The 60,948-nt window shown below is 48.1% G+C and overlaps 1 protein-coding gene and 1 pseudogene across 5 annotated transcripts; both read left to right on the top strand.

The window, feature by feature from the left end:
• The first annotated feature begins 10,896 nt into the window (after nucleotides 1-10,896).
• On the top strand, nucleotides 10,897-33,613 carry LOC149871362 (ribonuclease inhibitor-like). Of its 5 annotated transcripts, none has more exons than XM_090032374.1 (10): nucleotides 10,897-10,981; nucleotides 20,802-20,907; nucleotides 22,205-22,375; nucleotides 23,471-23,641; nucleotides 24,789-24,959; nucleotides 27,480-27,650; nucleotides 28,139-28,309; nucleotides 29,566-29,736; nucleotides 31,734-31,904; nucleotides 32,775-33,613. In XM_090032374.1, exons 2-10 carry the CDS (start codon nucleotides 20,822-20,824, stop codon nucleotides 32,860-32,862), a joined length of 1,371 nt encoding a protein of 456 aa, XP_089888500.1. In that variant the 5' UTR covers nucleotides 10,897-10,981; nucleotides 20,802-20,821; the 3' UTR covers nucleotides 32,863-33,613. The 5 variants fall into 5 exon arrangements, with proteins under 5 accessions (XP_089888500.1, XP_089888497.1, XP_089888499.1 ...); XM_090032371.1 differs by lacking the exon at nucleotides 10,897-10,981 and adding an exon at nucleotides 13,987-14,131; XM_090032373.1 differs by lacking the exon at nucleotides 10,897-10,981 and adding an exon at nucleotides 14,972-15,046.
• A 6,272-nt stretch (nucleotides 33,614-39,885) lies between these two features.
• On the top strand, nucleotides 39,886-55,933 carry LOC149871361 (ribonuclease inhibitor-like; annotated as a pseudogene).
• Nucleotides 55,934-60,948: the final 5,015 nt, after the last annotated feature.

The raw sequence follows: 60,948 nt of genomic DNA, 5'->3' as shown, positions 1-60,948 counted from the left end.
CAAGAGCTTCCAAGGGACGCTGCAGGGCCCCCGGTGGCTCCAGCTGCTGTGAAAGTGGAGCCACCCCATATAAATCTATGTCTAATCTATAATTTAAATGCTTTGTCAAACTGTCAGCCCTGACACAATACCAGACATCACACCTGATTAATTGAATTGAGCACAAGTAAAGCGGGGAAACCACGGCAGCCAATGTTCTGCTACTGCAAAAGCTGTTAATATATGTTCCAGAGATCCCAGATAGAGGCTCTGCCCCCACTACAAAGGAAGGCAGTCTGACCAGAGGGGAAAATTCCTTCCTGACCCCAGTGCAGTGTCAGTCTGGTCCTGGGCAGAGGGGAAAGACCATCTAGCCAGGACCCTCCAGGGTTGAGTCCCAATAGGAGCACTGACACAGCTCAGTCACCATCCCCAGCCTGAGCTGCAGTCAACAACACCCAGTGCCTCTGAGAGACACTTTAAAACACCCTGACGCGTGTAGCAGAAATGGAGGTGGAGAGGGGACAACTAACAAAGCCCAAAAGCTGCGGAAATCCCTACAGGGCCCAGATCATCTCCCACCAGTGACTGTCCAACTCCTCCTTGAACACCTCCGTTGATGACTTTCCTGGCATCTGTCCCACAGTCTCCCTGCTCTAACAGTGAAGAAATGTTTCCTTAGATCCAATCTAAACCTACCTGGCTGCAACTTCAAGCCATGGGTCTGTGTCCTGCTCTCTGCAGTGAGATAAAAGGCGTCCCTTTTTTCTTTCTGGCAGCCCTTCAGGTATTTAAGAAGGACTTTCTCATTCAAGGGGGCTCAGCATGGGAGTGGCTGCACAGAGAGTCTCCATCTCCATCTAAGTGCACTGGGCTGGGCTGGTGCTGCTATGGGTGGGAAGCTGGGCTAGCTTACCTCCAGAGGAGCACTAGCAGCCTGGCTGTTTTGCTCTGACCTGGTGCAACACAGGCTGTCAGGGAAGCTGATCTATGGGGCCCAGCCCTTCCTGCCTCCTCTCCCCAGTGCTCCCTTCTGGGCAGCTCTTCCAGCCCAAGGCCATAGCCCGTGAGTGTGGGGTAGGATGCTGCTGCTCCACCTCACAGAGGAGGCTGCCTCATGTCTTCAGGTAACGTGTTGTCTGATGCAGCTGAGCAGAGCCTCAGCCTTTCTCATGGGACCCAGCCACTGTGTGTGTGTGCACAGAGACAATGCCCAGCCCTGGCCTCTTGCATATGGGTTTAATAGGCACCTCACACTGCAACTCCTCTGCCATCTCTGGGAGCCACCGTGGTGAGGCGCCTCCTGTCTACCCAGCGGCAGCAGGGGGGCACAACTCCATGCTGCCACCCCTGCTGCTGAGGGGGTACCTCAGCATGACGGCTCAGGGCTCATAGCATCGGCACCAAGCCTCCCCCTTTCCACTTTGCCCAGCCATACCAGGTCCGACCTGCTGGGCTGCAGAGGCCCTGGGGGGAGGGCAACAGGGCTGGGGCCCAAGCCTGCAGCGGGCAGGCTGAATCCCACCCCCCACACACAGGTTCCACTCTGGCCGTGCTACCCGGTAGGGTTGGGGAGTCAGGCTCTGCCCTCAGCTCAGCCATAGCAGCAGCCACCCCCCATGGGTGGCAGCTGGGGTTCAGGCATTGCTGTGAGGGTCAAGGGGCTGCAGACCTGGATCCCTGGCTCCATAGCTCTGGCAGCTGAGGACCCCCTCCAGCAGAACCAGGAGGGTGGGGGGCTGTAGGTGGGGTTTGAGCCTGCAGCAGGCAGCCTGCATCTGCCCCAAGCACAAATCTGGAGGGTACATGCTCCCCATTCCTCCCCCAGGAGTGCATGCAGTGGTGGGAAGCCAGCTTCCCTGCCACCACCTGAACAAGCCACCCACAGCTCTATCCCACTCCCCACCCGAGCCCTGCGGCTGTGCTTTCTAGCCTTGTTCCCCAAGCCCCAAACACTGCCTTGGCTGGGCAGCAGTCCCAACCCTGCCCCAATTCCTTCTTCCCTCACTATGGGGGCTGTGAGTGGGGAGTGAGGGGCAATAGCATAGGCACAGCACCAGCATATAAGGGCTGCTCAGTGCCACAAAGCAGCAGTGGGGGGACAGCCACAGCTAGACCCGTATCCTATTGAGCAAAGGGGGCAGGGGGAACTTTAATTTTCCATGATAAAAAACCCCAAATCAAACACCAAAATTTATAGGTATTTAGAATTTATTTTATTATAATGATCAGCGTACTGGTAGACTTCCAAATTGCTTTAAAATTGTAAATATATCAATAAAACATTTGTGTTCAACCAATACTTATTAGTGGTATTTCATTTTAATCGGAGAAAAATGTGGATTTGGGATTTTTAATCAGAGAATTTGTGGAGGGGGGAGGGAGTTAAATCAGAGAATTTGCAATTTTTAAACAGAGAAAATGACCAGCCCTGCTCTTTAGAGACCTGCCACCTTTATCATTGCCATATCAAAAAACTTACCTGCCTGCAACAATGCCACCTATGCAGCATAATGGGAATTAAATGGTCTAACAAAATCATCAGCAAGGAAGTACTATGACTGGCAACCACAGAGGCAAATGACTTGGGTCAGCCATGTCATATGTATGGACAACAATTGACTGCCTAAGGGAGTTCTATACATTGAATTTGAAAAAGGCAGTAGGAAGATTGGCAACCCCAAACTCTGCCACAAGGACTGCATTAAGTGGCACATACACTTTGCCAGGCTGGACTTAATGTCATGGGAGGATATGGCCCATGATAGGCAAGCTTGGCTCCTCTATGAAGGAAGCAGAACAAGCAGCAGAACATCATCACACCACCTTGGCTGACATGAGAAAGGACCGTAGACACCAACTTGCCCTGGCACATTTCCTGAGCCCTAAATATGAAAACTAATTTCCAGTATCAGTAGTAGTCATGCTTGAATTGACAAGTGACAGTCGTTATTTGTAACTTGGGGTTAACAAGTTTTCTGACTGGGGGTGGTAGAGGATCTAGTTTGTGGTATCAATCATACCACTATGAGAGGCAGAAGTGGGAAATGCTGCGTGGGTGGATGTACTGGTAGGGTGCAGTTTAGTGCCTTTTTATTTATTCTGAGACGTTCTAGCAAGGCATGTTTGCTGCCTTCCTTCTTGCTACTTCAATGCCTTCCTCCTTTACCGTGCAATCCTTCTTGAATCCTTCAAAGCTAGGACTGGCAAAAATGCCCTTTGCCCGGGCACTTTTCCCCCCATCTGTTAGCTAGAGAGAGATACAGAAGCACTGGGTTTTCCCCACCTAGGAGCTCCATTCTGAGAGTCACATGTCTCCGGCAGCAAATAGGTTCAGAGAGCAGGCGCAGGCTAATGCAAATACATGAGGAAGTGATTAGTTTTTGACTGTTAACATTACTCAGACAGCCAGCTGTCAGCACTGTATGGGAGCCAGGCTTATACCTGCCTTCAGCCTGAGGAGTTCACTGTGTTTCTGGATCAGAAAAAGAGGTAAAACAGGACCTTAACTGCACAAAAATTGAGCAGAACACAAAGCTTCTGGTGGTGTTAAATTTGCTTATTTCTTGAGCACCTAGAAGTGTGCCAGGCACCCCCATGGCAAATAAAGAAAAGGTATGGCCCTTGCCTTGGAGAGTTTACAGTTTTATTGCAGAGAACTAGCAAGCACAATGAAGAGGAGAGAGGCAGAGATGGGCAAGAAGAAGAGTTTTAAAAAATTAGGAGCTGGCTTGGTGGAAATGCTAGTTTCCTGTTGCGGTCTCTGCTTTGAATTTGTGTGTGTTGCTAAGGCAGCTGTGTGGTCCAGATCACACCCTACAGGCATTGTAGCTAGGTTGGTAAAACCCTTGGAGTGGCTACAGCTGTTACAGACAGGAAAGTACATTTTTCTGCCTAGCTCAATGATTCTCAGCCAGGGTTTTTGCAGGATCATTTTAAGGGTGTTGTGGGGTGCCACACAATATTAGCACTGCTGGTGTACAAACAGCTACACATGGTTCACCAGATAGACCCACCTATTTCAAACAGGAAGCCATAATGTCAAACACATTTCTGACCTCTTGTGGTCTTCCTAAGATCTTTGCAACAGAAGCATTGCCATTATTTTTCCATAGTCAAGAAACAGTGAAAGCCAAGAGCTGGCATTTTCTGAGGGGTGCCTTGAGTCTAGCAAGGTTGAGAACCACTGGTCCAGCTTGTTGGTGGAGGTGGTCTTGCTATGCTGGCAGAAAGAAGCCTGAGGTGGGGACACTATAACTTGGGGGTGGGGGAGCAGATTTGGGTGACTGGAAGGTACTGGAAATGATATGGCTGTGTGGGTGGTGAGGCAGAAGGGGCAAGGGACCGACTGGAACAACGGAGGGAAGGGAAGTTTGAGGGATCTGAAGGCAGAGGTTGGTGGGGGGGAAGTGGCCAGATGGGCAGGAGGAGGAGGGTGTTTTAGGCCATGGAATTCTTTCATAACATTAAGCTGGATTTGCCATTTGATTAATTCCCATTTACCATTTGATTCATCACACTATGTCCAGCAGAGTCTGTGTGATAACCATTCCAGTTTGTTCTATAGTTGTCATTTGTCATCAGCCCTAACCATGCTGTGTATGAGGGTCAATAACAGGGTTTCAACTTGCAATTTCCTGAAGGCAATTTATTTTTATAGTGCACTGCCAGAGGACAGCAATTTCTCTTCAGAAGACCTTGTACTCAGTCGCTGCCAGAGCACCCTATCTGATTGTGCCCCCTACATTAATAAATGTTTTTAATATGAAATAGCAATGAGTGCCTTAGGAGATCATGGATTTAGGGTTGCAGAGGAGAGGGCATCAAGGGATCCTTTGATGCTGTGCTATTTGCCTGTGCTATTAACCTATATTGGTTAATTAGTTGTATTTTAAGTATGAGCACTGAGACATTACTCACACTTTGATTGTGACCTTGTAATTAAGCATAGTTTAAAGCAGCACGGCGGCCTGTACTTAAGGATGCCCAACATTTTCCATTATGAAACTGCCTTTGATCGCTTATTACTCAACCAAATGCTTTTGACCTGAAATCTTCTTTGCCAGGTTTCTGATTAGTTTTTCTTTAAAGGTTCAGCTATTCCTAGAAGAAAAATAAGTTGCTTTTCCAATAGTAAAACAATTCTTATACCATTTTTCTGTGAGAAACTCTTGCATTTCCATTCTTTGGAAAAGAGACATGAATTCCTACTACACTGTAAAGTTAGGAAATGTCAGAATTCAGGTTGCCTTTGCATCCTTCCTTCAGCCCTACGGAGGAGCATGCATTATGATGGAGCCTTCAAGTCCGTTGATCATGGGATTTTTTTTTTTAATTCCTCAGGGCCTCTCTCATTCAGTGCATAGGCTAGACAGTAATCTGGAAATGAGTCAGTGAATGATACGGTTTGCAGGGGCCCCTGCCTCATTTGGAAAATGCGTTGTGAGTGAGGAAAGGGATTTCAGGAAGTAAAATGAACTCCTGATTAAGGAAGTTAATTCTATCCCTCCACCTGCCACAATAGAGCATGGTGGGCAAGTCACTAAACATTTTCCCATTTGATCACTGATTTTTGTATATTTCATCTTCCAGAGGCCCAGTTTGAGAGACATGGGGCTGGATTTCCAGGATTGAATCCTCCCAACTGCTCAGTTGGATAATTGCAGCAGTGCTTTGAAAATGATGCAAAATATTGCATACTCTTCAAAATCAGGCCCTTGTAGTTTCAAACCGGACACCCAAAATGAGTGGATGCACTGACAGTTCTGACTTTTCTCCTCCTGTATCAAAGATTTCCATTTTATAGATGGGAAAAATGATACTATATAATGGCACAGGAGCCCTGTTCACATCAATCCAATAGTGAATGTGAGTGCCTTTGATACTCTGGTAAGAGAACTACAATAATGTCCCTGAGGAAATTAATTGTTCTGCATTCAGTGCATGGTTTGAATCTATGGTAAGTTAGGCCTTGGGTAGTGCATGGAATAACAAAATATATTGTACTGAATGAGGTAGTTGATCTGTGTAAAATACAGCAGGCATATACTTACAGATGATATCAAAATGCAAACACACGGTGAGAGGGGGGCTTAAGAATACACAGGCAACCTCAATTTAGGAAAAACCTAGCTATTGAGTGTTTTTGACTTTGCAAACCTAACATGAATATGTGTTTTGATGCAGTTTATTATAGTAACACAGCACGGCTGTCTTCCTGTTGTTTGATATGGTAGTCTGGCATGGCTTTCTTATCCAAATAACAGGTAAAAAAGTTTGAACATAGCTTGACGTGGTAGGTTTACTGCCTTTTCTCTAATCCAGAAATCCCAAGTTTCTAAGCAACTGGGGGCCAAATGTCCAGCAGGCTACTCCAGGGTGAGCCACAGACTCCCAGGCTGGATTGGTTTTGTTTGTTTGTTTGCTTTTTAAAGGAAAATTGTTCATGTCCCAGGTCAAATTAGTCAGATCACATCCAAATCTATTTGAATCATTCAAAAACTGTATGTGGCTTGGCTACCAGCAAGTATCCTCTACCCCAACCTGGGGCTTCAGATACTTCCAAATCTTTTGGCAGGCATCCTACATTCACATGGGGGTTCAGATGCCCCCAGGTTTTACTTGCCCTCAGCTGTATGGCTGCAGGAGCAAGCTAGAGAGGAGGCTGGCTGTGTATCTCCTCCCCACCTCTCCATCCACTGCATCACATGCCTGCCTAGTCCCAGGCCCGCCCTCAGCTCTCCTGGTCACTCTGGGCTGCACTGTCTTGCCCCTTGGCATGGGGGTAGGTAGCAAATCTGGAGGAGGGGGAGCCCAGGGAACACAACTTAACCTGTTGTGGACCACATGCAGGCCACCATTTGGATACTCTGCTTTAATCTATCACCATGCCTTACTTTTGGTACAGAAATTCAATTACAGGGTTCAGTGTTCACATGAGAGAGCGAAGATAAGTAACTGCTCATTCTCTCTCCTCTCTCTCACTTACATGTAAGCAGTCCTGCAGTTTGGATATGTATAACTTGCAGTAGTTGTCAGAGACAAGCCTACCAGTCAAAATAGCTGTTAGTGCAAATTATGAACGGATGTTACTGTTTAATAAGACACATCTAATTGAAAAACTGCCTTCAAATGACATGGGTAAACAGGATAAGGTCCATCATTCCTTTAAGCCAGCTGTCAAGGGATACATTTTCAATTTGGCATCCATGTCTTGTATGGTGATCTATAGAGTCTGTCATATTGCATCCAAACATTGCATGGGAAGTTGGCAGCCCAGCAGTCTAAGGGACAGATGCTCTGTGCACCAGAGCTGTATTCAGCCTACTGTGCATGGTCTGGGGGAAGAGTTAGGAAGCTTTCTGTAGCCTTTATGCAGTCTCCCCGCTGGGCGCTTGTAGTGACTACAACTCTCCCCCACAGGGCATTAGGTTAGCCAGGAATTGACACAACAGCAGCATATTTTAGCCATGCTGCTCCCTTCCACACCAGGGAACACTTACTACAGTAGATGGAGCAGAAGTAAGTCGTATGAAGCTAGCAATGGCATCTTTAAACGATTGTGAGCTCCCCAGCGAAGGGAAATGCTCAGCTGGATGTTGAAGGCTTCAAGGATGTTTTCTATCGTGGTTGCACCATCTGAAAATTAAATTAAGGTGAGAGTTCAGGCACAAGAGCATCCTCTCTCCTGAACATGACTTGTTCTGCTTGGGTAACATGGCATAGTAAGTGATGCTCCCTGCTGAGGCTTCAGCTTCTCTTCAATCTGTAGAGACCTAAAAGTAACATTCACACACCCCTTGAATGAAGGCAGCATCTGGTGCTCAGCTGCATTCTGGTGACTGACTAAAGGTTTGATATCTGAACTGCTCACAGGGCCTATATTTATCAGACAGTTGTGATGCAGGGCTTTCTGTAAGCTATCTTCTGGTGACTTTCACCCTCTTAGGAGGGAGGTAGAGTAGACGAGATGGCATTCGTTACTGTGGAAGAGATGGCAATCATCAGTGTGTGCACACAGTGTATAGCATGAATTCGCCTTGGTGGCAGGGCTCCCAGGCAGAGAGCAGGCAGCTGTAAGCAGCTTTTCAAAGGCAGGCAGGCAACATGTCCATGTTTCCAGATGATAATCTGCTGTTGGGGGAAATTACCTTTAGGGTGGGCAGCAGAGGACTTTTAACAGGATGTAGATACAATACGGTTTATTTAACAGAGAACAGCCAGTAGCTTGTTACACTAAAAAGTGGCTGGATCCTACCCCAGAGGGGCAAACAGATGGGAAGCAAGGCTTTGAGGTGCAGATGGTAAACAAACCAGCTGTGATATGTCTTCCCAGCACTGCCAAGCACTCAGTTCCCAGCTTGCCTCCCCTCCCCTAAGTTAATAAAGAGCAGCATAGAAGGGTGGGGCTTTGCATACACCTTCACTTCATCTCACAAACAGCTTCAGGAGTGATTGAGTTGCCTTCTGTACAGCGCTACCACCAGCAAGGATCCTGTCTCCCAGACTCATCAGTCTGGGGCTTTCAATACTCCCAAATCCATGGCAGGCATCCTATGTGCAAGCCCCAAGCCTGGAGATCTTGGAGATGCCCCCTAGTCTTGCTTGCTCCTAGCCAAAAGGCCAAACGAGTAGGTAGGGGAAAGCCCCAAAGGAATCCCTCATTGCCATAAATTGTGTAGTCAAAATCCTCACATTTGGAGGTATTTTTCTGACACTCACAGCAGGGGGCAGGCTGCCCACAGTGCAAAGGACAGGCCTTCACCCTCTAACTACATTGTCCATTCAAGGCCAAGAAGATAATATCTCGCTGCTCTGCTCAGCTGAAATTTGGAATTTAATTTGGAACTAATTTGGCCATGGAAACAAAATTTTATTAAAAAAACAAAGAGGGATTGAGTTGCCTTTTTGCAGCTGCACTGAAAGGAGGAAGAAAAAGACTTGAAAGCAGAGACTGGGTAAAAGACAATTCCATCTTGGTAGATGTGAGCTGCTAAAACTTCAGAGTCAAGGAGGACCAGCCGGGGTGGGAGGAGCTAGGGAACATTTAGGGTTCTGGGATAGGAGGGGATGAAACAGGAACAGAGGTGGCCATGTCTGATGTGGGCCTATGCATAAGGAAGTCCAGGGGCATCCGAACGGAGGATTTCACAGTAGACAGATGGTTGTAAACATAGCTGTAAACTTTAAAAAAGGAAGTTAAATGATTATACAAATTCCCATACAGTGAAATCTGGTTAGTTAATCACTGGGACAACTCATTAGGATCCCTGTAAGAGTCCTACTGATTTGTACTCATAACATTCTGGCTAATTTGTCACCTCCCAAAACATCCTTAGACACTTCCAAATATGCATGTGTACTAAGTCACAACAGAATTTGCTCTTAATAATTAGTCAGCTTAAAAAAAGGCTCTCCACGGTGCTTCTAAATCCAGGTGAATATAGTTCAGCAAAACATAGAAGATCAACCATTCCATTCTGTCAAAATCATCTTCTGTTTTGACAATGACTGCAGGTAGGAGTAAGATGAAAAGCCTTTGATTATTTTACCCTACCATAATTCATATAATTCTTATAGCAAATGAGATCATCCAGCAAGCATTCTGAAATGTTGTAGTAACAAGAGGCCTTCATCTGTAGAAGCCTACCAGTCTCATATAGTGAGCCAGCATATATACAGTTTGCTCTCAGAATACTTGTAATATATAGGAATGTTTACACATTCTCCGGGAAGCATGGGGGGGGAAGGGGAGAGGGGAGAAGGGGAGGGGGAGGCCAGGGGCACTTTAATTAGCGAGCTACGCTAATTAAAAGCACCCAAGTGTCACAAGTATCAGCATCCCCTGCACTGAAAAATGGCAGTGGGGTGCTTTGAACTAAAACTCATTGAACAAGCTTTAGTTCAATGTGCCCTGCCATAATTTTTCGGCATGGGAACACGGATATACATGATGCCAGAGTCTGCTGGAGCGCATTTATTTCTGTGCTCCAGCAGACTTGATTAATCAATTCTGCTCCGACACACTGGATTTCCAGTGCATCAGAGCTCCCTGCATGTCTGCATGTCTATAGGAGCCCTTTTATGATAAACATCACAAGCTTACTGTATCTTGCTATGGCTGGCAAAATACATCACAGGGGAAAGTTAAAAATGGCTAACTGCTGATGGTTAGTCACTCCTGGATAATTAGCCATTTTGCAAGGATTAGTAATGAAGATGAATTAATCAGATTTTACTGTAATCTGATCATCTGGTAAACCTCAACCAGTCAGTACATGGATTGCCTGAGAAACAACACTAATATTTATAAATAGACACTTAAGCCTTTTACCTTTACCTGTCTAAGTAGCACTTGAATAGCTGCATTAAGGCATTTTTGGCCATTTATTTGGCTTTCAGATTGTATTTCCACCCACATGTACACATGCCTGCTGCAAATAAAGTGGAGGAAATGTGGTCCCTCCTCCCTTTCAGCTAAATTGCTACATCTTGTAGCTCCAAACAAAGTGCCCTAACCACCACAATAGAGGCTTGGCACTGCACAGAGCATACTCCAGCCGTTCTCTTGAAGCTGACCTACTGAGCAGTCAGGAGGGGAAAGAGAATGGAATCGGGAGGAGAACAAGACAAATGGGGTGTTAGATGGTGGGGGTCCAGATTATGTGCCCGGGCCCCTGCTCCGAATGGGACAGGAACACTCTCACTGCTGTTTATACATTGAAAATTAAATACAAGATGCAGGAAAGCCACTGAAAAGCACTGGGCCGCTATACAAATCACAACACATTACAGCTGTATAGAGGGGAGTCACCAATGAAATATGAAAGGGAGAAAAAGCATAATTAAAAAAAGTGCTTCTCCCTCTAGCTGAGAAGCTGTGTATAACAGCAGGGCACCATATAATTTGCCCGAAGAGCAGAGGCTGCGTGGAAACCCGAGCAGGAAAGAACAGGCTGCTGTCTCCCAGCCACTCCCTTTTCAGAGACTGGTGAACAGCAAGGCAAGTATCGCAGAGCTGGCAAAACTGGACTGCTAAACTCTTTCCACTTTTCCTTTCTTGGCAGGGGAAGGGGCAGGGTATGGGAGTACTTTTAAAATGGGGGTTGCAGAGGCTGTTTTTTGGAGGGAGGGAGATGGGGGGATGGGACTGGATGGTTGTGATTAATCAGAGAATTGTCATTTTAACCAGGAAGAGGGAATTGCATGTTTTAAAACCAGGAATGAGAGAAGGGATTAACTTCCTTTTTGTTAGGACCCTGCATCCAGCCTGATGCACTCCTGAAATCTGCACTTTTCTTTGCTTGGACCCCCCTAACCCAAGTTCTAGGAAATTGTTTGAATAGAAAAGTAGATTTCATGGGAAAGGGAGTGGCCAGCCAGCGAGAAGGATGACACATCCTTTCCAGTGAAGAATCCTCTGGCATACAACTCCGGCAGTAAGATGGATGCATCACAGAAGCCACCTCCAACCATTTCAGGCAGTGCGTCACCAGGGAAGTCCAACCATATCAGCATTTTCTTCCAAAAAAGTCACCATAGTAGCTATTGGGGCAAATTGCAACCCAGCTCTCCCCAGCTCCTCTAATTTAATGTGTAAAAGGCATAATACACCTGAAAAAAGCCTGACACTGCGCAGCTTTACCTGGTGCGGTATTGCTGCATCAAAGCATTTCACTAACATGGAGAAAGATCCTGAGGGGAAGGGCCATGGAGAAACCCTGTTGCTTGAGGAAGTGCTGGAAAGACATAGACCAGGGCCCTTAATTAATTTCCCTGAGAGCTGGACCTCCATGTGCCCGCTAGTGTAACAATGGGTGGGTGAGTGGGGCTCAAGACCTGGCTGCTGTCTTTATATAGTGCTTGGGGGTGGGGGGCTGGAATATATGCCATCCCTTCTCCCCCCTCAACTCCCCATCCTTCCTGCTCTTACCTGCAGCAGCACCTTCCCTGCAGCAGCTCTGGCTCCATCAGTGAGGAGGGCAGAGGAGCAGTGGTGGTTTTCAGTGCCCTGGGCAGTAGCAGCACACAATGTAGGAGCAGTTACCAGAGGCTTGCCATTGCGCTGGCAGATGTCACTTCTTGTTCCTGCCACCAAAAATCAGTGTTTAAATGCTGCTGACATGTGTCAAGCGGATTATGATGCAGTGACATCTGCCCCCTCAGTAGTGAAACTGTCCATTGCTCCTGCACTTTGTGCCACCATTGCCTCAGGCACAGAATTGACTAGTTATGCCTCTGCCTATCATGAGCTACTGGTCTGGGGAAGCATCAGTGGCTGATTGCAGACTGGGGTGGGTGGGCCAGAAGTGCCGGTGGCAAAACTGGAAATGCTGCCGGTGCTTATCTCAGCGCCATCACTCCCTGGCCAGTGAGGGGAAATCTCGGGGGGGGGCACGTGCCCCCTCCCATTTCCCCCTCCCATACATCGCCTATGCTGCTGATACCTCTTAAAACCAGTTGTTTTTAGATTCTGAATTCCTAGAGCTAGGTTTGAGGTGGGTCCTATTTGCATGCACAAATCATTGCAGACCCTTTTTGTCCCTGAGAAACCTACTTTCCCCCCTCACTGGAAGGATGCTCTCTTGGTCCTCATTGACTCTGTATTTCCCCTAGTAGGTTCTATACCAATGTTTTCTGTGCAGCTTCACTGCTTTACATACTATTCCCTGCCCCCTCCATCTTTATAGTACCTGAGCACTTGGATATTGGAGGTGGAGGGGTAGGAAAGAGATTTTTCTTTTCAAGGTGGAAAAATTATATGGTGCCTTAACCAGAGTTCTGGCTGCCACTGTGAAGACAGTCCTCCATGCCACAAGCTCAGTGCGGTGTCTTTTTTTGGCCCCTTAAAAAGCAGCTCAAAAGTGAGGTGTTTCATAAGGGTATAGCAGAGCAAGGGCTTTTTCCTTCTAAACTGGCCATTTATGTTGAGTTGCGGGGGGGGGGGGGGAGGCAGGATTGTGTGGTGCCTCAGTGGAACTTCCTGGGATGCTTCCTTTAGCTCTTCTCTCTTTAATCTCCCCCAGCTCAGTTCCCATCACTATCCAATTGCTCCTGCTTTGTTCACTTGCTTTGTAGAGGATGAACAGTCCCCCCCCTCTCCCCTCCCCACCACCCCGCCCCTGGGGTCTGAAGTGCTTCTGTGATAATTTAGGGAAGATGAGAGATGGATTTATATTGTGGTTAGTCAAGTTTTAGCCCCTTAATGTAAAGCAGAGCAGCACTTTCTAGCCATCGCTGGCCCAAGCACAACAATCCAGAGCCAGCAGTGCTCTATGGGCAGCATCACTCTATCCTCTCTATGCCTACTAAACCCATTTCCTATGGCCACAAAGAATAGTCTTCCAGGCAACACAGCATCTGTGAGCCCTGGGGTGGGGAACCTGGATTTGGCTGAAAGTGTTTCGACACATAATGTTTTTATGATGATAATGGGACATGGCTCTTTAGCTATTCCATCCTATTCTGTACTGGTGAGGCTACATCTGGAGTACTGTGTCCAGTTTTGAGCCCCCCACTATAGAAAAGATGTGGGCAAATTGGAAAGAGTGCAGTGGAGGACAACAAAATGGCTCGGGGGCTGAGGCACAACTTATAAGGAGAGGATGAGGGAACTGGGCTTATTTGGTTTGAAGAAGAGAAGACTGAGAGGGGATTTGATAGCAGCCTTCACCTACCTGAAGTAGGGAGGAAAGAGGATGGAGTTACACTGTTCTCAGTGGTAGCAAATGACAGAACAAGGAGCAATGGTCTCAAGTTGCTGCAAGTGTGGTTTAAGTTGGATATTAGGGAAAACTTTCTCACTAGGGGGGTTGGGAAGCACTGGAACAGGTTACCTAGACAGATGATGGAATCTCCATCCTTGGAGGTTTTTAAGGTCTGGCTTGACAAAGCCTTGGCTGGGATGATCTAGTCGGGGCTGGTCTTGCTTTGAGCAGGGGGTTGGACTAGATGACCTCCTGAGGTCCCTTCCAACCCTCACTTTCTATGATTCTATGAACTCTGCAGGAGATGCAGTCCCTGCCCCAAAGAGACTCATGGGCCAGGCCTGGCAGGAGCACTCCCTGGACGATGGACTAGACTGCTCTGTGTTCTCAGTGGCAGATGGCAGAACAAGGAGCAATGGTCTCCAGTTGCAGCAAGAAAAGTTCAGGTTAGCTATTAGGGGAAACTTTTTCACCAGGAGGGTGGTGAAGCACTGGAACAGGTCACCCAGAGAGGTGGGGGAAGCTCCACCCTTGGAGGTTTTTAAGACCCTCCTTGACAAAGCCCTGGCTGGGATGACCTAGATGGGAATGGATCTGCTGTGAGCAGGGGCTGGGCTAAACCACTGTTTCCCAACCAGTGTGCTGCTGCACAAAAGTGTGTCATCAGAAATGAACAGGGGTGCTGCAGGATTTAGCCATGGCAATGAGCTGCAATAGGTATGAGGATGGAGAACGCCTTAACAGGTGTGCCACGGAAAATGTTTATTAACACAAATGTGCCTTGGTCTGGAAAAGGTTGGGAAACACTGGATTAGATGATCTCCCTTCCCACTCTCATTTTCCACGCTCCTACGTGGGGGTGCAGAAGGGGATGTGCTGGTCTGCACCTCACTGGCAGCGCAGGGTCCAGGGGAGGCAGAAGCCCGCTGGCGGAAGAGGGCAGCGGAAACAAGGGCGACGGCGCAGGCCGGCAGGGGCTTAGCCACGGCTCGGGGCATAGACAGCCCTGCGCCTTTAAGATCCTCCGCCCCCGCCCCAAGCGTGAGTCACCGGGTTCCACTGGCGACACGGGGCGGTGTCCGGGAATGCCCTTTCCCTCCCAGCGGCTGCCGGGCCCCGCCTAGACAGCGCAGCTGGTCGCGTTATAGCGCCCCCCGCCAACAGCCCGAGGCGTGGCTATGCAAATTACAGACGCGCTTTCCACCTCTTAGGCGGTGCCATTGCAGAGCAGGGCGGGGCTATGCAAATCAAGGGGGTGAGTTGCCTGGCTAAGGCGCCGTCGCCGCAGCTCGGGGGCGGGTTCGGAAGGTGGCGGCGGAGGTGGCGGAGTGTGGCTGGGTAGGCCTCTGTGAGCTATCCCGGTGCGTGGGGTTGGTGTTGCTTGCCGGGTTGCCTGTCGCTCGGGCACCTGCACCCTCCTGGAGCCTGGTACGCTGGGGGGGAGCGGGGAGGGTGTGGTTCAGGTTGCGTCTAGTTCCTGTGGTCAGCAGATTTTCGCAGGGTGAGGCCTACGCATTGCCCTCCAGGCAGGCTGACCCTGCGAATTTCCCAGACTTCCTCCCAAAATGTGGGAGCGGGGTCTGCGCCTGCACGCCTCTCCAGCTTGCTGCTGCTGCTCCCGCCTTTTGGCTAGGAGCAAGCATGACTAGGGGCATCCGGGCTCCAGTGCCTTGCCTGCTATAAAACTGGGGAGTATCTAAAGTCCCAGGTGGATGGGTCTGGGCATGTCGTGAAACTGAGCTGACTTGAACGATTAAGCTTGGTGGAGTCAATTTGGAGTTTGGAGCTAATGCAGCCTTAAGCCCCGACCCAGAAAAGTTGGGTTCAGGCTGGCTCGGACCACTGGGCCTGGGAGGGAGGAGGGTGTTTGAGGTAGAGCCACACAGACTTGAGGATTGAGTTGTGCTTAGTCGCGTTTTGGACCTTGATTATTGGCTTGTGCACCGTTGAATTTGGAACTGATTTGGCTTTGGAAAAGATTTTAAAAAATCAGTCTGGTTGTTGCTGAGCTGCTCCTTGGCTTCTCGCTGTCCTGCTCTCCCTGCCCAGGAGCCTCTTGCTCCAGCTCCCTGTGGGCGGTGACTGGGACACTTGCCCAGTGCCTTTGGGTCCTGAGAGCTGCAGCAAGGCTGGGACTAGAGATCTGCAGAAATAACCCACCACCTGCTCCAGGCCTGAGAGAGGATGGCTGATTTGGTGGGGTGCACGGTGCACACGGTGAGGTGCATCTTCACATAGAACACCATGCCGATCATTCAGAAGAAACTAAGAAGCTTTACTCGGAGGCCAAGGGCCTAGCACTTTATTATTCACTTTAAGATGGAAGTGAAAACAAAGATAACATCGCTGGGATGAGTTACAAACCCTCAGCAGGGCTGTGCAATAGGAACTTTCTGGCCAGGAGCAGCCCACAGATGGCAGTGTGACTGAACAAAGGCTGGCTTGCTTGGTGGAACATTAAGGTCATTAAAAAAGAAGAGGGGGTTGTTCACACTGATGGAATGAAGCATTGAGAAAGGATCAGGTAGATGCTAATGAGCCATGAAATTAATTGACCGCCTCAGCACTGCCTGGTTTGAAATGCTGCTGCCACTGCCAAGCAGTTGGCTTTAAAATTTGGGTGGAGCAGGAATCAAAAGCGGGTGCAAGTGCACCAGTGCAGCCCCTGCCCCACTGGATCCACTCCTGATCTCAGCCATCCCAAAGGACTTGACAGACAACAACTTGTGTGTGTCTTCATGTTTATTCTAGGGCTTGCTGGAGTGCAGGCCTGTGGTTTGGCTTTCTGTAAGTGTTCGCATGTCTGAAGCCAAAGCTACATTTTCTGGGCAAAACACTGTTGCCACACTTGGAAGCGGCACCTGCTTAGAAGAACCGTGGTCTTGATCCTGCAGCTCTTAACCGGACCCTTTTCTATTGTATGGTTTTTTGCTGCTGAGTATCTGTCTGAGGCAATGTGAGCAGAAGAGGGAGTGGAGAGGAGATGGGTGGTAAAGAGAGCTGAAAGAGTGGAAAGCTGGGGGAAGGAGCCTGCTGGTTCTGGGGCGGCAGGTGGAGCAATCACATCAGCACTAGCTGGGGGCAGAGGCTGCGAGCAGAGAATGGGGCACACTGCTTGTGAATTCTGCAGGCTCAGAAAGTCTTTACCTTGTGAGGAGGACCTGTCTCCAGGTATCAGACAGTGCTCTGTATCTGGCATCCAGGAGTGTTTCAAGAAAAGCAGGAAGTGGTCTGAAACTCCCTGATGGAGCTTTTAAATTGCAGATCCTGGGACCGTATAGGGTGGAAAGTGCAGCCCAAGAGTGACAGAGTCAGAGGCAGGTGAAGAGGGGTGAAATGGGGGAAGGTTATGAAAAGTGGGGAAAACTTGAGTTGATTTCTTGGCGGGACTAATGCATGGGAGTTGCGTACCCAGGAGATTGCCTAAGATGTTCTATCTGGCTCTTCTAAACTTTCAGGAGGGACGGTAGGGCAGTGCCCTTATCTGATGACCAGTAGTAGGAGGAATCTTCTGAGGGAGCAGGCAGAACTTTGCTTGAAGACACAGTTGCTCAATATGCCTGAAATTCAGTTTATCCCCCATGTGGAGATGGCTGCTTAGTCACTGTGGCAGTATGGGGAGTGTTGGATGTTTCAAGCATGAGGCATAGGCCATTAAGTCTTTCCCTCTGGCTAAGTAGAGATAGAGTCAAAAAAGTGGGGGAAGAGAGGAAACCCAGATTATTGTAAGTTGCTGCCAATTAACAGCAAAGAATCATCTTCGTGATTGAACAGTGGTCCACCCCAAGGGGGGAACCAACACCAAGAACTATAATACAGGCACTCCTCGGACTTAGGACACAACTGGTTCCTAAGAACCATTTATTTCTTAAGTCGAAATGTTGTAACTTGGAGCCGATTTTTTTTCTCATAAGAAACAACGTTATAAATGGAATTGGTTCCTGAACAAAGGCCTGATGCCCTATTTTCACCAAAAATACCCCATAAGTTTGTACTTGATCAATTATAGATGAGTAATATAGCTTCATTAGTGGATTTATATTGTAAATAGCAATCATATTGATTTGGAAGGACTTCTTTGAGGTGACTTTGCTGGACTTTTTGAGTCTTCTCAGGAGTCTTGGCTGCAGGTTTTTCTGGAGTCTTGTTACTTTTTTTAAGAAAGTGTCCAAAGAAGTTTGGACAGATATTCTCCAGGGAGATGGGTGACACGGTAAACTTGTTTGCTGACATGGCATGATGTTGGATCAAGCATTGTACAGTCGAAACCTACATCATAAAGTTGAAACAGGGTGTCAGTTTATAGACATTGTAAGTGCAAAACATTGTAACTTGAACTGTTGTAAGTCAAGGACTGCCTGTACATATATGGGTCTAGGTATGGCTTTTAGCTGTACTGAGAGCTTTTTCATAGCCTAGTGGTTCTCAACCTTTTTAGTCTCAAAGCACCACTCAGAAAATGCCAGCACTTACTTTTCTGTAGTCAGAAAAAGAGTGAAAAGTAATAGAGCAGTTCTTCTATTGCGAAGAATCAAAAAGACCACAACGGGACAAAACGGTTTTAATGCTACAGATTCCTATTTGAAATCTTTGGATTCCTCCTGTGAATCATATTTGCACACCTAACAGTGCTAACATTGTATGGTCCCCTTGAAAGGATCTCGGGGCATCCCAGGCACCCTGGTTGAGAATTGCTGACACAAACATAAGTCAGTGGGTGTTGTAGATGTTAATCACCTATGGGAGTCTGGTTCAAAGACTGTTTTACTGTCATCCCACTCCTGACTAGGAGAGGGAGAGACATTTTGTGGCATAATGTTAAACTCTGTCTTACGAGGCAACCACCAGAGGCCTTAGCTTGGTATTTCTTAATTAGCTTCACAACCTGAGCCTACAGAGCCACATCCACCTGTACCAAAGAGCCACTTGTGGCTCTGTGGGCCTTAGTGGGATCCAGTTGTTATTCTTTCTCCCAATGGAGTGAGGGATTAGCTGTGCTTTCTAGTGGGGTGTCTCTGCTGTATGCCTCAGCTGCAGTGCTGGCTACTGGGGTATTGTAGCATTTGCAAAATTGCCTTTGTAAATCACATACTTCTTTCTAGAACCCCTTGGCTTCCTCCAGCCATTCTGTTGCAGTGGAAATGTGGCTTTTGGGAGGAGGAATTTGGAAAAAGTGATGCAGTAGGAAAACAATTAGTGCAGACTGTAAGCTAAGAATGGGATATGTTCTCACCTAGGGATGCAGGAATGGAAGGGGCCTCTGGGCCATTTAGTCCCATTGCCTGCAACCACAGGTGATCACTATCCCAAGGAATCCCCTAAATCTTCATTTCAGACCCTCACACACTGCTGCCATGTATAGTACCTGAAATGCTACCGATACCTTAGCTTGTGCGGTAGGTAAAGACAGGGGAGAGGAGACCTTTTGGGAAAGGGAAAGGGGTGCCATTTTTAAGTCTAGTTGGGCAATAGCATGACGCACAGTAGCACTCAAGAATTCTGTTACCTGGTTGCCTGGAGCCAGAAAGTGTTGTCTTAAGTGCTGGTGTGGAGGTATTTGAAGTCCTGCTTCCTGATCCTGATTGTGCTGGAGGACTCTTTAATAAACAAACAAAAAAGAAGTCTTTGGCAGTCTGCATTGGATTTGCTTCTGCTTCTTGGAATGGCCAATGACAGCAGTCCTCAGTGCAATGCACTGCCAAAAGACAGTGACTACATTTTCACTCGCTCCCTCAGTGTTTGTGCACTCCCTTACACAGGTTACCTGGAACTCTCACAGATGTACTTACTAACGCTATATGGCATTATCTGCTCACTTTCCTGAACTGTCCTGTTGGGATCAATGCAGCTACTCATGCCCTACACCTGATTGCTAGTGTTGGTTGGATTAGGCTAGGGAATTATAAGATTTACAGTCTAGAGTATAACTAGATATCTTGGCATATTTACACGCATTGCTAGGTATTGTGAATACTTGCTATGGGAACACTGTGCCCAGAGTACCTGTGTGCCTGTGCTCTGTCCATGGCGCCGGAAGAAGTGGTCCCAAATTCTGGCTGATACAAACTATTCAGATGGTGGCACATGCAAGCACAAAAAGTTGGCTGCGTTTCGTTAATACAAGGAGGGGTTTTGGAAAGGCCAAGGATGTGAAATGCCTTGTAGAGCCTCCCATCTGCATCATTGTCTTTGGCCAAGCCTGAGAGGCTTTTTGCAGTGCCACAATTGGCACCAGGTTAATTGGTGTGACTCCAGTTTTAGTTGGATGGTTGTAGTTAATGGAACCCCTCCAGGCCTGACCCTTTAGTTCGGGGTGGGCAAAATGCAGCCCGTGGGCCTGATGTGTCCTAGCAGGCCATTCTATCTGGCCCATGAGACCCCTTAAAAAAATTAGAAAATTAATATTTATCTGCCCCCGGCTGCCTGTCATGCGGCCCTTGATGGCTTGCCAAAACTCAGTAGGCGGCCCTCTACCTGAAATAATTGCCTGTCCCTGGTTCCATCTCTTCCAGCGGTCTGACTTTGACTGAGAGGTTCTTGTCAAGATGCCCCCTGCTGTCCTTTTCCTACCCCCATGAGATCACACGGATGGGAGATCATGCAGACACTGAACACTCATGCTCTCTCTAATGCATGCTCATATGCCATGCATCTCAGAAACACCAGTAATATGTAGAAGAATGGGACTTCTTTTCCAGGAGGCCTCTTTTGAGGGAATCTATTTGTTATGCTCTTGCACATAACCGAAGGGAGCTTCCATTTCTCTTTTTCTGGGTAGAATGGCTGCCTCAGGATCACGAGTATCTTTCCTGGCTCTGTTGTAATAACTGTACAGGATGCCTGTTGAACCCACCCGCCAGTGAGGGGCCTTAGCCGGGTTAATCTGACCACTGTCTGATGCAATCCAGCATTGAAATGTGGGATCTGAGGCAGAAACTTTTCAACACGGGTCTTATGTAAAGAGAACAAATTACGCAGTTTTGACTAAGGGGCTTATAAATCTAGCAGTGCAAGCAGGACCGGTCAGTTTTTGGAGAGTATTGGGAATGTGTGTGTGTATGTGTGCACACTTTGCTCAAAGAGATTAACTTATGTGACCCTTTCTTAAATCTTCAGGTCTAACATCAACACTGAAAATGGACCCTGATGTCCAGTGTGAAGAGCTGACTGGGTCCAGATGGACTGAACTTGTTTCTTCCATGAAAAATAGCAAAACCATCAGGTAATGCCTGTTGTTGAACAGTCTCTCCTAGCATAATGAAAGCTGTGTGGACTGGCAGTCTCTAGAGAATCTGAGCCATGTTCCAGAGTACAGTGCCAGCCAGAGACCAGGCTGCTTCAGAGGCAGGAGATGGGAGCAGCTGCAAAAATGGTCGCAGCAGGGAGGGCTGCATTGGGGATTGTGGGTGAAGTGGAAGCTGGCTGTAGCCACCTTTCTCTCTTGCACCAACAATTGTGCCAGGAATGCCCCGACTGGGAGAGCTGTGCTCCGGCTGGTGCCTGCCTCCTCTCGAGTTCTCACCTTTAGGCCACGTTGGGGGTAAGGAGTGGCTAGAGACTCTTCAAAGTTGTGAAAGCAGCCAAAGCAGGGATCATGGGCCAGACAAAGAACTTCCTGCTATGTGCTAACTAGTGGTTTGCTCCCATCCTCTCCCTGACTCAGTTCCTTCCCCTCTTTATCTTTCCTCTACTCCTGCCCTGCTGACTTTCACCAGCCTGTTCTGTCAGCTTCACTCCTGCTTTCCACTTAGCTTATCCTTTCTTACGTAAACCTGTTTCAGCCAAAAAGTGGTGGCACTAATGTGATGACTGCTGCCATAGCACAGTCTGTTATTTCAGGGCTGTACCCCTGCTCTGTGCCACGTCTGCCTGGTCTACTTAGACTCAAAGTCCCTTCAGCTCAGGGACTGTCTGCTTCTTTGTTTCATGCAGTACCCAGCACAGGAGGCATCCTCTTGGGCACCTGAGGATTAGGTGAAGGCAGCTGATAATTGTCAGAGGCCAGTTGAATCTTGCCCAGAACAGATCTCCTCAGAGCTGTTCTAGTACTGGAAAGTCTGGCAAGGGACCACCCTGTTCAGTTCTGATGTATGTCTGTCAGCCTGTATATTGCCCTCTGGGCTCTTAGATGCAGGGCCAGACTCCTGTTGCTTGGGTAATTGGTTGCTGGAGACATGAAAGGGAAATGTAGCCAAAGATTTATCTCCCTGTAGGCTGAGGGGGATGAGCGGCATGGTGGAGTTCTGGCCAATATGTCTCTGAGGGAACTGCCATGCAGATGCAGTCCCAGTTGTGCCAGAGCACACTTAAGGCAGGAGTCCTGCCTTCTATCATGTCTCAGTTGCAGAGTGTGCTGTTGATCTGCATAATATGATGGGTGGATTACATCAGTGAGTCAACCTGAGAACTAAGATGAGTCATAATAAAAACCTATTTCTACCTCCTGCTGGGGAATGTTGGGTTAACAAGACAAGGAAAAAAGACTGCAGGGTTTAATGCTGGGCATCCCTTTCCTGTAGGCTGGATGACTGCAGTCTTTCCAGGAGCCACTGTGAAGATCTTTGCTCTGTGTTCAGTACTAACAAGTCTCTGAAAGAGTTGAAGCTGAATAACAATGAGCTCAAGGATGAGGGTGTGAAAGTACTGTGTAAAGGGCTGCTGACACCAAGCTGTAACTTGGAGTTGCTATGGTAAGGTTCCTCTGCCTGCTCTGCACCAGAGCTCCTGTCTCCATCTTCATCGAGACTTTGTGAGGGTGGGGGTGGAACCTCAGCTCCTCCGCTCAGTGGAGCTGCAATGCTCTACCTGAACTGAGTGGACTCTGCCAGCGTGCCCCAGTGGAGGGTCGCTGTCCTATGTCAGCCTTTTGGGGGAAACCCCAGGAGTTCTGTCACTACATCTGGTGGCATGAAGTTGACTTCAGTCACCATTAACCTCAAATGTCCACCAAGTAATGGTGACAACATCTGGTCCCTGGACTACTGTGATCCTTACAAAGACCCTTGAAGGGTAAGAGTTGACTCCCCCGCTGTGTGTGATTAGACTGTGGCCAGGTCAACTCAAGCAAGACATAGGACAGAGAACAGCCCGACTTAGCTACAGCTGCTTGTAATGTTGCTGCTGCTTTTTTTTTTTTTTATTGGCTCAGGAAAGATATTGCTGTTGTCTCTTCAGTCTGCCATGTCAAAGGAAGTCCTACCAGAAATCCTGTTCCTTGCTTAACACTGTCACCAGCAGTGACAATGCTGTGGGCAGCAACATATATTGCCCTCCCTGTCAGCCTCTTTTTGAACTCTGTGACCTCCTGTAGCCACAAGTACCATGTTGCCCACAAGCAGCATGGTGGGGACTGATGCTTCAGGCCATCAGCAGAATAGAAGACAAAAGAGAGCTCCATTGGGAAAGAGCTCTAGCAAACAGCTATGTTCTGCATTGCTAGATAGGAATCCTGTCACTTTTTTTAATGGCAAACATTGCAAGGGTTCTGCTGTCCACTGTGGGCTCTGTACAAGTAACTGTTGTCAAAGGAGTGTCTTGCAACCATAAAACCAGCAGCTAGAGTATCATAAAAGGCCCAAATTTCTGGAACGTGGCATAGCAGACCAGGCTTAAATGCTGTGGCAGTCATTATGTTGATTTATCCATCTGGGCAATTTGGGACGACTGCCCTGTTGTGGATACTGCACTGTTGTACAGCACCTAGCTACTGCTCCATGCTTGGGGCACAGGGTGAATTATCAGAGTGCTCCTCTTACCCCAGTTTCTTCTTTCTTTCTTGGTCTCAGGCTGCAGAATTGCAGCCTAACAGGTGCCTGCTGTGAGAGTCTCTGCTCTGTTCTCAGCAAGAAACCGTCTCTGACAGAACTGCACTTGGGTGACAACAAGCTAGAAACCTCAGGAGGAAAAGTGCTCTGCCAAGGGTTGCTGGATCCTAACTGTAAGATACGGAGTCTCACGTACGTAACAGACTGCTGATCTGTTCCCATCTCTTCCTGGAGGGTGCATTTTTTTTTTTTTTTTTTTTTTTTTTTGCTCTTTCCCAGTGACATCTGTTGTTTCCAGAATCAGTGTTGAGAACACTGGCAAGTTGTTGAATTTTTGCATCTTTCCTTGGGATGGATTTTCATTATCCAAGGAAAGATTTGCAGGAGGGGAGACTGGATGGTCCAGGGGGCTTGTAACAGTACAGCTGATTCTCTAGCTTGACAGGCTTAATCTAGCCCTAGTGAGCAAAAGCAATTCTTATTGATGGCTGCCTGCAATAGCTCTTCAGATCTTGGACCCCTCCCTGCCTCAAGTCCTGGCTGTGGGGTTCTTGGGTGTTCTGTTCTGCATATCAGCAGGAAAGTTTCTGCAAGGCAGATGGGTGGTCTAAAGGATAGGCATGGCAAAAATGCCTTTAACTGGTATCTTTGTTCAGAAGCAGCTGGGATTTAATTGGTTATAGAGAATTCGTCTCTGCACAGGGTGGAAATTACATTACTTGTCCTGCCCATTAACCCAATTCTTTCTTTTTGCAGAACTATGGATGGTGTGCCTTCAACATATGCTGTAGGGTAGATTAAATGCCCTGAATTTAGTCCCTTCTTAATGGAAGGGTGGAGGCAAACCTGTGACTAATCCATAGTAGGAGATCTCCTCTATATGTGAAATGATCTTGAACTCTGGATTCAACTGTGGTTAAATAGGTGGACCATGACCACAAGTACTGGTCTGTTCATGGGGGAAGCTATGATCTCCTTTTACTAAAAGACTCCAAACGGGAAAAGCAGATCTCTTCACAAGTATTCTATGAGTGCTGGTGAAGGGTTCTTTTGCAATTGCAGAAATATACAGGGATTTGTAAGCAAACCTGTGTGCAATTTCATGAAATCTTGGAGATTTGTGAATTCCTCAAACCAGAAGAGCTCCCTGGAAATAGTCTAGAGTTGCCATACAGAGTCAGTGACTGGGGTGTCAGGGAGTGTTGCTATAGAAATGGCTCAGCGGCATTTTGATATGTACATTAACGGGTTTCAGTACAGCAAAGTGAAGGGCAGAGGTTGCCCCCTTTCTACAGTGCCGGTATCAGCATGAAGAAAAACCAACCTTTTTTCTTTACAGACTGAGCTATTGTGAGCTCACAAAGGACAATGCAGAGCTGCTTACATCTGTTCTGCGCACCAAGCCGACCCTGAAAGAGCTGAACTTAAGTAACAATGAACTGGGAGATGGCGCAATAAAACAGCTGTGCCGGGGACTGATGGATCCAAACTGTAACTTAGAGTTACTACAGTAAGTAACAGTCGATTCCTTTCTCTACTGTAACAGATCTTGCTGCCACTCCTGGCATGCAAACAACACACCCTTAGTCCCACAGATAATGCAGGTTCTCAGGGGACCTTTGCAAGGATGAATCTATGTTGCCATAAAATTGCAACAACCCCCTCTTGGTTCAAAAAAGAATTCTCCTTGGCAGAGGGTTCTCAGCTAGAGCTCACTTGCCACTAATAATGGTGCCAGGGTTGCACTCTAGATATTAAATTTGCGAGGACAACATCCAATCACTGGCGTTTGAGGGTGTGGGGAAGGCCAGTACCTACAGCTTGTATCCTGCAAAGTATATATCCCTAAGTGCATGTGTCTCTTCAGAACAGTGTGGTGGATTGGGCCCCTGGAGGGGGTGAAGCCCTGTATAGATCTGGGGAAGCAATGTGATATTTCCCTCTGTTCACATGTTCTTCTGAGAGCATGGCTGTTCTGCAGAATGATAAGTTGTGGAGTTTGCCCTTGACATAGGGTCTGTCCACGTAGAAGCCCCTTTACCTCAACACCCAGAGGGCCTCTCTGGAATCCCTTGGAGTTTGTTGCAAGGTTCTTTTCTAACAGTATCTGTTTCCCAGAGATCCTGAGAGAAGCCTTAGCATAAAGGGAGGGGAGGAGCAAGAGAAGATGCCTTTTCAGTGGAGAACTGGATGGGAATGGCACGGGGAAGTTAGTTATAGCCGTGTTGATCTAAGGACATAGGCAGACAAGGTTCATTGTGTAAATGTGATATCTTTTATTAGACCAACTAAATACTTGGAAAAATTGTTCTTTGCAATAGAGGTGCACTGATGCATCAATCCGATATTGGATCAGTACCAATATAAAGAAAATTGACTCTAGGCAAAAAAAGCCGATTTCCGATAATGTGGCCGATTTATTTGGCCAATAAATACCCACACATGCATGCAGCCGCAGAGCAGCACATAGGTGGCGAGTAGCACAGCCCGGCAGTGTGAAGAGCTCCATCCAGCTGGTAAGTCTGTTGGGGTGGAAGGGGTGTGGGGGCGCAGATTAGGGCCTCTGCAGTGGGGGAGGGAGTGGGGCTGGGGCAAGCACTGCCCAGCTGGGACGGAGTGCAGGATGGAGCTATGGCTCATCGGGGGGCGTGGGGAGCGAGGGCTGGTTCCTACCACTGCATGCATCCTGGGAGGGCATGGGGGGGGGGCCTGGATTTGCGTGCGGGGTTCAGACAAGCTGGGGCTGGGGCTGGATTGGACTCTTCCCGGTGGGGGCTGGACCAGGCTATGCTCAGGGTGCACAGCAGTGGTACTGAGAAGGGTACTACGGGGGGCTGCAGCCACCCCAAAATTCGCTATAGCCTCCCCCCATAGCCCCCTCTCAGCACTGCTAGTTCCCCACCCTCCACAAGCACAGCTGGCCTAGCCTCCCACCCACCAGGAAGCGCCCAGCACAGTTCTGGCTGCAGCTGCAGCTCACCTGCACCCTGCATGCAGATCTCTGGGCACACCCCTGCCCAAGCCCTCCTAGGGTATACATAGCTGCAGGAGCTGCTCGTGCCTCCCTGCACCCCCCACCCCCCCCCAGATGAGCCACAGCTCTGGGTCATGCCTGCTCCAGCCCCTGCCCCAGCCCCACTCCCTCACTGCAGGGGCCTCAATCTGCAACAGGCCCTCCTCCCCTCCCCCATATGGGTAACTGGTGCTGCCTTAGTCAGGGGAGGCACATGCACCCCTGTGACCAGTCCCACCAATCGGGACTGACCAGTCCTGCCATGCCCAATCTTGTTGCCCGGAGCGGGATGGGGAGACCACCCGTGGCCTATCTTGCTGCCTGGCGAGGGGTCCTTGTGGCCGATCCCATGATGGCCAATCGCTGCAGCCAGTTCTGGGGGTGGCTGTGGAGATCAGCCAGCACTTGCAAAGCAAGGTACTGGTGCTCCTACCTGCCCCCCCCACCCATTGCCTAAGTGGCAAGTGTGGCCGGTCAGGTGGTGCATGTGCACCCCTGCACACCCCCTATGCATCACCACTGACACCCCTGCCCTCCCCCGCCCTGCACTGCCCCACCCCTTCCACCACAACAGACTTGCCAGCCAGACTCTGTTCTTCAAGCTGCCGGGCTGCATGTCAGAAACTGGATCAGTATTAGCCGATATGCCTCCTTAAAAATCAGCTATTGGTATCAACCCCCAAAATCCCTGTTGGTGCACCCCTACTTTGCGAGCTTTCAAAGAACAATTTTTCCAACTGTTTAGTTGTTCTAATAAAGATAATGCATTTACCCAAGGAACCATGTCAGGAATGTCATGGGAATGGTTTGATTGCCCCTAGTGCCCCAAAAGGGGTAGTGCAGGCTGCTTGTTCTATGAGTACCAGGCCAGATCCTTAGGTGGCTGCACTCCCCAATACACTGACTAGGGAGACGGCCCACAGATCTCCCTGGCTGTATCCTGGAGGGCAGATGCTGTTCTCTCCACTGACCTTTAGGGATGCTTCTACTGAACACTTGTCTTTCTCTTCCCTGCAGTCTGGAAAACTGTGGTGTGACAGCTGAGAGCTGTGCAGATCTGGGCAACGTTCTCCATACAAAGCCATCCCTGATAGATCTGGCTGTGGGAGACAACAAGTTTGGAGATGCAGGCCTAGCTCTGCTGTGCCAGGGGCTGCTGCATCCTAACTGCAAAATACAGAAGCTGTGGTAAGTGAAGCCAGAGGTTGTTTAAATTCCTGTTAAAGGGAGTTCAACATAGCTTCTGAGCTATGCGCACCGTCATGCTGGCCTGATCCCACCTGGTCTGTAGAGTCCTCAGCCAGCATATCCCTTATGAAGAAGGGGGCACCTCTAGTGGAATCAACAAATATCCCCCACCTCTGGTTCTATGAAGAACTCTGGACTGAAAAGGAACAGGAAAATAATGACTGAAAATGCATGAGAGCACTGCTCTATGTTCTGTCCAGGTTTATGTACAGAATAATGTAAAGGATGGAGTTCCTAGGGAAGCATCAAAGAGGTGTATGTGGCCTTTTTGTATAGTGTGTGGGGGGTGGGGATGAGCTTCTTGCAGATTTGGAAAAAAATCGAGACCAAGCTCTCTTGTTCTGAGCATCTGTCAACCTGCGTGAAATAGTATTGTCTACCTTGATCTGTGTGAGTCTAGAACAAGCCAATATTTTTGTTCTCTCTAGGTTATGGGAATGTGGTCTCACAGCTGCTAGTTGTCAAGATCTCTCCAATCTCATCAGTACAAAAGAGTCCCTCATAGAGATGAGTCTGATAACAAATAGTTTGGGAGATGCAGGAATGGATCTTCTGTGCCAAGGACTGAAAGACCCAAAATGCAAACTCCAGTCATTATGGTAAGCAGCAGCAGGTTTTCAGCTCGCACAGCAATGTGTTTTGGATAGGTAACTTTTGCTATGGATTGTTTACACAGGAACTTCCTACATCATGGTGAACCTTCAGGGAACTCATGCTGATCTCGCTCTTGTTATGCTCATTTTTTATATTTTTTTTTTTTAAGGATTTAAGTGCAGTGATACCACTGGTTAACAGGACTTGTGCTCCTAAATCCCTCAGACACTCTGAAAAATCTCTTTACCTTTCAGTTGAGAGGTAGGAAATGGCCTTATTCTAAAGAGAGCTCAGCCATTAAATATCATGCAATTTACTTCAAACAGCAACACAGCATCTTAATATAGGGAGGCTCATATGGCTTGATCAAGTGGGAAACTGAATGCTCATGGTTTGATAGTTTGTGTCCTTTATTAGACTCAGTGTTCTCCCATTGCCAGCTCTGAAGTCTGGAGGTTTGAGCCCTAACCCATGTGTTGTGGTGCTTCTTCCTGTTCAAGAGGGAAGAAATAAATTTTGTTTGCCAAGGAAAAGCACTAGCCTCTGGGAATAAAGGCAGTCTCTCTGCTGGCTATAAACACATACATATGTGGCTCTGTTTCTGAAGGATGAGACACAAGTCAACACTTGAGCTAACAGAAACTTCAAGACTTTAGCTATAGAAAGTCCTGCTCGCATATACGTATCCCTGCTGGCTCTGTGCTGGCCTGCTGTAGAAAAGACTAGGATCTTTTGGTGTTTTGTAGCCAAAGGAAGGAAGAGAATTGCTCCCCTTTAGGGAGCCTGTACAAATAAAGTATCTTTCCACCATTTGAAACCAAAAACATCATAGTTTTGCTACTGCCTGTATGAGCAAGTTTATTTAGCTGTTTTGCTGACCAGAAACAGGAGTGATGCCTTGTTAAGGGTAATGGTAAGGAATTAGTGAAGAGACATGCTCACAAAGGTCACTTATCAAGTACCCAGCAATGTACCTATGTTTCAGAGCATGCACAGTTCTAAATATAATGTCACAGTGTAAATGAGCTTTGGATCTGGGGATACTGAAGATGAGGGTGACAGTAGTACAGTAACTCTGTGAGGCATAAACATACTGAGGAGAAAGGATGCAAATCATATGAGGAAGGTAGATGTATCAAGAAGAAATAGTTTGCATCTTCCCCCAGATTTGGGTGACTAAAATTTAGGTAAGCCAGCAGGCATGAAAAATGACTTCTTTCAGTTCCTGAAGTTTTAGGTTGTTTTTTTTTCCCCGTGGCAGGCTAAGGGAGTGTGGCCTCACCAGTGCCTGTTGTGAAAGCGTTAGCTCCGTTCTCAGCACAAACAAGTCCTTGAAAGAGCTGCAGATAGGTTCAAACAAGCTAGAAGATGAAGGAGTGAAAGTGATTTGTGAGGGACTTCGGCAACCCAGCTGTAACATAGAGTCTATATGGTAAGTAGCTCCTAACATACTGGTATCTCTCCACAAACCAAGAATGGGTGGGTGAATACAGGTGTGTGATGACGTTGCCAGATAGCTCCAACATCAAACTGACACTTCATTACAGCAGGCATTGCTGGGGATTGAATGGGATTTGTTACTGCCTGTTGCAGTTATACTTTATTGGGTATTTGCTGTCCCTTACTTGCCCCTGCAAGGCACATATCAATGGGACAGTGTTAAAGTGGCACAATGGGCAGCTGAGTGCTATTACATTAATGGAGATCAGTCCTTCAAAAAAGCCTTCATTTCCCAGAGATTCTTCCCTTCTACTTAAAATAGGCACTGTGTGCTGAGGCTGGGCATGCAGTGGCCCTTGAGGAAATAGAGCAAACCATGGGGAGACTGGAAGAATCTTCTGGGGCAGGGAACTGCTACTGCCAGTGGCAGGGTATCATGCATGTACCTGTGATGCACTGGTGCAGGCCTCTTGTCATGCAGGATCCTGGGCCACGTGGACAGCTTGCTGCCTTGACCCACATGGAAGTTCCTGTGTTCTGCTAGAGTGCAAATCCTGGTTTGGATTGGTAAGGCAATGGGGCTTTCTTTAGCCTCTTGCTATGCATGTGTTGTGGTGTTCCAGCCCTACCAGGATAAGCCCCAGGTCAGTTCCAGGGGAAAAGGCAGAGCTGTGAAAAGGAACTGCGCACATGGTGCTGTCCGCGAGCCAATGACATTGTTGCCTCTCATGAATTAATACTATAAAAGTTTTGGCCTGAATACAGCCTGACCAGTATCAGTGATGTGCAGTTGTCTCTCCCCCATTTCCCAGTGCAGAGAACCAGGGGGCTGTTCTCCATGGCTCCAGGTACACAGACTAAATCTGCAGGGCCTGGGGAATCTTGTGGTGGTCCCATGGGAACTCTAGGGCTGGTTCTAGACACCAGAACTAAGATGAGGAAGCCCCAATCTGGGAGGGACTTTCAGCTGAGGCCAACCGAGGAGGCTTGTGTACATCACTAAGGGTTCAGAGGACTATTGTTGTAAGCAGAGGCGGATCTGATGGTGAGGATGTGTAGTGGTGCAGTTGCACCCTGCCTTGCTTGGTTCCTGCTCTACACAAACTTTAAAACCAACTGCCTGGGATGGGCAGCAGTACTTCTATTCAGGCAGCACTGATTTGAGTTATTTGATTTCACGGCGACTTATAATCTGCCTGATTCCTGCTAATCTTGCTTCACTCAATAGTTGTTAACAACCCTCTCTCCTTTTAAATGGTCTTGATGTTCCACTATTCAGACTATCCTCTCTTGTGCAATTTTGCTGTCTGGTAGCCCTTCCTGGTAATGTCTCTTCTATTTCATAGCCCTACAGACTGTTTTTAGCTCTAGCTAAAAATCCTAACTCAGATGTAGTTATATTTCCTAAGGTGTAAAACAGTGCAGTACTGGAGGCACTGGCAAGACGTGCACAAACACTAGATTTTATTTTACAAATTTGAACAAGGGCTGCACATTTTTCACTATGACTACTGAACTAATGAAACAGTATATTTTGACTATTTTGATCATTTTTGCCTCGTTTCTTGTGTTCTATTTTAAGTTTAAAAGAATCTAGTAAACTGGTGCACACTTCAGTGAAGTGGTTTGTTTTTTGGTTTGATTTTAAGGAGAATAATATAGTGCTAGACCCCTAGCATATTAGTAAAACTTCCAGTTTCTTTAACTAAAAAAAAAGTCACATTATATGGGATGATGTACCACCCCATCTGTACCCTCCCCTCGCCCCATTTCAAAATCCTTGATCCACCCATGGTTGTAAGCATTGCTTCATTGAAAACGCACAAAGCAGCTATAGGGAAACCTCTGAAATGTCAAATGTGTGCAAGTGATCTGATCTGTGTTAGGTAGGGAGTCAAGATGTTGCTCCACCCTCCTTACAATAGCTCCTCTAAATGGAATACAGGTCAGCAAAAGTCCTTAAAAGCCTTTGTTTCTCTTCCCCTGCAGGCTGGGGGACAGTGATGCCACAGCTGGTTGCTGTGACAGTATCGCTGCTGTCATCAGTAGCAAACCGTGCCTAAGAGAGATTGACCTGAGCAACAACATGCTGGAGGATGAGGGTGTGAGAAAGCTATATGAAGCAGTGAAAAGCCCCAACTGCAAACTGAAACATCTAGTGTAAGTAATGCTTCTGGCTTCCATCCTGCTGGACCTGCCTGGCTTCATGAGCCTTGTTAAGCTGGTGGGAGAGTGAAGTCTTGTAAAGGGAGATGGGACAGTGATGAGCAAAGCTGCCTCTGGGGAAGCCATTGACAAAAGAAAACTGCTGACTTCCTGTCAGAGGCTAACTTTTCAGATGTACCATAAGCCATGTTGATTATGTGGCCGTGCTCATGACACAGTGGCTTAAAGGGACCTGACTCTCCAGTGATCTTTCACAAAAGAAAACCTCCAAGTTAAGTGCCTGAAGGCCCTTTCCCTGCCAGAGCTACAAGTAGCTAATGGGACACCTCTTAACAGATAGCTGTGGTCCCCAAACACCCAGCCATTGCTGGAGACCTGTTAGGTCATATGGTCTTCCAGGAAAATGGACTTGCCTTGTTACCTCTTGTTGAGCTCAAAGGCAGTTGTCTGAGTCTGTTGTTGATAGAGGTTGACTTCAGGGGGAATCCTGAGCTTTTACTTCTGTTCCTTGAAAAGCTTTTAATTCATTCTTAATTCATGTATGTGATTGCCTGAGGACCCCACAAAACTGGAACAGCAGGAAAAGGTCTTTAGCCCACTGGCCAATTCCTGTCTCAACAGACAGAAACTAGTCCTGCTGTTGGCTTCTGTTCATTAGCTGGCCCCTTCTATCTGAAGATTAACTTTCCTAACAGCTACTTTCTGAGCAAGGGTCCCAGGCCTAGCAATACAGCCTATATGGTGCCTTCTGGATGAATGGGCTTTTTATCACATAGCATCTCCTTAGGGGTGCCCTCTGCACCATCTCTCCAGCAGTTCTTAAGAGATTTGGAAACGGTGGAGCTTGTTCCCTTGTATTTTCAGGTTGTATGACATCTACTGGAGTTCTGAAGTAGATGATGAACTGCAGGCCCTGGAAGAATCCAAGCCTGGTTTGAAGATAATTTCCTGAGTCCAGATGCAACTATCTTCTGAATGCTGTTCAGGCCCAACTTTTTCCACTTTGTTTATGACGCTAACCAATGAATATCCTGTTGCATATGCTTTCATCAAATTAAAAAAAATGTGTAGTTTCTGCAGAACAAGTTGTCCCTTAAGGGAACTGGGGTACCTTCTTTGTACTTCTGGATGTGTCAGGACTCGGTCGGGCTTGCTGGACCTTCAGAGTTGCATCGGAGCCTTTCCACCTTCCACCCGCCCGACCCCAAAACAAAGAACACTTGGGCATCCGCTGGAAGTTGGCCTTTACCTTTCAGCAGCATTTTAATTATTATCATGATTTCTGATGTGTTAGTCTGACTTCCTAGAAGTTGCTCTTCCATGTTGATCCTGGCAAAAGCAGACCCACGCAGTTTAGTTGAAATAGTTTTTTCCTAGCACCAACTATCAGAGAAACAAAGCAAAAATATTTAAGTTGTAAAATCAAATGTTGCTAGGCATTCTGTGGAACCGACCCATCTTCCCCAAAGAAAGTGGCTATGGTAAGAGTCTATGAGCAACTTGGATTTGAGTTGCAGGTCATGTGATCCACTTTTATTGAAACTTGCTTCCACATGAAAGAAATCTATGTAGATTGCCTTAAAAGGAGACCTGCTGGTGTGCAGTTCTGCTCAAACTGGAAATAAAGTAATTTTATGCATAATTTGGTCTGTTTAGAATAGTTCTATCTACTTTTTTATTCTAATAAAGTTGTTTGCAAAGAATGAGGTTATCTTTTTTTCCCTGAATGTGCAGAGAGTCCCTCTAGATGGAAATGGAAGGACAGAAAAGATAATTTCCTCTCTGCATTGGAGTGCAATTGTTGTTTTCAGAAGCAGTGTGCTACTAACACCTCTTTCCTTTTCTAATAAGGAAACAGAGTGAGAGTGCATGTATGAAACACTCAGCAGCAGGAAATGCCACCTAAGGCTTAAGTGAGAGATCTAGACTTTAAAAGACTAAGTAGGACACACTGGTCTGTTTGAAACCCTTCTGATCTAATTGCCTAAGAGAAGAGCTTGTTTAAACCCCACCCAGATACATTCAATGAATTGAGTGCATTTTGTATCTTGCAGGGGTGAAGTAAGGAAAAGGAACACAGTCTAAATGCATAAGTAACTTGTTTCAGTGTACAGGGTCCTGCTCCAGGGTGGCCTGGCACAAAGATGCATACATAAGCAAATCTGTTCCCTGCTCTGCCATACCAACCACAGTTTCCTCTCCTGCCTGTCCTTCCCTCCTTTACCTGTTTCACTATAGAAGACTAGTAGTTCAATGGTGGCTTCCAGAGCTTGGGCAGACGGTGGCAGTGTTGTGGGCTAAGCCTTGGTGCACAAGGAGAGGCCATATCCAGCCAAAATGGTCATAGCTAAGGTAGCTGTTAGTTAAGCACAGCATTTCATGTGCCTTTTATAGAGCCCTGTTTGAAACCATCAGAAACAGCTATCCATCTTGGCCAGAGGGCAACTGTGCCAGCACCACCTTACTTCCAGAGCATGACATCAGCCTGATGTACACATAATTCCTCCCTATGACTGCCAGGGGTGCTAACTCCCTGCTCTAGATGGCAGACATAATAACTTTGATTTAATGTGGCTAATAGAAACCTGGTGGGACCCTACCCATGACTGGGTGGTACACATTGAGGGCTACAGGTTGTACAGAAGGGACAGAGTAGGGAGGAAAGGAGGCGGGGTTGCTCTCTATGTAAAGAAGCATTATACATCTACCCTAATCAAAACGGGACCTAAGGAGGAGCAAGTTGAGGCACTGTGGGTTAGGATACATGGAGGTTGAGGGGAAAGGGACTTGGTGGGGGGTGTCTGCTACAGACCACCACACCACGAGGAAAAGCTGGACTTGGGATTCTTGTGGCGGCTCTCAGAGGCCATGCAGTCTAGGGACGTGGTTGTCATGGGGGAACTAAACTACCCCGACATCTGCTGGGAGGAGCAGTTAGCCAAATCCAATTGTTCACGTAGGTTCCTAACCAGCGTGCAAGACCTTCACCTAACGCAGGATGTATACAGTCCCACTAGGGAAAATGCCTTACTGGACTTGGTGTTGGCTACCGGAAGGACCTGGTAGGACCTTGTGGACAGTGACCTCCAACCAATCGAATTCACCATCTGGCGTAGGGTGGGTAAGATAACTAGTAGGGTGGAAGTGCTTGACTTTAGGAAGGCTAACTTCAGTGTGCTCAGGAGTGTAGTCAATGATACACTGCAGGATAGAAGTATTGGTGAGATGGGAGTCCAGGAAGGGTGGTCATTCCTACAGGAGGCAATCCTTTAGGCGCAAAGGGAGACAATCCCAGTATGAGGGAAAAGGGGGAAAGGGCCAAAAAACTTCCTTGGCTAAACAGGGAAATCCAGGGGAGCCTAAGGGCAAAAAAGGCATATAGGCAGCGGAAGTAGGGGGAAGCTACCAAGGAGGAGTGTATCTATTTGGCCTGCACTTGCAGGGGGCAGTTAGGCCAAAGCAACTACAGAGCTGAGGCTGGCAACACAAATTAAAGACAACAAAAAGTATATTTTTAGGTATGTAGGGAGTAAAAGGAAGGCACAGGGCACCATAGGACTCCTACTAAACATCTATGAATCTATGAATTCTTTCTTAAGTAACATCATGTTGTTGTACACTGTTAACATCACATCCTGCACCACTCTATTTGACAATGCCCACTATGACATTTTGTTTAATTCTTTCTCTGATGGGTTAAACTAAATTTATTATTATGGTTTTTCTTTTCTCTTTGCTTTACGGTTCAGGTCCATGTATTTTAATCTTTTACACTTTATTTTGCAACTTACTGTATTAGGTACGTGCCTGGAATTTACGAAGGAGGCAAGCACAAAACCCCTTTGACTTTCTACTGATTTAAGACAGCATATAGTATTTAAAACAAAAGCTTTTAGTATTATTACACAATGAGATTTAGTTATGTGATCATTATATGCAGTTACTTTATATTGCTCATTGTAAAGCTCCAATTAAAGATACAGGCAGTCCTCAGATTTACGACACAATTGGTTCCTGAAAACCATGTCTTAAGTCAAAATGTTATAACTTGGAACCAATTTTCCCATAGGAAACAATGTTATAAATGGGAGATCTGTTCCTGAACCAAGGCCCGATACCCTATTTTCACCAAAAATAACCCAGAATTTTGTACTCATTCAATTATAGATCAGTAATGTAGGTACATTAATTTATTTATATTGTAAATAGCAATCATACTGATTTGGAAGGACTTTGAGGTGACTTTGCTGGACTTTTTGAAAGTTCTTGGCTGGAGTCTTCTCAGGAGTCTTGGCTGCAGGTTTTTCTGGAGTCTTGTCTGCTTTCTTAAAGGAAGTGTCCAAGGAAGTCTGGACAGATGTTCTCCAGGGAGATGAGTGATACAGCGAACTTGTTCGCTGGCGTGGCTTGGTGTCAGATCAAGTGTTGTAAAGTCAAAACTGACATCATAAAGTTGAAACGGTGTCAATTTATAAACATTGTAAGTGCAAAACGTTGTAACTCGGAATGTAAGTTGAGGACTGCCTGTAAATGGGAAATATTACTCGGCCCCCCTTTAGTCCCTGTCAAATTCCAGTTCAGACTGAGTGAGAACTGGGTCATCCAGGCTGAAGCCTTTTTGTATTTTGAGGCAAGCCGTCGTAAGACAGCGCTGACAGCCAACCCAAATGTCAGTTAAGACTCCCTGGGAGTGACTTGGGTTTCGTATATGCTTCACCAATGAGCTGCCTCCAGAGTTATAGTACACTTTGAACACCTTTAGTATTATCTGTTATACATCTTACAAGGGTTGAAATTATCGTACAAATATAATTATCGTACGCATGGCAACGCTGCACCATACGGAAGAGAAGGGGCTGGCCTAGACTTTCCAGACGACAGCCCGCTGATGAGAGCAAGGAGGAGGAGGAGGATCCAAGGACAAGCGAAAGGCCTGGGGCACCAGGGGAGGAAAGGGAAGGGACCGAGGTGACTGGGACTGTCCGGGTGCGTGGGGTACAAAGGGTGTAACTGTTGATGTTTTGGACTGTCCAGCGAGCCCAAGGAGAAGCTGTCGCTGTCGGAGGTGCTGTCATACATGGGTATCTATGAATACATTTGCACCGCGCACTGCCTCTGCCCTGCTCCAGCCTGGTCCCCGCCAGCGCCTTGACCTTCGCTGCCTTAGCCGGAGACGCGCTTAAGTCACCGCGCTGCGCCTGCGCCTTTAAGACCGCCCCCACCCCCGGCAGCGCCGCCCGAGCCAAGCGTGTTACATCATGTTCTCTGCCGACGCCCCGCCCACCGGGGTGGAGCCATGCAAATCACTTCCGCTGGCTGCGCCCCGCGGACGGGGAGCGGAAGCGCGTGCGGGTCTCCCCGGCGCGGGGCAGGCGCGGTCCGGCCGCGGCAGGCGGGTGCAGAGCGCTGGGCCGAGCGCGGTGGCTCCTGGGGTGGGGCTGCAGCGGGGCGCTATCCCGGGTTCGCTGTCCTCCAGGCGTTTGGGGGCAGCCCCTGCCCTGGCATCGCCCCGGGGTTTTGCTTGGGGTCGCTGAGGGCCTGGGACTGCATTTTGACTTTGGTTTTCCTCTATTTGAGGTCCAGTGAGGGCCCTACTGGGCCTGAGCACCTGTGAAGTCCTGCTTTTTTTTTTTTTTATTTAAAATAAAAAAAAAATAAAAAAATAAAAAATAAAAAAAAATAAAAAAAACCTGTGAAGTCCTGCAGCTGCGGAGAGCGGAGGCTAACTTCTCCCTTCCTGTACGTGTGGGCTTGAATTCACAGTAGACTATTTGAGTGCCTATTAAAGCCTCACATGAAAACCTGTGATGCACAGTAAAGTAGTCTGCTGTGCATGTGGCATTACAAAAAAAGCATGTGAATGTGCTGTGGGGCATTAGCGCAGCCAGTTTAGTGCCTCACCCCAGACTCTGCAGACAGGCCCTGTGTGTAGCTTTGGGCAGTGTCAGGAACTGGGGCTCCATCTCCCCCCTTGTCACCTTTTCCCTGGCTGCCCTGTCCTGCGTCTGATCTGTCACAGCATTTCTCCTCTGCTCCTCCATCTGTGTTTGCACCAGAGTGAAAGGATACAACTCCCAAATGCCACAGTGGGAAATGGCATGAAGGCAACTGGGTTTGAAACAGGGAGTGTTTTTGTTGTATGCCATGGCTGTAGTTCTGCCCCTTGGACCATTGTATTAACAAAATCTCTTCTATCTGGGACCACTACCTTCTTCAAGCTGTTCTGTTAGAGCAGAAAAATGGCTCTTAGTTGAACTTGCTACTGTCTCATCTGTCCAAATGGCCAATCCTGCACACTGAGAAATGTGAAGGGACTTTGATGTATGGGTACAGGACTGAAGGGAGACTTGGGGCCATTGAGTACAGTCTTCTGCACCTGCAGGCAATTGTTAACCAAGGGATCCTCAAGACTGCTACTTCATACCCTCACGTACAACTACAAGGCACAAGTCCTGAAACACCACCAACAACCTAGAATGTGCCATGGGTAAAAGCAGGGGAGAAGAGAGCACTAAATTACCCTTTGGGAGATGCTCCTTACAAACTCTAGTTGGACTGTGAATAGTTAGCCTGACTTGAAACAGCACTTCAGAATCCTGTTAATTCATTCCTATCTATTTAATGGTCCCTGTAAGGAACTCAAAGCCTGGTAATTCTGTCTGAAAGGTACTGCTTTTGCATATGGAGATACAGCAGAAGTGACTTTTTCAAATCATGCTTTATTACTGTCTTTCTGCCTTTTAACAAAAGGCTTTCCTAGTCTGGACATGGCTTTTGGATGTTTGTACATATGTTCCAGGAGGCGGGGTGGGGGGCACTTTAATTAAAGGCAATTCTGAGAGCTGCTCTAATTAAAGCACCCAGAGCATCTTGTGTATCAGTATTCCCACACTGAAAAATGGCGGTGGGGGTGCTTTAACTAAAGCTTGTCAAATGAACTGTAGTTAAAGTGCCACTGCCACCATTTTTCAACACGGACTTGCTGATACACGTGACACAGGAGTTTGCTGGAGTACTGTAATTAACACGCTCCAGCAGCCTTAGCACACATGTATAGGAGCCCTTTCTGAGTTAGATTCTCTTCTGCTTCCTGTATAGCCAACGGCAACTGTCTTAACTAAGTCTAACATGCTCCCAAATAGCTATGACAGTAGCACTTTCATTCACGTGACATTTCTCTACTCCTCTACACTGGGTACTTGGCACTTGTTGATTGTTATTGGAGTGAGCTGAGGAATGGTAAGATTTATAGCCTAGGGCATAACTAGATGCTTTGGCATATTTACATCTATTTTCGCTCAATGTGTGCACTTGCTATGGTAACACTGTGACTTGTGATACTCCTGTATTAGACTTAAACCCTGACTTGGGATTGTATTTGAACTGTAAAATACAACCTTCTGCTTCTGGTACTTGTAGCTCAAATCAACCATCTGGGCCTGATTTCTCAAAGGCCAAATACAAAAATTGTTGGGAACTTTTCCCAGAGGCATGTAGCATTCATGTGTCTGCTCTGTCCATGTTACCAAATCCTGATTGATACAAACCATTCAAATGCCTCCCCTCTGAAGCAATGTGGCATGGCTGTGTTCCATAAGTACAGGGAGAGATTCTGAGAAGTAGAAGTTGGGGAAAGGCCATATAGTGCCTGAAAAGTACATCATTGCCTTTGACAGGAGCTCAGGACTGGGCCAAGTGGCACAACTGCTGCCAGGTTAATTAGTGGGAGTCTGATTATGGTTCTAGTTAAGGGGACACTTTCAGTCCTGATGGCCCTTCATTGAATGTAACTGTTCAACCAAGGCCTTGTTAAAACAGTGAATTGCACAATCCTGATGCTTAAGGGTTCATACATGCAGCAGAATGAGCAGGACTGGAGGGCTTGGAGAGTAACGGTTTGTTTGTTCTGGTTTTCCACAGAGAGAAATCTGTCTGACCCCTCCTTAAGTCTTCAGGTCCCATATCACCATTTAAAATGGATATCGACATCGAGTGCCAGCAGTTGAGTGGGTCCAGGTGGACCGAGCTTGTTTCTTCCATGAAAGATTGCAAAGCCATCGGGTAGTGCCTGGTATTGTCTAGTCCAGTTTCCCAACCTTCTCCAGCCCAGGGCATGCTTACATTAATAAACATTTTCCATGGCACACCTGTTAAAGCACTCTCCATCCCCATATTTTTGAGCTCATTGTAGCCATTGCTGCAGGAAACTTCCACAGCACAGCTGTTCAGAAGATTGCAAACTGTGCATCTCCCACAACAACACATGTAAAGTAAGTGAATTTCTTTCTGCTCGGCTGGTTCTCTCTTTCCCCCACAGCCAACATGTGTGAGTCTTCTGTGAATATCTCATTGACACGGCTTATTCGTTAGCACTAGGTGGCTGGAGAACTTTTTTCTCATTACTCTTATCCAAAAATTCGTAAAAATTCTTGCAGCACACCAGGGGGCTCTTTGTGGCATACTGGTGTGTCACACCACACCGGGTGAAAAGCACTGGTTTAGTCCCTTCTAGAGAAATGAAGCTGAAGTGTTTTTGAAAGGGAGAAGGAAAAATATTGCTGAAAGACAGCATGTAACAAGACGCAGCTGCAGCCTTCCTGCTGGACAGGCTTTGTGTGCAGGTTTGACTTGGGAACTTCTGGAGGGTTAGAAGGATTTTGTTTATTCTGGCTGGAAATTCAAGAAGAGTATGCTGGGGGCAGTAACCTGCTCCTTTATCCAGAGAAACTCTCCTTTCCTGGTCTCAGTTTGGTATGTGTAGGGTACAGATGTAGTTCCTGGGTTTTGGGGCCACTCTAACAAGCTAGTGATGCCCCAGCTGACAGTGTCTATGCAGAATATTCTAACTGCCACTCTTATTCTTTCTTTCTTCCTGTAAGCTCCTTATGAAGCATAGGGAAGGGGTCTGTTTTGTTTCTGTTCATCACATGGCAACATCTTCAGTCATAGCTGCCACTCTGGGAGTGCAGGACAGAAATTCAGGCCGGGCATGGATGAACCCTGTAATCTGACCAGCACTTGAACATAAGGAAAGTTTGTATGCTATCCATTTTAACCCTTGCTACTCTAGCAGTCTTCTTCTGGATCTGATCTGTGTCTTGAGCAGGTGAACCAGAGTGAGTACTATGGGGCAGGTTGAGGCTGCTGGAAAGAGCTGGTTCCATACTGCTGCTGCTGGTCCTTCTGCTGTGGGCCCATGTGCCTAGCTCAACCATCTCAGGTTGGGCAGAATGAGCAGTAGGCTGCTGTGGAGGGGGTTGATAACCATGAGGAGGGCAAGCAGGCATGTTGCAGCTGACCTTGTTGCAGGTCAGGAGCTGGGTAAGAAGGATTGCATGGGCCATACGTAGCTAAGCTATATGGACTGGTTCAGATTGTCTGCATCCTCCCCTGGGCAGTCTCTAGAGAACTGGGGCCACATGCCAGTGCTCAGAGTTTAATACCAGCAGGAGACTGGTGTCCTGCAGAAGTAGGAGACAGGAGCAGCTGCAGAAGCAGTTTGAGCAGGAAGGGTTTTAGTGGAGGTTAACAACCAAATGGGGCCCAATTTGGGCCCTCCTTCCTGCTGGATCTTTCCTGGACCCACAAGTATGTTGGGGAGCCCTTGAGTCTGGGAAAGTAGGGGTCCAGCTAGTACCTCCTCTCCAGGTCTTCTATGTGACCTTGGAGGGATGAGGCAGGCAGAGACCCCAGCTCATCTCAGAGCTGTGGAAGGAGCCAAAGCAGGGACCTTTGGGCATACAAAGAACTTGTCCCATTCTAACAGGACTTTGCCCTGTGGTGACTGGTTGTTTGCTCCCAGCCCTTGTTATGTCAGAGCAGCTTTCCTCAAAGCCTCTTCAGGCCAAGAAACCCAACAAGGCACAGATCTGGTCAGTTCCTGTAGATGAGTCTAAGAGGCTGTATGTTGTTCTCGGAGCTCTTGGTGGCCAATCCAGAACAGATTCCAGCTACTGAATTTGTCCAGCAACAGGAGACATGAAAGGGAAGTGTAGCCAAATATTACTTGTGTTTCCCTGTCTGGGGTCATGCTCCATCTTCAGAGCAGGACAGTGGAGTCCTAGGCAAACTGCCTGTAGGACAGCTGCAATGCAGGTGGAGTCTTGGTTGTCCTAGAACTGGGGTGGGCAAAAAGGTGGATCCGGCTGGTGGCTGGACTCTGTTTCCCAGACTGCTCAGGGTCCAGGGTTGGGACCTTGCAGTGGTGACAGCGTGGTCCAGAGCCGGGGCAGACCTATGATCTGCTACCTATATGCCCCTGTTCAGGGAATGGACAGTGGAGCGCAGCTCTGCCCTGGCTCTGGATCACACTGTCACTGCTGCAAGGTCCCAGCCCCCAGAGCAGCTCCCTCCCAAGCCACATGCCCTGCCAGTGCTGCTGGGGACAGTCTTCATAGAAACCCTGGCCCCAAGCTGTCACAGCCCATCAGTCCTGGGGTTTCCATAGAAATTGGCCACAGCAAAGTAGATAGGGGCTGCTGGGAAATGGAGTCTGCTGCAGGGCCGATCTTTGCCCACCCGTTCTAGAAGCACCCTTGCCAAGGCAGGTATTCTGGTCTGTGCTCTCAGCTGTAGATATGCATAAGGTGCTGCATGGCTCTTGGTAGCAAGTCCCTCCAGGAACTGGACTAAGGCATAAACTTCCTCCGTAGAGAACAGAAATAGACTGGGGGGGGGCGTTGCATTGGCTGGATAAGAACAGGTGACTGGGTTTAAAGACATCTCTGTCCCACAGGCTGGATTACTGCAAGCTCTCCAGGAGTCATTATGAAGATCTCTGCTCTGTCCTCAGTACAAACCAGTCCCTGAAAGAGCTGAAGTTGGATCATAATGAGCTCAAGGATGAGGTTTGTGGAAGTACTGTGTAAAGGACTGCTGACACCAAGGTGTAACTTGGAGTTGCTATGGTAAGGCTCCTCTGCCTGCTCTGCACCAGAGCTCCTGTCTCCGTCTTCACTGAGACTTTGTGAGGGTAGGGGTGGAACCTCAGCTCCTCTGCTCAGGTAGAGCATTGCAGCTCCACTGAACTGAGTGGACTCTGCCTGTGCGCCCCAGCACACTGCCCTCTGTCAATCTTTTGGGGGAAACCCCAGGAGTCCTTCCCTAGTTGTCACCATGTCCAGTGGCATGAAGTTGATTTCAGTCACCATTAACCTCAAATGTGTACAGTAATGGTGCCAGCATCTGGTCTCTGGACTGCGCCGGTCCTTACAAAGACCCTTTAAGGGTAAGAGCTGACTCCCCTGCTGTGTGTGATTAGACTATGTGGCCAGGTCAGCTCAAGCAAGACGTAGGACAGTGAACAGCACCATTCAGCTACAGCTGCTTGTAATGGCGTTGACACCTTGCAAATCCTGTCTTCTGCACACTTCGGAGAACTGTTTAATAGCTACGCTTAGTTGTGCGTCTGTTCTGTTGTCCTAGACTCCAGCAAGTCCAACCAAGTCTAGTTTTTTTACTGGCTCTGGAAAGCTGCAGCTGCTGTCCCTAGAGTCCGGCATGTAAATGACATTCCTGCCAGAAAACATGGCCACAGCTGGTGGGTGTTAAGCATGGAACATACAGTGGTCAGCAATATGCCATATTTTCTCTCATAAAACATGTCCCAGAATAAGACAGGCATCTTTTCCTACATTCTTCCTTTCAAAAACAAATAAACCAAGATTGTTCCTTGTCATGACCTAGTAGCAATAGGTAGGGAGCTGAGCCCCACTCATTGTTCTGCTCCCTGTGGATCATACGCAGAATTTACTTGGGCTTTTGCCCAGCTGAAGTGACAGAAAAGGCTGTTACCATATTTTCTCAAATCTAATGTGTGCTCCACATGCTTTTTGGAAAAAAGATGTGTTATATGTGAGAAAATACAGTATGTTCCCCTCCCTGTCAGCCTTTGTTTCAACTGTTACTTTCCTGTGGTCGCAGGCACCATGTTGCCCACAAGCCATTCCCTGGACCTTTGTTCCAAGGCATCAAGGGAAGAGAACACAAAGAAGATCTCCATCTGGAATTGGCTTCTTATACTAGCAAGTGCTAGTGAACAAGAACTGTTCTGCATTATTAGATGGCAGCTGTGTCATTCTTAATGCTACTGGTGGAAGAGGTTCTTGGGCATTGCACAAGGAGCTGCTGGTAAAGGAACATGGGGTTTTCATACTGCAGCTATAAAATCAGATGATAAAATATCTTGAACAGGGCCAGATTTACCAGCTATCATCCTGCCATGGCATTTAGCCTGGTACACAGTCCTTGTGTTGATAATACATCTGGCAGCCTGGGCATATTTCCCTGTTGTTGGTACTGCAGTGTTGTACCAAACCTGTGGTGGCTCTGCCCTTGGGAAATGGTATGAATTACTGGCATACCTTCTTACCCTGGTTTCCTCTTTCAGGCTGGACAACTGCAACCTAACAGGTGCCTGCTGTGAGATTCTCCGCTCTGTTCTCAGTGCAAAACCATCTCTGACAGACCTGCACCTAGGCAGGAACAAGCTAGAAACCTCTGGAGGAAAAGTGCTCTGCCAAGGGTTGCTGGATCCCAACTGCAAGGTACAGAGTCTCATGTAAGTAACAAACTACTGCTCTCCTCCCATGCCTTTCTGGCAGGTGCATTTTGTTTGCTGATCCCCAGTGACAGCTGTGGGTCTCTACTGCAGTGCTGGGATTAGCAGCAGGCTGGCCTCCCATGGGCAGGTGCATGGCACTCACAAGGGCAGTGTCATTACTAGTGCTTCTGCTACACTGCACTCATCTTCCCCCTGCTTGAAGCAGATAGCCCATAGAATCCAAAGGGCTGTATTTTCTTCTGGGGCTCCAGATGGGAGAAGGCAGCGAGGAAAACCCTGTACACTGCAGAATAGACTCTGGGCCAAGCAATGCCAGATGTCCTGTTGTTCCTCTAGGCCAAGTGCACAACCTGATATGCAAACTGGCAACTGGACCGGAGTGCAAAACAGCCTGCTTTGTAAGGTACATTGCAGAGCATCTGCTGTAATATTGGTGGGTGTATATGCTGCTCAATGGGAGACCATGGACAGTGGTGCAGCTGTGGTTCTACAAGGTCCTAGGATGTTTCTGGAAAAAACATGGACTGTGCAATGAGGCCCCGGCAATCATGACCAACCACTGGAAATTGCAGGAGGTGGTAAGGGCAAGAAACAGACTGTTAACCTCAGCCTTTTGCTAGGAGCAAGCAAGACTATAGGGGGCATCTGAACTCCAAGGTCCCCCAGCCTGGCCTTGCACATAGGATGCCTGCCATGGATTTGGGGTGTACCCAAAGCCCCAGTCCTATGGGTGTGGGAGAGGGGAGACTTGGCCAGTGGTAGAGCCACACAGAATTGAGTGATGGAGCTCTGCTCAGTTGAACTTGGAGCTTGACTACTGGGCTGTTGTCCAATTGAATCTGGAATTGATTTGGCACTTAGAAGGAAATATATATAAACAAACAAACAAGTGGTGGTCAGTAATGGACAGTAAAGACTATTGCCACAAGGACTGATCTCTTTGTGGGTGTGGCTCTGTTCTGCTTTTAGTCTGAAGATATCAAACAGGAGAAGTACATTCCCTTCAGAAAGGTTTGGTGAGTGGTGGCAGAATGTTTTCTTGCAACTGCAGAAATATACAGAGTGCCTAAGCAAACCAGTATGCAACCTTGTGAATGTTTTCAAATGATGCTGACAGACATGTGGGGAAAACCCCCCAGCACTTTACCAGAAAAGGAATGGTGTCAGTTTGACCCGGTCTGTATAACTTGTGCACTTCAAATGGGCTTTCTGGCACTTTTACCTATTAGCTGATTGAATCAGCTATTAGTTAAAAGTGCCAAAAAGCCCTGCAGGAGCACATGAGCTATATAGGCACCGGGCAAGCCACATCAAACTGATGCCATTCGTCTTCTGGGCATGTTCCCCCATATGTGTAAGCAGCCATATGTACTAGAGAGCAAATAACTACTGTTGTGAATACCTCAAACCAACCTCTGTGGAGACCCCCCCCTGCCTCCCCTCCCGGAAATATGCCAAAGTTACCATATAAAGTCAATGGCTGAGGAGTTGGGGGGTTGTTGCTATGAAAAGTATTCATGAGTATTTTGACCTATATATTAACCAGTTTGCATATCGCGGAGTGAAGGTCAAACAGCGTCCTCTGTTCCTGGCCAGACAAGATTTACACATGCCAAGGCCAGTGTGGAGAAAACCAGCTTTTCTTTTTGCAGGATGAGGTCTTGTGAGCTCAGAGGGGATAATGCTGAGATGCTTACATCCATTCTGAGAGCAAGGCCACCCTGAAGAAACTGGACATAAGTAACAATAAACTGGGAGATGCAGCAATAAAACAGCTGTGCCAGGGATTGATGGATCCAAACTCTAACTTGCAGTTACTACAGTAAGTAACAGCTGGTCTTCTCTACTGTAACAGATCTTGCCCTTCCATGGCGAAAAAACCCCCAAAACTATACACACATCCTTAGTGCCAGAGGTACTGCAGGCACTCAGGGTAGCTTTACAAGCAGAAATTTGTTTCCTCATATATTGTGTTTCCCAGGCCTCTCCAATCTTTTTATTGCTGTGTGCTGGATTCTTCCTTTTTTTTCCCTCCAGTCTGTCCACATCTTTCTTGAAGTGTGGGGCTCAAAACTGGGTGCAATGCTCCAGTTTAGGCCTCATCTATGCCAAAAAGCAGAAGAATATGCTTCCCTTGATTTTTCAAGAGACACTCCTGTTAATACAATCCAAGATACTGTTGGCTCATTCAGCTTATGGTACACTGAAACCCCAAACACTTCGGAGTACGGCACCCTAGCCAATCAGTACTCCATCTGTATTTGCGCATACAGTTATTCCATCCCAAGTGCAGGACTCTGTACGTGTCCTTTTTGAATTTTACTAGGTTGATTTGAGACTTCTTTTCGTGTCTGTCCATGTCATTCTGGATCCTAGTGCTACCCCCTTGAGCAGTGATTCTCAAGCAGGGTGCTAGGGCATGCTAGGGTACTAAAAAATTCTTTGAAAACTGCCACATAATGTGAGGAGATAATCAGATAAGCCAGGCTCAGGTTTGCCCCTGCCTATATGATTTACCCCTACTGTTCAGCCCCCCTGTAAGGAGATAAGCACTGTAATATAGAATTAGTCTTTGAAATTGGGTGCCGCCCAATTCACATGATAGGGAGGGGTGTCCCAACTGCAATGAAGGTGCTTCAGGTACAAAAAGGTTGAGAACCACTCCTCCAGAGTGTTTCCACCCATCTTGGGATCATCCACAAATTGCTAAGCATGCCATCAGTCCCATTGTTCAAATCATTAATGAAGATATTAAACAATATTGGGCCCAGGACAGATTCCTGGGGAACCCCATGCGATACCTCCTCCCAACGAAATATTGAGCCACTGACTCGCTGGTGAGCAATGATCCAACCAGTTATGTTATCCACCTTGGAGTACTTAAGCCTGCATTTCCTTAGCCCTGCATTTCCAAAAGCCTTGTTAAAACTGAGGTATCTCACATCCAGTTCTCTCCACCACCTTCCACAAAGCCTGTCACCACTTCTTGGATAGAAATCAAGTTGGTCAGGCATGACTTTCTCTTGGAGAATCAATGCTGGCTGTTCCTGATTATCTTGTTCTGTTGATGTTGTTCTGTCAACACTGAATTCTGGGGGAACTCCTGCTGAACATTGATTCTTCTGTTCCTTACAGTCTGGAGAACTGTAACATAACAGCTGACAGCTGTGGGGACCTGGCCATGGTTCTCAGTACAAAGCCTCTTTTGTTAGATCTGGCTGTGGGTAAAAACAATATTGGAGATGCAGGCCTCACTCTGCTGTGCAAGGGACTGATGCATCCCAACTGCAATGTACAGAAGTTGTGGTAAGTGGAGCCTGGGATGGCTTAAAATCTTGTTTAAGGTGGTGGCTTCTAAGCCATATCCACCATAAGGCTGATCTGATCCTGGGGTTTGTGTGAGGAGCCCTGCACTGATGGAGAAAGGAAGCACGCTGAGGTCAGTGACCAGATAGAGGGATGATGGCATGCCAGCCCTCATCAGTTTTCAGGTGACTTGCATATGCAGCTTTTTTCTACATTTTAAATAAAATCAGAGCTTCTAAGGGAAGGGGAAGAGGGAAGGAGGGGAAAGCTATGATTTCCTTTGTTTAGAAGCCATATCTGTGCCTTTGTTTGTGCACATGTGCATGTAAGATGGAGAAAGAAATACAAGGAAACCAAGAGTAAAGGCTCTTTCCATAGATCTACCTGTCTGGGTGACATAGGTCTCTCTGGACCCTGGCTAGGAGAATTCTGGCACCAGCTAATCTTCCTATTGTCCTCTCCAGGTTATGGGAATTGCGATCTCACAGCTGCAGGTTGTAAGGATCTTGCCAATATCACTGGCACAAAAAAGTCCTGTATACAGATGAGCCTTATTTTATATGAGCTGGGAGATGGGGGAGTAGAATTGCTGTGTGAAGGACTAAAGGACCCCAAATGCAAACTCCAGTCTGTATTGCAGCAGGCTTTCAGCTCAGTCACTGATATTGTAGGTTTGATACTTAGAATCATAGAAAATTGGGGCCAGAAAGGACCTCAGGAAGTCATCTAGCCCAACCCCCTGCTCACCACTACATGGTACTTGTATAATAAGGCTGTACTTCATGGTGATTCTGCAGGGAACTGATGCTGAGTTTTAGGAGCTATCAACAGATGTTTGCAAATGAAGCAAATCAGCAGTGCTTCAGTGTTGAGATGTCCCAGCAAAGCTGATCCACTTCAGTCGGCAAAATGGACATTGCCTATTGTCCTGCAGTGCTGGGTCCCTGATGCTCCTGTGAGCAGCAGGGGCCCACTTTTGAAGGTCATCACATGGGGCATGTCTCTGCAAACAGGGGAACTAAGCGTTCCCCTGCTTGCAGCAGTGCCCCCAACAATTGCAACTTAGGGTATGCCTCCTACTGAACATTGATTCTTCTCTTCCTTACAGTCTGAAGAACTGTGGCATGATAGCCAATAGCTGTGGGGACCTGGCCACTGTTCTCAGTACAAAGCCTTCTCTGCAAGATTTGGTTTTGGATAACAATAATATCAGAGGTGTAGACCTAGTTCTGTTGTGCAAGGGACTGATACATCTCAACTGCAATATACAGAAGCTGTGATAAGTAAAGCCTGGGGTGGCTTAAAATCTTGGTGAAGATGGTAGCTTCTAAGCCATGTGTCCACCATAATGCTGATCCAATCCTGCTTGGTATGTAGAGTCCTCAGCCAGCATATTTCTTATGGTTATGAAGAGGGAATGCTTCTAATGGGAACAACAAACCTCTCCCATGGGGGTTGGGGGTGGATGTGAAGAACCCTGTTGGCTGCAGCCAAGGCAGGGTATTCTGACTGGTGCATGCTAGTGCTCCTGCTGGGACTTGAACCCAGAAGTTCCTGGCTAAAAGGTCTTGCCCCTCCACTCAGCATCAGACTAATCACCATATTTGTGGTCAGGAAGGAATTTTACCCCATGATCAGACTGGTGTGGACTGTGGCTTCCTCTGCAGTTGGGGCCTGGCCCCCTTCCTAGAATCTCTTGAGCGTATGCTAACAGCCCTAACAAAAGCAAGGCATTGGCTGCTGTGGTCCCCCTGCTTTACCTGTAGCAGGTTAGGTTGTTATGTCTTGTGTTGTATCAGAATTGAGGGTATAGTTTTTGCTAATAGGTTAGACAATGGATTTATATAGGTAGTTTGGGTAAAGATGATCCTGCCTCAGGTAGGGGGTTGGACTAGTTGAACTCTGGAGGTCCCTTTCAGCCCTACTTCTCTATGATGCTATGAAGAGGGGATGCTTCTAATGGAAACAACAAATCTCTCCCTTCTTTCCTGAGGTTCCTTCTGAGGAACCCTGCACTAAAGGGGCATGGAAGGACACTGAAGTCATATCCTGCTGAACAGGGATGATGGCATGCCAGCTCATCAGTTTTCAGATCGGCTGAAGAGCCACCTTCTTTCTGTATTTAAATAAAACCAGAGCTTCTAAGGGAAGGGGCAGAGGAAAGGAAGGGAAAGCTGTGATGTCCTGTGCTTTTGTGTGTATGCACATGCATGTATGACAGACAGTGAAATGCGAGGAAATTGAGAGTAAAAGCTCTTTCTGAAGATACCTGTCTGGGTGATATAGGCCTTTCTGGTCCCTGGCTGGGAAAAGCCTGGCACCAGCAAATATTTCTTTTGTTGTCTCTAGGTTATGGGAATGTCATTTCACAGCTGTAGGTTGTAAGGATCTTGCCAATGTCATTGGTATAAAAGAGTCCCTCAGACGAATGAGCCTGACTTTGAATGAGCTGGGAGATGCAGGAGTGGAAATGCTGTGCCAAGGACTGAAGGACCCAAAATGCAAACTCCAGTTTTTGTCGTAAGTGCAGTAGATTTTCAGCACAGACACTGATGTTGTAGGTTTGATACTTACAGATTTCATAGACATTAGGGCTGGAAGGGACCTCAGAAGATCATCAAGTCCAGTCCCCTGCCCCAGGGGCAGGAAGTCAGCAGGGGTCATAGGATCCCAGCAAGATAAACATCCAAATTGCTCTTGAAGACATTCAAAGTTGGTGCTTGAACCACCTCCAGTGGCAGGCTGTTCCAGACCTTGGGGACTTGGACAGTAAAGAAGTTCTTCCTTATGTCCAGCCTGAAAAAGTCTTGGAGGAGTTTATGACTGTTCAACCTTGGTAAGGCTTCATGGTGATCCTGCAGGGAACCGATGCTGACTTTGAGTGGCTATAAGCCAGGGGTGGGCAAAATATGGCCTGCGAGGCCATTCTATCCAGCCCATGGGGCCCCTAAAAAATTTAGAAAATTAATATTGATCTGTCCTTGGTTCCTGTCAGAAATGACAGGACCTAGATGAAGTCCAGTGGGCTCCCATAACAGCAGGGCCCACCTGGCCCTGCTCCCCCTCTGGGGCTTCTGGCCTGGGACCACATGGCTGCCCTATTGCTGGAATCTCAGGTAAGCGGGGAGGGGGAGGGGGAGGGGGAGGGGCCTAAGCATGGAAGGGGCCCAAGGAAAAGCTGAGCATGGGGAAAAGCTGCCTCTCCCCCACCCCAAAGCTGGAGCTCCCTGCTGCAGCTGTTCGTAGCCCGTGCGGGGCTGTCCTGAGCAGGCACAGGCAGGCCCACACAGGCTGAGAGTGGCTGCAGTGTTGGGCACCAGGCAGGCAAGGTGTCGCTTTTCTCCACTCTCAGCAGCAGCTCATTCCCTGCTGGTGAGCAGGAGGTCAGGGCTGTGTGCTACCCCCGCCTATACTGCGGGGCTGGGGAGATGCTGGAAGTGAGCGGTTGTGTGGGGCCCACAACGGTGTCCCAGGGCCAGCACTGGCGGGGCTCAGAGCAGGGCAGCAGGGTACAGGGTCCTGGCCAACAGGGACTCTATGGAGCCGGGCCAGCTTCCCATTCTCCCTGCTGGTGCAGCCCAGCCCGGCTCCACAGACTCCTGCCAGCCTGCGCCCTGCTCTGGGCCCCACTGGTGCTGGCCCTGGGACACTGTTCCCAAGACATTGGGACATTGGTCCCAAGATGGTGGCCAGGGGGCGGGGCACCTGTCAAGAGGTGGGGCTACCCATGCGGCCCTTGACAGCTCGTCAAAACTGGGTAAGCAGCCCTCTGCCCAAAATAATCACCCGCCCCTGCTATAAGCAGATGTTGGCAAATGAAGCATATCAGCTGTGCTGAGATGTGCCCTGGCAAAGCTGATTCACTTTACTGGGCAAAACAGACAGAATGGCACATTTTTGCTTTCTATGTCACTTACAGAGCTTAGGTGCAAATACCTCACTTGCTTAACAGAACGTATGTTTCTGACTCCCATAGACACCCTGAAAATCCACCCATGACCTTTCAGTTGAGAGGTAGGAGACTGAGCCTGACTCCAGAATGCCATTTTCTTCAAAACCAGTGCAACCTCGTAAGCCGACAGCCTGGAAAGGCCTGTTCTAACAATCTGATGATAATTTATGGTTGGTATTAGACTCCATGCTTTTCTGTTGCCACTTCTCACTGCAACCTGAATATCTGAGCTTTAAAGATGATGTCTCGGAAGTCTTCATATTTGAAAGTCAAATCCTTTACCAGGGGCAGTAGTTGTCTCCAGGGATAAAGGAAGTCTCTCTGCTGACTGTAAACACACAGGGCTTCTCTTTTGAAGCCTTTGACTCAAACCTACATGCCAATTTACAGTGGCTTTGCAGTCCCAGCCAGCTATATTGAGTCCCAGTTGCATAAACCTTTCTCTGTCAGCTTAGTGCTGACAAGGTATAGAAAAACTTGAGCTTTTCTGGTGTCTTGTACACAAAAGAAAGAGGTGAACTTCCCCCTAGGGGGAGCATGCACAAGCAATTTGTGACCCTTCAAGCCAAGAGTGCAGACTGGCTACTCTGTTGCCTATGCTGCCAGGTTTACCTGCCCCCCAACCTCTGGGAAGTGTGAGGTGTCTTCCTGAAAGTGAACATTAAAGCTTTTAGTGAAGAGAGATGCTCACTAATCAAAAGCCCAGGAATATGCCCTTCCCTGAGTTCATGCACAGCCAAAATGTGATGTCACAGGATACATGAACTTTGGACGTGGGGATGTTGAAAATGAACAAGGGTGGCAATTGTGCAGCTACTCAGGGAGCCACAGACACTGAGGATAAAAGGCCCATGTGCTGCCAGGAAGGCAGGCTCTTTGGGAAGAAAGAGCTCCAAGCACCTACATTAGGAGAGAGGACACACATGAGTAAAGCCAGTGGACATGAAAGAGACCTCTATCAGTTCCTGTAGTTCTGGTTTCTTCTCTCTGTGGCAGGCTAAAAGAGTGTGGCCTCACCTGGAAATAGGCTCAAACAGTCTAAAAGGTGAAGGAGCAAAACTGATCTGTGAGGGACTGCTGGACACTAACTGCAATTTAGAAACCATATGGTAAGTAGTTCCTTTAACATCCTAACAGGTTGGCATCTCATGGCCACCTGAGAATGGGAATGGACAGCTCACGGGACTGATCCACGTGGCAAGTTCCTGTGTCCTGCCATAGTAAAAGTCCTGACTTGCATCAGGAGGGCAGTGGGATTTTTCCTAGCCTCTGCCTCTTCCACTATTCGCATGTTGTTCCAACCCTGGCTGGATATCTAGTAGGTCCACATTATGGGCATCAGCAGTACTGTGGGACTAAGTGCCTGCTCTGGTCTGCACAAAAGTCAGTGTTGCCTTATTCATGAGCAAAAATTTCATTTTGGCCAGGAAGTAGCAGTCTTGCAGAGTCGTGCAGCCGTCTCCTCGCCATTTACTAGTGCAGAAATCCTGGTGCTACTCACCATAGCTCCAGGTGTGTTAGCTACACGTGGCTGAGTGGGCAAGAGCCATGAAATCGTGTATTGTCCCACCCTAGTGCTCATTCTACAAGCCAGAGGTGAGACCTGGAAGCCACAGTCTGGTAAAAGCCTTCTGCCGAGGCCAGCCCTGACCCCCTAGGACTTGGGTGGGGGTAGGGAGGTGCTGACCACTTGGATCACTTGCCCTTTCACAGACACAGACAAGAAAATGAAGCTACATGCTTGTCTGGGTGTTGTCTTGATTTTCACCCACTCGCTGGAAAAGTAATCAAGGGTCGACGGTCTTAGATGACTTAGAGCGTGCAACACTTGGTTAAACTGTCCCTTTGGTGACTGATGTACTGGTGTTCAGAATAAACTTTTTTTTCCCCAAGATAGTGTTTGTTTGCTTGCTTCTTATCACCTTTAAATAGTCCAGTAATGATAGGCTTTGTACATGTGTAGTCTTGTCTCCCTTAGAGAAATGTAAGAAGAAAGTAGCTTAAAATAGGTCAGTCCAGTGAGAGCACAAACTTGTCTTTCCTCCAACAAACACCTGACAGTCCTGCTAACTGGATTTGATTGGGGCAGGGGTCTTTGCACAGTGTGTATAGTATTTACCTGGGGAAAACTCATACCGCTTATAAACCAAGTGATAACAAAGGGTGCTGCAGAAATGTCAGTCTTGTGCTATATACATTGCATTACTACCAAAAACATAGGTCTAACTCTACTAGTGAAGAATAGCCACATTCTACCCCTGGGGCTTCCACATTAGTGAGGGCAGCACCTCACTGAGGCTGTACAAGTCTGCCCCAAGCTTTGTTTGTCAGATACTCCAGAAGGACCATGTATGCATGTCCCATGGCTGGAAACAGAGAGGAGGGTTGTATACATCACCAATGGAGCGTGTGCTTAAAAAACAGCTTTTATCTTTGTTTTGCCCTTTCCCTGCAGGCTGAGGGACAGTGAGCTCACTACTGCTTGTTGTGACAGTCTTGCTGCTGTCATCAGTACCAAGCAGTGCCCTAGATACCTGGGGCTGGATCTTAACAGGCTGGAGATGAGGGTGTAAGGAAGGTATGCAAAGCTGTGAGAAACCCCAACTGCAAACTGAAGTATCTAATGTAGGTAACAACCCTGGCTTCCTCTGGATAAAATGGAGGGAAAAAAGGAGTTTGCCTAGGGAGTTGGCACAGTGAGCATAGGCCCCCCTGAGGAAGCCACCGACAAATGGGATCTGATGACTTCTTGTCAAAGGCCAACATCTTTCCATGATACTCTATGTCTGCTTTGTTTAGAGCATATGGCCACACCCATGACAGTCCCTTATAGCAGGGTTATTCAGCTTGTTTTAACAAGTGTACCCCTTCTGTCTTGAAGTTTCAGCTCATGTATTCCTTTACAATTTTTTGTTCTTGGGGGGGGGGGGGGGGGGGTAGATCAAGGCCCCACGGTGGGGGGGGGGGAGGGTGCAGGATGGAGCCACCAGTGGCTCCTCTGGGGGGCATGGGGGTGGCTCCTAAACCTCTGCACACCTTGGGAGGACATGGGGGGGGGAGGTGTATGCCCCTGGATCTGTGCATGGAGTGTAGACAGGCTGCAGCATTAGGCTCTTCCCAGCAGGGGGCTGGGCCAGGTGCTGTTGGCACTGGGAAGGGGGCTGGGGGTGGGGCTATGCAGAATTCTGGAGCGACTGTAATGCACCCCCTTCCCGTAGGTCCCTGTGGTGAGGGAGGGAGTGGGGCTGGGGCAGGTGCTGCCCAACTGGGGCAGAGTATGGGACAGAGCCACGAGCCGCTAGTCTGGGAGATGTGGGGGTGGGGGGGGAAGACCTTCCAGGAACTTTTTGGGTGTTGTTGAGTTCAAAGGCACTCACATGAGTGTGTTATTGACAGAGTTTGAATTTTGAGAGGGAAAGTCCTGGTGATGGTCTTCCATTTCTGTTCCTTGAGCAGCATTATGGAAGCTAGTGAACTTGGAAGGAACAAGCAGGCAAGTCCCACTGCTTCAGCAGGAGGCAGAGGAGAGAGGGAGAGCAGTTCATTCTCCATGTTGAATAGCCACTGAGGTTCAAAGCTGAGCTCAGAGTGTTTCCTTGCTTACCACTCTAAAAACCTCAGACATCTCTAGTCTGACCATTTGGACTAGGAAAGCAAAGCTTGCTTGTTTCTTGGTTCATACAGGCCCTTAATTCATTCCCTTGCTGTGGCTGAGACTGTGGCCTGTATCTGACTGCCTGGGGACTCCTCCAAAGTGGAACAGCAGGGTAGACCACTCTCTTGCGCTTGGGATTCTGGACTAGATGGGCCTTGACTCTGATCAAATCTGAATACTCCCCTGTGCTAGAACTAAGCATATGTGCAGGGCCACTTGAAACTTTGTCTCAAGAGGCAGGAACTAGTCTTGCTGAAGAGGGACCCCTGGAATAGCAGACCTCTTTCAGTGTAAGGGTTCCCAGGCCTGGCAACATTTTATAGGCCCACACAATGCCTTCTGGATGAATAGGTTCCTCATTACATAGCATCCTATTAGAGGTGTGCCTCTGTGCCAAAGGCTCTCCTTAAGCTTTTAAAGTGATTTGGAAGCAGCTGAGCCTGTTCCCTTGTCTTGTCAGGTTGTATAACATCTACTGGAGTTCTGAAGTGGAGGCTGAACTGCAAGCCCTGGAGGAATCCAAGCCTGGACTGAAGATAATTTTCTGAGTCCACTCTTTGTGCCCAACTGCCCCCTTCATCTGAACCGTTTTCCTTGAAAGATAGTCAATGAATCACCTCTAGAATATACTTTTACCAAAAAAATGGATTTTTTATGGAACAAGTCGTTTCTCCAGAGAACTGGGGAACATCATGTGTACTCCTGCACATATCAAGCCTGAGGCTTGCTGCAGCTTCAGAGTTTCATCACAGCATTTCCATTCCTATAGCATTGCCTGGACATGATCTTTACCCTCTTGCAACATTAATCATAACAATGATTACTAATATACTAGCCTGGCTTTCTAGAATGGCTCTTCACTGTTGGACTCCTCAAGTCCTTTTTTAAATACATAGAGGGCAAAAAGAAGGTGCCGGGTAACATGGGGCCCTGCAAGACATGCTAGGAAATCTGGTCATCACACCAGACAACAAAGCTAACCTATTTAACAACTTCTTTGCCTCCATTTTCCTGAGCAGGGACCAAAACAGCCCCTGCACCGGGACCCCCTCACACCCCAGGGGAGGCGCACTTAGGCCAAGTGTCGGTAAGGAAATAGGGAACTTCTGGAGGGACTGGATGTATTTAAATCAGCTGGTCTGGATGATCTCCGCCCCCGAGTGCTGAGGGAATTAGCAGAGGTCATTGCAGGAGCCCTGGCACAGCTTTACAAGTACTCATGGTGCTCTGGTATGGTGCCAGAGGACTGGAAGAGGGCCAACGTGGTTCCCATCTTCAGAAAAGGGAGGAAGGAGGACCCAGGAAACTATAGGCCAGCTAGTCTTACCACGATCCTGGGTAAGCGTTTTGAGAGAATTATCCTGGCGCATGTCCATGAGGGGCCAATAAGGGAGACTATGCTTAGGGGCAACCAACACGGGTTCATTAGAGACAGGTCCTGTCAGACCAACCTGGTGGCCTTCTATGACCAGGTCACAAAATCCTTAGATGCAGGGGTAGCAGTGGACATAGTCTTTCTGGACTTTAGGAAGGCCTTCAACACTGTCTCTCACCCCGTTCTCATTAAAAAACTGGAGGACTGTGGTGCAGGCACCTACACAGTCAATAGGTTGCCAACTGGCTTGAGGGCCTCACCCAGAGTGGTAGTGGATGGGTCATTTTTGATCTGGAGGGATGTGGGCAGTGGGGTCCCCCAGAGCTCGGTCCTCGGGCCTGCACTGTTCAACATCTTAGTGACTTGGACAATGGGGTAAAAAGCACCCTGTTCAAATTTGCTGAGGACACTAAGATGTGGGGGGATGTGGGCACGCTAGACGGGAGGAATAGGCTGCAATCAGACCTAGACAGGTTACAGGGGTGGGCGGATGAGAAGAGGATGGGTTTCAACACTGACAAGTACAAGGTGATGCACCTGGGGAGGAAGAACTAGCACCATACCTACAGGCTGGGGAACTCCCTTCTCAGCAGTGCAGAGGCAGAAAAGGATCTTGGAGTCATCATTGATGCCAAGATGAACATGGGCCGGCATTGTGGGGATGCAGTCAGGAAGGCCAACTGCACCTTGAGATGCATCTGTGGATGCATGACAAGCAGGTCCAAGGAAGTGATCCTCCCCCTCTATGCGGCACTGGTCAGGCTGCAGCTGGAGTACTGCATCCAGTTCTGGGCGCCGGACTTCAGGAGGGATGTGGACAACATGGAGAGGGTCCAGAGGAGGGCCACTCGCATGATAGGGGGCAGCAGGACAGGCTGTACGAGGAGAGGCTAAGGGGCCTGAACCTGTTCAGCCTCCACAAGAGAAGGCTGAGGGGGGAATCTAGTGGCCTGTTACAAACTAATCAGAGGGGACCAGCAGGCACTGGGGAATCCCTGTTCCCCCAAGCACTACCAGGAGTGACTAGAAATAACAGTCACAAGCTGGAGGAGGGCAGATTCAGACTAGACATCAGGAGGTGTCAGGGAAGCTAAGATCTAGAACCAACTTCCAGTGAAGTGGTGCTGGCTCCTACCCTGGGGGTCTTTAAGGGGAGGCTAGATGAACACCTTGTTGGGGTTGTTTGACCACAGTACTCTTTCCTGCCAAGGCAGGGAGTCAGCCTTGACGATCTGCTCAGGTCACATTCGCCTGCGCCTTGGCGAGAGCTACTGCCCAGGACACCTGTGCAGCACTAGAAACTCTGCTAGCTGTGTATCCACCACCTATAGAACTACAAAGTGATAATGGCCCTCACTTATGCAATCATCTTGTGTATGACTAGACCATAAAACATGGCATATTATGGACAGATCACATCCCATACCATCCACAGTCTAACAGATTGGTACAGCAAGCCAATGGCATCCTCAAATGCAATTTGTGGTTGGCCGCTGGCCCAGCTCTTAAAGACCGAGACTTGCACCAAGATCAAGCTATCAATTAGGCCAACCCCATCCGGGAGGTAGCCCTATGCAATAGGCCTTTGGATTGGGTGGTCCCTGCAAGCCAGCAGTAGAGTGACCTAGGGGTGGTGACCCAGGAAAGCTCCAGGCAGGAGATCAGGTAGTACTGAAGCATCCTCAGGGGGATAAGTGGGAGGGGACAGGATTGGCAAAAAGGTATGCATAATACATAGTGAGTATTTAAGTCAAATTCATCTAATAGGAGCCAAGCTCCTTGTTGTCTTGTTCCTACAGATTAAATCTGTCCCCAAATGCAGCCATAGCTATTCCTGATTAATCCTGCTACTGAAGATGAGTCCTCTATTACTTGCCTAAATCAGCTAGCACCATGAAGTGGTCAAACTTCAAGGAGGGTGGGGGGAGAGGGATCTGGTGGTAGGGGTTTACTATATCAGGAGGAAGATCTGGATCTGGAATGCTCCAGGCAGCTGGGGGAGGCTGTGCATGCAAAGGATGTTGTGTTCATGGGGGATATGAATTACCCCGACATCAACTGGGAGGAGCAGTCGGCCAGGTCTAGCCACTCACGAAGGTTGCTGACATGCGTACAGGACCTACACCTCGTGCAGGAGGTACTTGTCCCCACTAGGGAAAACGCCATACTGGATCTGGTGTTAGCCTCTGGGGATGACCTGGTGGGGGAGGTGCTAGTACAAGGGAGGCTAGGGGACAGTGATCATGAAACGATCCAGTTTGCTATTCAGAGAGAGGTGGGGAGGGTAACTAGCACAGCGCAAATGCTTGACTTTAGGAAAGCCAACTTCGATGTCTTCAGGGCAGTAGTCAGGGAGGCACTCAGAGCCCAGGGGGTAGTTAGTATGGGGGTCCAGGAAAGGTGGTCCTTCCTCAAGGAGGCTATCCTTGGGGCGCAGCAGGACGCAATTCCTCTGCGCAGGAAGGCGGGAAAAGGGTCCAAGAAACCTTCGTGGCTAAGCGGAGATATCCAGGCTGGCCTGAGGGCAAAGAAAAAAGCGTATTGGTGGTGGAAGCAGGGGGCAGGGATAAAGGAGGAGTACACCTCCCTGACCCGAGCTTGTAGGGATTCAGTAAGGAAGGCTAAAGCAGCACTGGATCTTAGATTAGCTTCTGGGATTAAGGATAACAAAAAGTCCTTCTTCAAGTATATAGGCAGCAAGAAGTCTTGGGGTAACATTGGACCCCTACGGGGCAGGGCAGGGCAGGGCAGGGCAGGGCAGGGCAGGGCAGTTGGTGACAGATGTGCGAGAGAAGGCAGAACTCTTCAACAAGTTCTTTGCCTCTGTGTTCCTGTCTGCTGACAATGGGGTGCTCTCCGGTGATAGCGTAGAGAGGCCCAGGAAGGATGCGAGTCCCCCGACTGTTAATTCAGACCTAGTTAAGGATTATCTGAAGAGCTTAGATGTATCCAAGTCAGCAGGCCCGGATGACCTTCATCTGCGGGTGTTGAGGGAATTGGCTGGTGTCATTGCGGAGCCATTGGCATGGCTGTTTGAGGACCCCTGGTGCTTGGGCCAAGTCCCTGAGGACTAGAAAAGGGCCAATGTGGTCCCTATTTTCAAGAAGGGGAGGAAGGAAGAGCTTGGCAACTACAGGCCAATCAGCCTCACTTCTATCCTGGGGAAGGTCTTTGAAAAAATTATCAAGGGCCACATTTGTGAGAGCCCTGCAGGGGAAGTGATGTCAAGGGGTAACCAACATGGGTTTGTGCCAGGGCAATCCTGCCTGACTAACCTGGTCTCTTTCTATGACCAGGTAACAAAGAGCTTAGATGGGAAGGAGGAAGTTGATGTCATCTTGGAATTCCAGAAGGCCTTCAACAGTGTCCCACCCAATTCTGGTGGGCAAGCTGAGGGACTGAGGCATTGATGAATGCGTGGTCACATGGGTGGCAAACTGGCTCCAGGGGCGCACCCAGAGGGTGGTGGTGGATGGGTCAATGTTGACCTGGGAGGGTATGGGCAGCAGAGTCCCCCAGGGCTCAGTCCTTGGGCCAGTGCTGTTCAACATCTTCATCAGTGACCTGGACGAGGGTATGGAAAGCACCCTGTTCAAGTTTGCTGATGACACCAAACTGTGGGGTAAAGTGAATACACCGGTAGGGAGGGACCACATCCAGGCAGACCTGGATAGGTTAGAGAAGTGGACGGATCTGAACAGGATGCGGTTCAACAAGGACAAGTGCAGAGTGCTGCACCTGGGGAGAGGGAACCAGCATTATGGTTATAGGTTAGGGGCCGACCCTCTCAGCAGCACAGAGGCAGAGAGAGATCTTGGAGTCATGACTGACTCCAGGATAAATATGAATCACCAATGCGATGAAGCAATAGGCAGAGCCAACCGCACTGCCATGCATCAAGAGGCATTACTAACAGGTCCAGACAGGTCTTGCTCCCTCTCTATGCGGCGCTGATCAGGCTGCAGCTGGAGCACTGTGTCCAGTTCTGGGCACCGCACTTCAAGAAGGACGTGGAGAACCTGGAGAGGGTCCAGAGGAGGCCACTCGTATGGTTGGGGGCCTCCGTGGCCAGCCCTATGAGAAGAGGCTGAGGGACCTGAATCTCTTCAGTCTCCCCAAGAGGAGACTGAGAGGGGATCTTGTGGCTGTCTACAACCTTATCAGGGGCCACCAGCAGGGACTCAGGGA

Source organism: Crocodylus siamensis, chromosome 2 (assembly GCF_052110815.1).
Source record: "Crocodylus siamensis isolate JL-2025a chromosome 2, ASM5211081v1, whole genome shotgun sequence".
Lineage (NCBI taxonomy): Eukaryota > Metazoa > Chordata > Crocodylia > Crocodylidae > Crocodylus > Crocodylus siamensis.
Note: the sequence above shows the minus strand (reverse complement) of the source record. Positions and strands in the feature narration are given on the sequence as shown.

Bases quoted from the DNA above. Each gene is read 5' to 3' on its own strand.
- LOC149871362 (XM_090032371.1), top strand. From the start codon at position 14,083: ATGGCAGAACAAGGAGCAATGGTCTCCAGTTGCAGCAAGAAAAGTTCA. The intron at 20,908-22,204 runs GTAATGCCTGTT...CCTTTCCTGTAG, and splicing joins AAAAATAGCAAAACCATCAG to GCTGGATGACTGCAGTCTTT. The intron at 24,960-27,479 runs GTAAGTAACAGT...TCTTCCCTGCAG, and splicing joins TGTAACTTAGAGTTACTACA to TCTGGAAAACTGTGGTGTGA.